General features: G+C 35.7%; 3 protein-coding genes and 1 non-coding gene across 6 annotated transcripts; 3 read left to right on the top strand and 1 right to left on the bottom strand.

The window, feature by feature from the left end:
• The first annotated feature begins 32,232 nt into the window (after positions 1 to 32,232).
• On the top strand, positions 32,233 to 34,401 carry LOC139888089 (receptor-like protein 2). Its single transcript, XM_071871123.1, has one exon. The coding sequence runs from the start codon at positions 32,233 to 32,235 to the stop codon at positions 34,330 to 34,332; it is 2,100 nt and encodes a 699-aa protein (XP_071727224.1). The 3' UTR covers positions 34,333 to 34,401.
• Positions 34,402 to 35,660: 1,259 nt separating this feature from the next.
• LOC139895432 (U1 spliceosomal RNA) lies at positions 35,661 to 35,821 on the top strand. The gene has a single exon (XR_011775880.1). It is a non-coding gene; the product is annotated as a U1 spliceosomal RNA (small nuclear RNA).
• An 808-nt stretch (positions 35,822 to 36,629) lies between these two features.
• On the bottom strand, positions 36,630 to 41,126 carry LOC139891173 (dihydrolipoyllysine-residue succinyltransferase component of 2-oxoglutarate dehydrogenase complex 2, mitochondrial-like). 3 transcript variants are annotated; one of them, XM_071874122.1, is made up of 15 exons: positions 41,007 to 41,126; positions 40,730 to 40,797; positions 40,279 to 40,353; positions 40,108 to 40,168; positions 39,972 to 40,005; positions 39,663 to 39,733; positions 39,368 to 39,442; positions 39,229 to 39,284; positions 39,105 to 39,149; positions 38,751 to 39,014; positions 38,404 to 38,498; positions 37,691 to 37,781; positions 37,459 to 37,569; positions 37,173 to 37,367; positions 36,630 to 37,095 (listed from the first exon to the last, which is right to left on the bottom strand). In XM_071874122.1, the coding sequence occupies exons 2-15, from the start codon at positions 40,778 to 40,780 to the stop codon at positions 36,904 to 36,906; spliced, it is 1,416 nt and encodes a 471-aa protein (XP_071730223.1). In that variant the 5' UTR covers positions 40,781 to 40,797; positions 41,007 to 41,126; the 3' UTR covers positions 36,630 to 36,903. The 3 variants fall into 3 exon arrangements, with proteins under 3 accessions (XP_071730223.1, XP_071730225.1, XP_071730224.1); XM_071874124.1 differs by having other exon boundaries at positions 39,972 to 39,999; XM_071874123.1 differs by having other exon boundaries at positions 40,916 to 41,110.
• An 11,774-nt stretch (positions 41,127 to 52,900) lies between these two features.
• On the top strand, positions 52,901 to 54,688 carry LOC139888088 (uncharacterized). Its single transcript, XM_071871122.1, has 4 exons — positions 52,901 to 53,242; positions 53,369 to 54,024; positions 54,136 to 54,332; positions 54,435 to 54,688. The coding sequence occupies exons 1-4, from the start codon at positions 52,901 to 52,903 to the stop codon at positions 54,686 to 54,688; spliced, it is 1,449 nt and encodes a 482-aa protein (XP_071727223.1).
• Positions 54,689 to 72,089: the final 17,401 nt, after the last annotated feature.

Genomic DNA, 72,089 nt, shown 5'->3' with positions numbered 1-72,089 from the left:
GAGTCCTAATCCGTCTAAAAAGATAAATGGGTCGAAATCGCTACATTATTTGTAAAACGGGTCATTGTAGGCCGGTGTTGTAAAACTTGTTTTTATTGAGGAAATCTCTTAGTTTTACTTATATTGATGTGTATTGATAATTGGTTTCGTTGAAAAGTGTCGAGAAGCGGGTTTTTCGTTCGTGTCAAAGAAAACTGGACAGCTCACTTTAGTTCATTTGGACGCCGTCCAAGAACTTGGGACGCCGTCCAAGGCTTCATTACAGGACGCCGTCCAGGGATCTGGACGCCGTCCAGATACACTGCCACACAAAATATTTTTTTTAAGGCGTGTTTTTATTAAAATGAAGTCGGGTTGTTACAAGTGGTATCAGAGCATAGTCTAAGGGAATTAGGTGACCTTGGAATAGGTGCCTAGTCTTAGACTTTTTGGCGGTTATGTATTACTTGCGGGACTTGTAGGAGTACGGGTCAGATTGAGATTTGTTAGTGCCTTAGAGTAGGTGACTAACTAGGACTAGTGCTTGTCCAATGTGGGATTATGTGGGGCCTTATTTCGTGAGTAAATTAGTGCCTTAGATTGCTAGTGCCTAAGGTAAGTAGGCGAACTTGGACGTTGTTTTAGTGATAGTCACCTAGGTTGTAGGTTGACTTGTTATTGCGGTGTACTTGTGTACATTTATTATTATATTGTATATAGATGTATATATATATACATGTATCTATTTGGTGCGGTGCCCTAGGGATGAATCTATTGGAGAGATTCAAAAGTTTGGCGGTTTTGAGTGATCAAGTTCACGGTAAGGACTTTGGTCATTCGGGTACTAGGAGTTATCGCGTGTTATTTCGTGTGAATGTTGCATCAGTCCGGGTAAAGTACTTTGTGTGACCATGTGAAACTGGTAAGGTATGCATTTGTAATAATGATCGATCACCATTATTACAAAAGTGTATCTTGACAACAAGCATGACATGACGAGTACCGAATGGAGGAAACGTGGCATGGTTGGGGGTAGATTCGGGATAAATGAGGAACCTTTATTGGTTCCTAGGTGATAGTTGTCTCGGGTGATGTGCTTGTTGTCATGTCGTGTTCTTTGCGAGCCGGGAAGTGTTACGGTGGATTCGGTTAGTTAAGGTGAGTGAGCAAACTCGCGAGTTCGGCGCGTACCTAGTCACCCTAAGTAGTGGGTGCGCTATTGAGACTGTTATTGGTTGTAGTTACTCATCGTAACTAGGATGACCGATTTATGTGCGTGCGTGTGTACGTCGAGGACTTGAATTCCGTAAAGGAATGCGACAAGTCTGATGATTGTAGTTGGGTTACACTCGGTAGAGTGTGTGTGGTTAGAGAATCGTGTTAGGATTCTAATTGTGAGTCGCCTTGGAATTGGCGAATCGAGGAGTCTTCGGGTCATTAAACTCATGGGAGTGGGACCCATATGACGATGTTTACGATAGTGTGTTAGTGTGTTGTGGATTATAGGGTAACATTCCTAACGGAATACCCATGTTGTTGCGATTGTGCCGATATGTGGAAGGGTGTAAGACTTGGTGTTCTCAAGCATCTCCCTAGTGTTAGATGAAGGGCTTCGTTAGACTATATCGTTTTGGCCTTGTGGAAATTGCGGATAGCGTGTGATCGCTAGGAACTTTCGATAAGACAATAAACCGTAAGGTTGTCGGGTAGGTATGACTTTGGGTCATTATTATAGAGAGATGGGTAACATCGGGTGTATGGAATCTAAAGATCGATTTTCTAAAATTCGATTGATTGTGGTGGGAGTCTGCATGACACTGCGTCAGGTTCCTTTTTATACCTGCTAGTGTAATGTTCAACTCCGGTAGTGGTGTGATCACTTTGTGCTTAGGGTGCCTGCGAGATACCCTTGGAAGCATCGGGGATTATAATAGTGATCGATGGGTGAAGATTACCGGTGAACCGGTGACGGACTTAATGGTCGGTTAGGCCAAAGGTTATGATGAAGTGCTGATATTGCGGTCAATGCAATTACTGTGTCGGATTGGTCACTTTTCTCCAGGAGAGTGAGCAATTGTTGATAAAGTTTCGTTGAGTGGAAGGTCGGGTGATCTCGACTGAGAGGCACGACTGATTAAGCGGAGTGGCATATGCCTAGTCGTAGAGGCGCATGTGAGACCTTGGTGGAGTTCGCTTTGCGAACGGTGAAGGACTGTTATTTGTAATTGTGGTATGAGGGTGTGATGTTGTCGCGTGTACGACATTTCAAGTGATTGTGTATGAAGGCTCTGAGAGCCTAATGTGAGTTTGCAGTAATTTGGTATGTATGACCAATGATGAGAATGGTCATGTATTTCGTGAAATGGTAATTTCGCGGGATGTTATCATCTCGGCGGTTAGAATATGGAGCTGAATCCTAAGTGGGGGAGTTTTTACTGTCGTATAAGGAAGCTCCGATGGTGTTAGATCAAGCGAAGTGTAAGACTTCTTATGTAAGGTGGTCGTGTAGCACCTTTGTGCGGTGTGAGACCAAATGTGAGGTTTGAAATCTCGGAGTGAGAGAATGAAGCTGTCATTGCGAGTGCTCTCGTGATGTAAATTTAGGTTGGTGTGAAACTTGGATAGTACTGCTGGGGGAGCACGAGTTAGATATTGTGGCAGTTAATGTATTTTCCCTGTCGGGAAACGTGATCGTGGAAATTGTCAAGTGGATTATTCCACTTTATGGACGATTGTGAGGCGGAGAGTGGCGGTTCTGATCATCTCGCGAAGAGACACGCGGAAGTTGTTTGTTTGCGAGAGTGTGTACCCTAGTGACGTGACGCGTAGGTTGCATTGAAATGTCGAGGCCATCCTTAGCGGACGGTCTAGGTAGGAAGGTTCACCCGGATTTGGTGACTATTTTGTGAGTCGTGTGGCGAATTGTGGAGATTTTGTGATGATGATTCGCCGTTGACGGGATTTTAGTATACGAATAGCTTCTATGCTAGTACTAGGAAGCCGGATTGTATGTTTCAGGGGAGGAACCCTATGACGATGTGTTGATGTTTCGTCTAACTCGTGGTGTACTATTGTCGTCCTTGATTAATCCAGTGGCGGATAGTCGTGTGCGGAACGATCGGTGGGAAAGTAGTACTTCTAAAATGTTTATGTTGGGGTTTCCAAAATTTCTTCGTTGAAGGAATGACCCGGACATGAAGCCGGAGCAAGTTGGTTCTTGGTTTGGAGAATATTCAGGAATGATCGGTTGAGTAGTACGGTTATGAACCGAATGGGTACGAGGTTTTCAGGAAGCATGAATCCTTCTCGATTTGGATTAATGCAAGATATGGTATATGATGTAGTGGATTTAGTATATTGCGTTGAGTGATATGGTTATGGATGTAGCTTGTGGCGAGTTGTAGCCGAGAAAACTTGAAGGGATATGTGGTGTTGTTTGTATTTTCCTAAATGAAAATTATGGACATTGAGTGTATGAAATATCGCATGTTGCAGTAGTGCACGCTAGTGATTATTAGCGTGTGGTGAGATCTTAAAATTCACGGTAGACGTTATAGATGTCGGGCTTGGTTGTGTTTCGTAGGATCGTGAGGCGTGACGACGATGGTTGTCGGTGAATTGTTCTACTTTTAAGACGATTGTGAAGTTATGGTACAAGTTTGGATACTCGGCGTAGGAGCAAATGGTTGCAGTTGTTTTGACTCGAGGGTTGATTACCCGATATCGTTGTAATATGATGCATTAGTGCACAAAGCGAGAATTCGAATGCGTATACTACTTGTGTTAAATGGTATTTTGGAAAGTTAATCACTAGCCGTTAGTGATTAAAGATGTTTTTGGGACATATGTCAAAATGGGTTGACTTAGATGGGTTAAATTTGGTAATGACTTTAATTTTGGATTAATTGGATGATAAGCAATTTTGTTAAGACCTAGATTGGTTTAAATGGTGTCAAATATAATTTTGGTTAAATGGTACTTGTTGGATGGGTCGGAATTACCACCCGTAGTGGTAATTGGTGAAGTCCACTTTAGATGTCTAAATGGGCGGTTCGTGGTGATAGGTGTAAACCCTTGGTTAAGGGTGTTGAAGTCGAATTCTCTCGTAGAGAATATATGTTGATTGTTTGTATATCTATATGTGTATTATAGGTAAAAGGTTTGCTCTATTGCTTTTGGAGGCGAATTACATTTATGACTTGTGCGGGCAAATTGAGGTGAGTGGAATATCTATGTATGTATGTATATGATTTATGCGACCGTGTTAATGGTGTCACATAGCCGTTTTTGTGACCATAGTTGTGGAACATAGCCGTATTTGTCCACATTGATAGCTACCCGTAGTAATGGTGTCACATAGCCGTTTTTGTGACCATAGTTGTGAGGCATAGCCGTTTTGTCCACATGTGATAATTATGCACATAGCCGTGTTTGTGCATATGGTGGTGAGTAATAGCCGTGTTTTACTCCCACGTTGTTGCCCGTATTAATTGTGCACATAGCCATGTTTGTGCACATGATTGTGAGTAATAGCCGTGTTTTACTCACACGTTGATCAAGTGATGCCATAGCCGTTTTTGGAACACTTGGGGGTGATGCCATAGCCGTTTTTGGAATACCTCGGTGGTTAGCATACCATAGCTGTTTTTGAGAGCTAACGGTTGTTGTGAACATCGATGACTTGTTTTGCGAAGTCATTCCCCTGCGAAGAATTGGTTAACCATGGTTTATATTTGTTGATGGTAGCATTTAATTATTATTATGATTATTTATGCTAATGACGTTGCTAGTTGTACGATTTGACGATACTAGCCTGAAATGTCCCGTTCTTATTGATTAAAAACGTTCCATATTAATTGATTTCGTTGCGAGGTTTTGACCTCTATATGAGACGTTTTTCAAAGACTGCATTCATTTTTAAAACAAACCATAACCTTTATTTTATCAATAAAGGTTTAAAAAGCTTTACGTAGATTATCAAATAATGATAATTTAAAATATCCTGTTTACACACGACCATTACATAATGGTTTACAATACAAATATGTTACAACAAAATAAGTTTCTTGAATGCAGTTTTTACACAATATCATACAAGCATGGACTCCAAATCTCGTCCTTATTTAAGTATGCGACAGCGGAAACTCTTAATAATCACCTGAGAATAAACATGCTTAAAACGTCAACAAAAATGTTGGTGAGTTATAGGTTTAACCTATATATATCAAATCATAATAATAGACCACAAGATTTCATATTTCAATACACATCCCATACATAGAGATAAAAATCATTCATATGGTGAACACCTGGTAACCGACATTAACAAGATGCATATATAAGAATATCCCCATCATTCCAGGACACCCTTCGGATATGATATAAATTTCGAAGTACTAAAGCATCCGGTACTTTGGATGGGTTTTGTTAGGCCCAATAGATCTATCTTTAGGATTCACGTCAATTAAGGTGTCTGTTTCCTAATTCTTAGATTACCAGACTTAATAAAAAGGGGCATATTCAATTTCGATAATTCAACCATAGAATGTAGTTTCACGTACTTGTGTCTATTTTGTAAATCATTTATAAAACCTGCATGTATTCTCATCCCAAAAATATTAGATTTTAAAAGTGGGACTATAACTCACTTTCACAGATTTTTACTTCGTCGGGAAGTAAGACTTGGCCATTGGTCGATTCACGAACCTATAACAAATATGTACATATATATCAAAGTATGTTCAAAATATATTTACAACACTTTTAATACATTTTGATGTTTTAAGTTTATTAAGTCAGCTGTCCTCGTTAGTAACCTACAACTAGTTGTCCACAGTTAGATGTACAGAAATAAATCGATATATATTATCTTGAATCAATCCACGACCCAGTGTATACGTATCTCAGTATTGATCACAACTTAAACTATATATATATTTTGGAATCAACCTCAACCCTGTATAGCTAACTCCAACATTCACATATAGAGTGTCTATGGTTGTTCCGCAATATATATATAGATGGGTCGACATGATAGGTCGAAACATTGTATACGTGTCTATGGTATCTCAAGATTACATAATATACAATATAAGTTGATTAGGTTATGGTTGGAATAGATTTATTACTAACTTTCACGTAGGTAAAATGAGTAGTTTTTATCAATCATGTTTTACTCGCCATTTCTTCGTTTCTAATCCGTTTTGAGTGATTCCAGTGGCCACGGTTTTGTATTGAACTTAAATTTATGAATATAAATAGAAAATGTATAAGTTTATAGTCGGAAATACAAGTTACAAGTCGTTTTTGAAAGAGGTAGTCATTTCCGTCGAAAGAACGACATCTTGATGACCATTTTGAAAAACATACTTTCACTATGAGTTTAACCATGATTTTTGGATATAGTTTCATGTTCATAAGAAAAATAATTTTTCCAGAAGTATAGCTTTTAAATCAAAGTTCTTCTTAGCTTTTAATTATCCCAACCAAAACAGCCCCCGGTTTTACTACGACGGCGTATATCCAGTTTTATGGTGTTTATCGTGTTTTCGGGTTTTAAATCATTAAGTTAGCATATCATATAGATATATAACATGTGTTTAGTTGATTTTAAAAGTCTATTTAGAAGGATTAACTTTATTTGAGAACAAGTTTAGAATTAACTAAACTATGTTCTAGTGGTTACAAGTTTATAACGTTGAATAAGACAGCTTTTTATGTATGAATTGAATGATGTTATGAACATCATTACTACCTAAAGTTCCTTGGATAAACCTACTGGAAATGAGAAAAATGGATCTAGCTTCAAAGGATCCTTGAATGGCTTGAAAGTTCTTGAAGCAGAATCATGACACGAAAACAATTTCAAGTAAGATTTCCACTCGAAATAAGATTGTTATAGTTATAGAAATTGAATTAAAGTTTGAATATGATTATTACCTTGTATTAGAAAGATAACCTACTGTAAGTAACAAAGGTTTCTTGATCTTGGATGATTATTTGGAATGGATTTAGAAAACTTGGAAGTAAACTTGCAATCTTGGAAGTATTCTTGATTTTATGAAACTAGAACTTTTGGAATTTATGAAGAACACTTAGAACTTGAAGATAAAACTTTAGAGAGATCAATTAGATGAATAAAATTGAAGAATGAAAGTGTTTTTAGGTATAATTGGTCGTTGGTGTATGGATTAGATATAAAGGATATGTAATTTTGTTTTCATGTAAATAAGTCATGAATGATTACTCATATTTTTGTAATTTTATGAGATATTTCATGCTAGTTGTCAAATGATGGTTCCCACATGTGTTAGGTGACTCACATGGGCTGCTAATAGCTGATCATTGGAGTGTATATACCAATAGTACATACATCTAAAAGCTATGTATTGTACGAGTACGAATACGGGTGCATACGAGTAGAATTGTTGATGAAACTGAACGAGGATGTAATTGTAAGCATTTTTGTTAAGTAGAAGTATTTTGATAAGTGTCTTGAAGTCTTTCAAAAGTGTATGAATATATATTAAAACACTACATGTATATACATTTTAACTGAGTCATTAAGTCATCGTTAGTCGTTACATGTAAGTGTTGTTTTGAAACCTTTAGGTTAACGATCTTGTTAAATATTGTTAACCCAATGTTTATAATATCAAAAGAGATTTTAAATTATTATATTATCATGATATTATGATGTACGAATATCTCTTAATATGATATATATACATTAAATGTCGTTACAACGATAATCGTTACATATATGTCTCGTTTCAAAATCATTAAGTTAGTAGTCTTGTTTTTACATATGTAGTTCATTGTTAATATACTTAATGATATGTTTACTTATCATAATATCATGTAAACTATATATATAACCATATGTATGTCATCATATAGTTTTTACAAGTTTTAACGTTCGTGAATCAACGGTCAACTTGGGTGGTCAATTGTCTATATGAAACCTATTTCAATTAATCAAGTCTTAACAAGTTTGATTGCTTAACATGTTGGAAACACTTAATCATATAAATAACAAATTCATTTAATATATATAAACATGGAAAAGTTCAGGTCACTACAGTACCTACCCGTTAAATAAATTTCGTCCCGAAATTTTAAGCAGTTGGAGGTGTTGACGTATCTTCTGAAAATAAGTGCGGGTATTTCTTCTTTATCTGATCTTTTCGTTCCCAGGTGAACTCGGGTCCTCTACGAGCATTCCATCAAACCTTAACAATTGGTATCTTGTTTTGCTTAAGTCTTTTAACCTCACGATCCATTATTTCGATGGGTTCTTCGATAAATTGAAGTTTTTCGTTGATTTGGATTTCATCTAACGGAATAGTGAGATCTTCTTTAGCAAAACATTTCTTCAAATTCGAGACGTGGAAAGTGTTATGTACAGCCGCGAGTTGTTGAGGTAACTCAAGTCGGTAAGCTACTGGTCCGACACGATCAATAATCTTGAATGGTCCAATATACCTTGGATTTAATTTCCCTCGTTTACCAAATCGAACAACGCCTTTCCAAGGTGCAACTTTAAGCATGACCATCTCTCCAATTTCAAATTCTATATCTTTTCTTTTAATGTCAGCGTAGCTCTTTTGTCGACTTTGGGCGGTTTTCAACCGTTGTTGAATTTGGATGATCTTCTCGGTAGTTTCTTGTATTATCTCCAGACCCGTAATCTGTCTATCCCCCACTTCACTCTAACAAATCGGAGACCTGCACTTTCTACCATAAAGTGCTTCAAACGGCGCCATCTCAATGCTTGAATGGTAGCTGTTGTTGTAGGAAAATTCTGCTAACGGTAGATGTCGATCCAAACTGTTTCCGAAATCAATAACACATGCTCGTAGCATGTCTTCAAGCGTTTGTATCGTCCTTTCGCTCTGCCCATCATTTTGTGGATGACAGGCAGTACTCATGTCTAAACGAGTTCCTAATGCTTGCTGTAATGTCTGCCAGAATCTTGAAATAAATCTGCCATCCCTATCAGAGATAATAGAGATTGGTATTCCATGTCTGGAGATGACTTCCTTCAAATACAGTCGTGCTAACTTGAAATGTCCCGTTCTAATTGATTAAAAACGTTCCATATTAATTGATTTCGTTGCGAGGTTTTGACCTCTATATGAGACGTTTTTCAAAGACTGCATTCATTTTTAAAACAAACCATAACCTTTATTTCATAAATAAAGGTTTAAAAAGCTTTACGTAGATTATCAAATAATGATAATCTAAAATATCCTGTTTACACACGACCATTACATAATGGTTTACAATACAAATATGTTACATCGAAATCAGTTTCTTGAATGCAGTTTTTACACAATATCATACAAACATGGAATCCAAATCTTGTCCTTATTTTAGTATGCAACAGCGGAAGCTCTTAATATTCACCTGAGAATAAACATGCTTTAAAATTCAACAAAAATGTTGGTGAGTTATAGGTTTAACCTATATATATCAAATCGTAACAATAGACCACAAGATTTCATATTTCAATACACATCCCATACATAGAGATAAAAATCATTCATATGGTGAACACCTGGTAACCGACATTAACAAGATGCATATATAAGAATATCCCCATCATTCCGGGACACCCTTCGGATATGATATAAATTTCGAAGTACTAAAGCATCCGGTACTTTGGATGGGGTTTGTTAGGCCCAATAGATCTATCTTTAGGATTCGCGTCAATTAGGGTGTCTGTTCCCTAATTCTTAGATTACCAGACTTAATAAAAAGGGGCATATTCGATTTCGATAATTCAACCATAGAATGTAGTTTCACGTACTTGTGTCTATTTTGTAAATCATTTATAAAACCTGCATGTATTCTCATCCCAAAAATATTAGATTTTAAAAGTGGGACTATAACTCACTTTCACAGATTTTTACTTCGTCGGGAAGTAAGACTTGGCCACTGGTTGATTTACGAACCTATAACAATATATACATATATATCAAAGTATGTTCAAAATATATTTACAACACTTTTATTATATTTTGATGTTTTAAGTTTATTAAGTCAGCTGTCCTCGTTAGTAACCTACAACTAGTTGTCCACAGTTAGATGTACAGAAATAAATCGATAAATATTATCTTGAATCAATCCACGACCCAGTGTATACGTATCTCAGTATTAATCACAACTCAAACTATATATATTTTGGAATCAACCTCAACCCTGTATAGCTAACTCCAACATTCACATATAGAGTGTCTATGGTTGTTCCGAAATATATATAGATGTGTCGACATGATAGGTCAAAACATTGTATACGTGTCTATGGTATCTCAAGATTACATAATATACAATACAAGTTGATTAAGTTATGGTTGGAATAGATTTGTTACCAATTTTCACGTAGCTAAAATGAGAAAAATTATCCAATCTTGTTTTACCCATAACTTCTTCATTTTAAATCCGTTTTGAGTGAATCAAATTGCTATGGTTTCATATTGAACTCTATTTTATGAATCTAAACAGAAAAAGTATAGGTTTATAGTCGTAAAAATAAGTTACAAGTCGTTTTTGTAAAGGTAGTCATTTCAGTCGAAAGAACGACGTCTAGATGACCATTTTAGAAAACATACTTCCACTTTGAGTTTAACCATAATTTTTGGATATAGTTTCATGTTCATAATAAAAATCATTTTCTCAGAATAACAAATTTTAAATCAAAGTTTATCATAGTTTTTAATTAACTAACCCAAAACAGCCCGCGGTGTTACTACGACGGCGTAAATCCGGTTTTACGGTGTTTTTCGTGTTTCCAGGTTTTAAATCATTAAGTTAGCATATCATATAGATATAGAACATGTGTTTAGTTGATTTTAAAAGTCAAGTTAGAAGGATTAACTTTTGTTTGCGAACAAGTTTAGAATTAACTAAACTATGTTCTAGTGATTACAAGTTTAAACCTTCGAATAAGATAGCTTTATATGTATGAATCGAATGATGTTATGAACATCATTACTACCTTAAGTTCCTTGGATAAACCTACTGTAAAAGAGAAAAATGGATCTAGCTTCAATGGATCCTTGGATGGCTCGAAGTTCTTGAAGCAGAATCATGACACGAAAACAAGTTCAAGTAAGATCATCACTTGAAATAAGATTGTTATAGTTATAGAAATTGAACCAAAGTTTGAATATGATTATTACCTTGTATTAGAATGATAACCTACTGTAAGAAACAAAGATTTTTTGAGGTTGGGTGATCACCTTACAAGATTGGAAGTGAGCTAGTAAACTTGAAAGTATTCTTGATTTTATGAAACTAGAACTTTTGGAATTTATGAAGAACACTTAGAACTTGAAGATAGAACTTGAGAGAGATCAATTAGATGAATAAAATTGAAGAATGAAAGTGTTTGTAGGTGTTTTTGGTCGTTGGTGTATGGATTAGATATAAAGGATATGTAATTTTGTTTTCATGTAAATAAGTCATGAATGATTACTCATATTTTTGTAATTTTATGAGATATTTCATGCTAGTTGCCAAATGATGGTTCCCACATGTGTTAGGTGACTCACATGGGCTGCTAAGAGCTGATCATTGGAGTGTATATACCAATAGTACATACATCTAAAAGCTGTGTATTGTACGAGTACGAATACGGGTGCATACGAGTAGAATTGTTGATGAAACTGAACGAGGATGTAATTGTAAGCATTTTTGTTAAGTAGAAGTATTTTGATAAGTGTATTTAAGTCTTTCAAAAGTGTATAAATACATATTAAAATACTACATGTATATACATTTTAACTGAGTCGTTAAGTCATCGTTAGTCGTTACATGTAAGTGTTGTTTTGAAACCTTTAGGTTAACGATCTTGTTAAATGTTGTTAACCCAATGTTTATAATATCAAATGAGATTTTAAATTATTATATTATCATGATATTATCATGTATGAATATCTCTTAATATGATATATATATACATTAAATGTCTTTACAACGATAATCGTTACATATATGTCTCGTTTAAAAATCATTAAGTTAGTAGTCTTGTTTTTACATATGTAGTTCATTGTTAATATACTTAATGATATGTTTACTTATCATAGTATCATGTTAACTATATATATATATCCATATATATGTCATCATATAGTTTTTACAAGTTTTAACGTTCGTGAATCACCGGTCAACTTGGGTGGTCAATTGTCTATATGAAACATATTTTAATTAATCAAGTCTTAACAAGTTTGATTGCTTAACATGTTGGAAAAATTTAATCATGTAAATATCAATCTCAATTAATATATATAAACATGGAAAAGTTCGGGTCACTACAGTACCTACCCGTTAAATAAATTTCGTCCCGAAATTTTAAGCTGTTGAAGGTGTTGACGAATCTTCTGGAAATAGATGCGGGTATTTCTTCTTCATATGATCTTCACGCTCCCAGGTGAACTCGGGTCCTCTACGAGCATTCCATCGAACCTTAACAATTGGTATCTTGTTTTGCTTAAGTCTTTTAACCTCACGATCCATTATTTCGACGGGTTCTTCGATGAATTGAAGTTTTTCGTTGATTTGGATTTCATCTAACGGAGTAGTGAGATCTTCTTTAGCAAAACATTTCTTCAAATTCGAGACGTGGAAAGTATTATGTACAGCCGCGAGTTGTTGAGGTAACTCTAGTCGGTAAGCTACTGGTCCGACACGATCAATAATCTTGAATGGTCCAATATACCTTGGATTTAATTTCCCTCGTTTACCAAATCGAACAACGCCTTTCCAAGGTGCAACTTTAAGCATGACCATCTCTCCAATTTCAAATTCTATATCTTTTCTTTTAATGTCAGCGTAGCTCTTTTGTCGACTTTGGGCGGTTTTCAACCGTTGTTGAATTTGGATGATCTTCTCGGTAGTTTCTTGTATAATCTCCGGACCCGTAATCTGTCTATCCCCCGCTTCACTCCAACAAATCGGAGACCTGCACTTTCTACCATAAAGTGCTTCAAACGGCGCCATCTCAATGCTTGAATGGTAGCTGTTGTTGTAGGAAAATTCTGCTAACGGTAGATGTCGATCCCAACTGTTTCCGAAATCAATAACACATGCTCGTAGCATGTCTTCAAGCGTTTGTATCGTCCTTTCGCTCTGCCCATCAGTTTGTGGATGATAGGCAGTACTCATGTCTAGACGAGTTCCTAATACTTGCTGTAATGTCTGCCAGAATCTTGAAATAAATCTGCCATCCCTATCAGAGATAATAGAGATTGGTATTCCATGTCTGGAGACGACTTCCTTCAAATACAGTCGTGCTAACTTCTCCATCTTGTCATCTTCTCTTATTGGCAGGAAGTGTGCTGATTTGGTGAGACGATCAACTATTACCCAAATAGTATCAAAACCACTTGCAGTCCTTGGCAATTTAGTGATGAAATCCATGGTAATGTTTTCCCATTTCCATTCCGGGATTTCGGGTTGTTGAAGTAGACCTGATGGTTTCTGATGCTCAGCTTTGACCTTAGAACACGTCAAACATTCTCCTACGTATTTAGCAACATCGGCTTTCATACCCGGCCACCAAAAATGTTTCTTGAGATCCTTGTACATCTTCCCCGTTCCAGGATGTATTGAGTATCTGGTTTTATTAGCTTCTCTAAGTACCATTTCTCTCATATCTCCAAATTTTGGTACCCAAATCCTTTCAGCCCTATACCGGGTTCCGTCTTCCCGAATATTAAGATGCTTCTCCGATCCTTTGGGTATTTCATCCTTTAAATTTCCCTCTTTTAAAACTCCTTGTTGCGCCTCCTTTATTTGAGTAGTAATGTTATTATGAATCATTATATTCATAGATTTTACTCGAATGGGTTCTCTGTCCTTCCTGCTCAAGGCATCGGCTACCACATTTGCCTTCCCCGGGTGGTAACGAATCTCAAAGTCGTAATCATTCAATAATTCAATCCACCTACGCTGCCTCATATTCAGTTGTTTCTGATTAAATATGTGTTGAAGACTTTTGTGGTCGGTATATATAATACTTTTGACCCCATATAAGTAGTGCCTCCAAGTCTTTAATGCAAAAACAACCGCGCCTAATTCCAAATCATGCGTCGTATAATTTTGTTCGTGAATCTTCAATTGTCTAGATGCATAAGCAATCACCTTCGTTCGTTGCATTAATACACAACCGAGACCTTGCTTTGATGCATCACAATAAATCACAAAATCATCATTCCCTTCAGGCAATGACAATATAGGTGCCGTAGTTAGCTTTTTCTTCAATAACTGAAACGCTTTCTCTTGTTCATCATTCCATTCAAATTTCTTCCCTTTATGCGTTAATGCAGTCAAGGGTTTTGCTATTCTGGAAAAGTCTTGGATGAACCTTCTGTAGTAACCAGCTAGTCCTAAAAACTGGCGTATGTGTTTCGGAGTTTTCGGGGTTTCCCACTTTTCAACAGTTTCTATCTTTGCCGGATCCACCTTAATACCTTCTTTGTTCACTATGTGACCGAGGAATTGAACTTCTTCCAACCAAAATGCACACTTTGAAAACTTAGTGTACAATTCTTCCTTCCTCAATACTTCTAACACCTTTCTCAAATGTTCACCGTGTTCTTGGTCATTCTTTGAGTAAATAAGTATGTCATCAATGAAAACAATGACAAACTTGTCAAGGTATGGTCCACACACTCGGTTCATAAGGTCCATGAACACAGCTGGTGCATTAGTTAAACCAAACGGCATGACCATAAACTCGTAATGACCGTAACGTGTTCTGAAAGCAGTCTTTGGAATATCATCTTCTTTCACCCGCATTTGATGATACCCGGAACGTAAGTCAATCTTTGAATAAACAGACGAGCCTTGTAGTTGATCAAATAAGTCGTCGATTCTCGGTAGTGGGTAGCGGTTCTTGATGGTAAGTTTGTTCAACTCTCGGTAGTCGATACACAACCTGAATGTACCATCTTTCTTCTTGACAAACAAAACAGGAGCTCCCTACGGTGATGTGCTTGGTCGAATGAAACCACGCTCTAAAAGTTCTTGTAATTGGCTTTGTAGTTCTTTCATCTCGCTGGGTGCGAGTCTGTAAGGAGCACGAGCTATTGGTGCAGCTCCTGGTACAAGATCTATTTGAAATTCAACGGATCGATGTGGGGGTAATCCCGGTAATTCTTTCGGAAATACATCAGGAAATTCTTTTGCGACGGGAACATCATTGATGCTCTTTTCTTCAGTTTGTACTTTCTCGACGTGTGCTAGAACAGCATAGCAACCTTTTCTTATTAGTTTTTGTGCCTTCAAATTACTAATAAGATGTAGCTTCGTGTTGCCCTTTTCTCCGTACACCATCAAGGGTTTTCCTTTTTCTCGTATAATGCGAATTGCATTTTTGTAACAAACGATCTCCGCTTTCACTTCTTTCAACCAGTCCATACCGATTATCACATCAAAACTCCCTAACTCTACTGGTATCAAATCAATCTTAAATGTTTCGCTAACCAGTTTAATTTCTCGATTCCGACATATATTATCTGCTAAAATTAATTTACCATTTGCTAATTCGAGTAAAAATTTACTATCCAAAGGCGTCAATGGACAACTTAATTTAGCACAAAAATCTCTACTCATATAGCTTCTATCCGCACCCGAATCAAATAAAACGTAAGCAGATTTATTGTCAATAAGAAATGTACCCTTAACAAGCTCCGGGTCTTCCCGTGCCTCTGCCGCATTAATATTGAAAACTCTTCCACGGCCTTGTCCATTCGTGTTCTCCTGGTTTGGGCAATTTCTAATAATGTGGCCCGGTTTTCCACATTTATAACAAACTACATTGGCATAACTTGCTCCGACACTACTTGCTCTGCCATTACTCGTTCCGACACCATTTGTTCCTTTCGTTCTATTAACCCCTGGTCCGTAGACCTCACACTTCACCGCGCTATGACCATTTCTTTTACACTTGTTGCAAAATTTGGTGCAGAACCCCGAGTGATTCTTTTCACACCTTTGGCATAGCTGCTTCTGATTATTGTTGTTGTTGCGGTTATTATTGTTGTTGGGATGATTATTGTAGTTGCTGTTGTTGTTGTTGTTGTTGTTGTTGTTGTTGTTGGGCCATTTGTTGTAGTTGCGATTGATGTTGCGATTGTTGGGATAATTGTTGCGATTATTGTTGTAATTGCTGTTGTTGTTGTATTGGTGATTCTTATCACCGTTTTCCTCCCACTTTCTTTTGACTTGCTTCACATTGGCCTCTTCAGCAGTCTGTTCTTTAATTCTTTCTTCAATCTGGTTCACGAGTTTGTGAGCCATTCTACATGCCTGTTGTATGGAGGCGGTCTCGTGTGAACTTATATCTTCTTGGATTCTTTCCGGTAATCCTTTCACAAACGCGTCGATCTTCTCTTCCTCATCTTCGAATGCTCCCGGACACAATAGGCACAATTCTGTGAATCGTCTTTCGTACGTGGTAATATCAAATCCTTGGGTTCGTAACCCTCTAAGTTCTGTCTTGAGCTTATTGACCTCGGTTCTGGGACGGTACTTCTCGTTCATCAAGTGCTTGAATGCTGACCACGGTAGTGCGTACGCATCGTCTTGTCCCACTTGCTCAAGATAGGTATTCCACCATGTTAACGCAGAACCTGTGAAGGTATGCGTAGCGTACTTTACTTTGTCCTCTTCAGTACACTTACTTATGGCAAACACCGATTCGACCTTCTCGGTCCACCGTTTCAATCCGATCGGTCCTTCGGTTCCATCAAATTCCAAAGGTTTGCAGGCAGTGAATTCTTTGTAGGTGCATCCTACACGATTTCCTGTACTGCTAGATCCAAGGTTATTGTTGGTATGTAGCGCAGCCTGTACTGCGGCTATGTTTGAAGCTAGAAAAGTACGGAATTCCTCTTCATTCATATTCACGGTGTGTCGAGTAGTCGGTGCCATTTCCTTCAAAATAGTTAAATGGAACAAGTTAATCATACAGAATATTAAGAGTAGTTAATAGTATTTCGTAGCATAATATGAACTCATTTATAAAAGCTTTTTCTTCATATTAGCATTTTATAAGTTTAAATTCGGGTAGTACCTACCCGTTAAGTTCATACTTAGTAGCTAATATACAATTCAACTACTACAATTCTATATGAAAAACTGATTACAATAATATTTCGCGTTCAAACTTTTACACAATATTTTACAAACTTACAATACCGCTTATTTTACATATAGCATGAAATATAGCACACAATAAATTTGATACAAGATGGTTGTGAAGATAATTCTAGCTAGTACACAAGTCGTTCAGCAAAGGCAATAAAGACACGTAATTCATACGTCCAGAAACAAGTCATGCATTCTGGTTTTACTAGGACTACTTCCCATCCTTGGTCTTGTGGAACATAACCGTTATGGCCGTTGATAAGACAGCGTGTTGTAACGTCGTCAAAGGGACGAGGGTTACGTAATGTCCAACAGTCCCGTAACAATCTAAAAACCTCATTTCTTACCCCAATTACCGACTCCGTCACTTGTGGGAACGTTTTGTTTAATAGTTGTAGCCCGATGTTCTTGTTCTCACTTTGGTGAGAAGCGAACATTACTAATCCGTAAGCATAACATGCTTCTTTATGTTGCATGTTAGCCACTTTTTCTAAATCACGAAGTCCAATATTCGGATATATTGAGTCAAAATAATTTCTTAACCCATTGCGTAAAATAGCATTTGGGTTCCCCGCAATATATGCGTCAAAGTAAACACATCGTAACTTATGGATTTCCCAATGTGATATCCCCCATCTTCCGAACGAAAGCCTTTTATAAACCAAGGCATTCTTGGAACGTTCTTCGAATGTCTTACAAACTGATCTCGCCTTAAATAGTTGTGCCGAAGAATTCTGACCGACTCTAGACAAGATTTCATCAATCATGTCTCCGGGTAGGTCTCTTAAAATATTGGGTTGTCTATCCATTTTGTGTTTTTATACTGTAAAATAGACAAGAGTTAGATTCATAAAAAAAAAATACTTATTAATACAAGCAATTTTTACATATATCATAAAGCATAAGCACACTATATTACATATATTACACCACACGAATACAACTATCTTATTCCGACTCGCTTGTTTCTTCTTCTTCGGTTTTGGTTCGTTTTGCCAAGTTTCTAGGGATATATGATGTTCCCCTAATACGAGCCGTCGTGATCCACATTGGTTTAGAAAAACCTGGTGGTTTAGAGGTTCCCGGGTCATTGTTACAACTTAAGGACTTCGGGGGTTGACGATACATATAAAGTTCATCAGGGTTGGAATTAGATTTTTCTATTTTTATGCCCTTTCCCTTATTATTTTCTTTTGCCTTTTTAAATTCAGTTGGGGTAATTTCTATAACATCATCGGAATTCTCGTCGGAATCCGATTCACCGGAGAATTGGTAATCCTCCCAATATTTTGCTTCCTTGGCGGAAACACCATTGACCATAATTAACCTTGGTCGGTTGGTTGAGGATTTTCTTTTACTTAACCATTTTATTATTTCCCCCACCGGTTCTATTTCTTCATCCGGTTCCGATTCTTCTTCCGGTTCCGATTCTTCTTCCGGTTCCGACTCTTCTTCCGGTTCCTCTTCGGGAACTTGTGAATCAGTCCACGAATCATTCCAATTTACATTTGACTCTTCATTATTATTAGGTGAGTCAATGGGACTTGTTCTAGAGGTAGACATCTATCACATAATATCAAACGCGTTAAGAGATTAATATATCACATAATATTCACATGTTAAAAATATATAGTTTCCAACAAAATTTGTTAAGCAATCATTTTTCAAGTAAACACGGTCGAAGTCCAGACTCACTAATGCATCCTAACAAACACGATGAGACACACTAATGCAAAATTCTGGTTCTCTAAGACCAACGCTCTGATACCAACTGAAATGTCCCGTTCTTATTGATTAAAAACGTTCCATATTAATTGATTTCGTTGCGAGGTTTTGACCTCTATATGAGACGTTTTTCAAAGACTGCATTCATTTTTAAAACAAACCATAACCTTTATTTCATAAATAAAGGTTTAAAAAGCTTTACGTAGATTATCAAATAATGATAATCTAAAATATCCTGTTTACACACGACCATTACATAATGGTTTACAATACAAATATGTTACATCGAAATCAGTTTCTTGAATGCAGTTTTTACACAATATCATACAAACATGGACTCCAAATCTTGTCCTTATTTTAGTATGCAACAGCGGAAGGTCTTAATATTCACCTGAGAATAAACATGCTTTAAACGTCAACAAAAATGTTGGTGAGTTATAGGTTTAACCTATATATATCAAATCGTAACAATAGACCACAAGATTTCATATTTCAATACACATCCCATACATAGAGATAAAAATCATTCATATGGTGAACACCTGGTAACCGACATTAACAAGATGCATATATAAGAATATCCCCATCATTCCGGGACACCCTTCGGATATGATATAAATTTCGAAGTACTAAAGCATCCGGTACTTTGGATGGGGTTTGTTAGGCCCAATAGATCTATCTTTAGGATTCGCGTCAATTAGGGTGTCTGTTCCCTAATTCTTAGATTACCAGACTTAATAAAAAGGGGCATATTCGATTTCGATAATTCAACCATAGAATGTAGTTTCACGTACTTGTGTCTATTTTGTAAATCATTTATAAAACCTGCATGTATTCTCATCCCAAAAATATTAGATTTTAAAAGTGGGACTATAACTCACTTTCACAGATTTTTACTTCGTCGGGAAGTAAGACTTGGCCACTGGTTGATTCACGAACCTATAACAATATATACATATATATCAAAGTATGTTCAAAATATATTTACAACACTTTTAATATATTTTGATGTTTTAAGTTTATTAAGTCAGCTGTCCTCGTTAGTAACCTACAACTAGTTGTCCACAGTTAGATGTACAGAAATAAATCGATAAATATTATCTTGAATCAATCCACGACCCAGTGTATACGTATCTCAGTATTAATCACAACTCAAACTATATATATTTTGGAATCAACCTCAACCCTGTATAGCTAACTCCAACATTCACGTATAGAGTGTCTATGGTTGTTCCGAAATATATATAGATGTGTCGACATGATAGGTCAAAACATTGTATACGTGTCTATGGTATCTCAAGATTACATAATATACAATACAAGTTGATTAAGTTATGGTTGGAATAGATTTGTTACCAATTTTCACGTAGCTAAAATGAGAAAAATTATCCAATCTTGTTTTACCCATAACTTCTTCATTTTAAATCCGTTTTGAGTGAATCAAATTGCTATGGTTTCATATTGAACTCTATTTTATGAATCTAAACAGAAAAAGTATAGGTTTATAGTCGTAAAAATAAGTTACAAGTCATTTTTGTAAAGGTAGTCATTTCAGTCGAAAGAACGACGTCTGGATGACCATTTTAGAAAACATACTTCCACTTTGAGTTTAACCATAATTTTTGGATATAGTTTCATGTTCATAATAAAAATCATTTTCTCAGAATAACAAATTTTAAATCAAAGTTTATCATAGTTTTTAATTAACTAACCCAGAACAGCCCGCGGTGTTACTACGACGGCGTAAATCCGGTTTTACGGTGTTTTTCGTGTTTCCAGGTTTTAAATCATTAAGTTAGCATATCATATAGATATAGAACATGTGTTTAGTTGATTTTAAAAGTCAAGTTAGAAGGATTAACTTTTTTTTGCGAACAAGTTTAGAATTAACTAAACTATGTTCTAGTGATTACAAGTTTAAACCTTCGAATAAGATAGCTTTATATGTATGAATCGAATGATGTTATGAACATCATTACTACCTTAAGTTCCTTGGATAAACCTACTGGAAAAGAGAAAAATGGATCTAGCTTCAATGGATCCTTGGATGGCTCGAAGTTCTTGAAGCAGAATCATGACACGAAAACAAGTTCAAGTAAGATCATCACTTGAAATAAGATTGTTATAGTTATAGAAATTGAACCAAAGTTTGAATATGATTATTACCTTGTATTAGAATGATAACCTACTGTAAGAAACAAAGATTTCTTGAGGTTGGATGATCACCTTACAAGATTGGAAGTGAGCTAGCAAACTTGAAAGTATTCTTGATTTTATGAAACTAGAACTTTTGGAATTTATGAAGAACACTTAGAACTTGAAGATAGAACTTGAGAGAGATCAATTAGATGAAGAAAATTGAAGAATGAAAGTGTTTGTAGGTGTTTTTGGTCGTTGGTGTATGGATTAGATATAAAGGATATGTAATTTTGTTTTCATGTAAATAAGTCATGAATGATTACTCATATTTTTGTAATTTTATGAGATATTTCATGCTAGTTGCCAAATGATGGTTCCCACATGTGTTAGGTGACTCACATGGGCTGCTAAGAGCTGATCATTGGAGTGTATATACCAATAGTACATACATCTAAAAGCTGTGTATTGTACGAGTACGAATACGGGTGCATACGAGTAGAATTGTTGATGAAACTGAACGAGGATGTAATTGTAAGCATTTTTGTTAAGTAGAAGTATTTTGATAAGTGTATTGAAGTCTTTAAAAAGTGTATAAATACATATTAAAACACTACATGTATATACATTTTAACTGAGTCGTTAAGTCATCGTTAGTCGTTACATGTAAGTGTTGTTTTGAAACCTTTAGGTTAACGATCTTGTTAAATGTTGTTAACCCAATGTTTATAATATCAAATGAGATTTTAAATTATTATATTATCATGATATTATCATGTATGAATATCTCTTAATATGATATATATACATTAAATGTCTTTACAACGATAATCGTTACATATATGTCTCGTTTAAAAATCATTAAGTTAGTAGTCTTGTTTTTACATATGTAGTTCATTGTTAATATACTTAATGATATGTTTACTTATCATAGTATCATGTTAACTATATATATATATATCCATATATATGTCATCATATAGTTTTTACAAGTTTTAACGTTCGTGAATCACCGGTCAACTTGGGTGGTCAATTGTCTATATGAAACATATTTTAATTAATCAAGTCTTAACAAGTTTGATTGCTTAACATGTTGGAAACATTTAATCATGTAAATATCAATCTCAATTAATATATATAAACATGGAAAAGTTCGGGTCACTACATAACTTCTCCATCTTGTCATCTTCTCTTATTGGCAGGAAGTGTGCTGATTTGGTGAGACGATCAACTATTACCCAAATAGTATCAAAATCACTTGCAGTCCTTGGCAATTTAGTGATGAAATCCATGGTAATGTTTTCCCATTTCCATTCCGGGATTTCGGGTTGTTGAAGTAGACCTGATGGTTTCTGATGCTCAGCTTTGACCTTAGAACACGTCAAACATTCTCCTACGTATTTAGCAACATCGACTTTCATACCCGGCCACCAAAAATGTTTCTTGAGATCCTTGTACATCTTCCCTGTTCCAGGATGTATTGAGTATCTGGTTTTATGAGCTTCTCTAAGTACCATTTCTCTCATATCTCCAAATTTTGGTACCCAAATCCTTTCAGCCCTATACCGGGTTCCGTCTTCCCGAATATTAAGATGCTTCTCCGATCCTTTGGGTATTTCATCCTTTAAATTTCTCTCTTTTAAAACTCCTTGTTGCGCCTCCTTTATTTGAGTAGTAAGGTTATTATGAATCATTATATTTATAGATTTTACTCGAATGGGTTCTCTGTCCTTCCTGCTCAAGGCATCGGCTACCACATTTGCCTTCCCCGGGTGGTAACGAATCTCAAAGTCGTAATCATTCAACAATTCAATCCACCTACGCTACCTCATATTCAGTTGTTTCTGATTAAATATGTGTTGAAGACTTTTGTGGTCGGTATATATAATACTTTTGACCCCATATAAGTAGTGCCTCCAAGTCTTTAATGCAAAAAACAACCGCGCCTAATTCCAAATCATGCATCGTATAATTTTGTTCGTGAATCTTCAATTGTCTAGACGCATAAGCAATCACCTTCGTTCGTTGCATTAATACACAACCGAGACCTTGCTTTGATGCGTCACAATAAATCACAAAATCATCATTCCCTTCAGGCAATGACAATATAGATGCCGTAGTTAGCTTTTTCTTCAATAACTGAAACGCTTTATCTTGTTCATCATTCCATTCAAATTTCTTCCCTTTATGCGTTAATGCAGTCAAGGGTTTTGCTATTCTAGAAAAGTCTTGGATGAACCTTCTGTAGTAACCAGCTAGTCCTAAAAACTGGCGTATGTGTTTCGGAGTTTTCGGGGTTTCCCACTTTTCAACAGTTTCTATCTTTGCCGGATCCACTTTAATACCTTCTTTGTTCACTATGTGACCGAGAAATTGAACTTCTTCCAACCAAAATGCACACTTTGAAAACTTAGCGTACAATTCTTCCTTCCTCAATACTTCTAACACCTTTCTCAAATGTTCACCGTGTTCTTGGTCATTCTTTGAGTAAATAAGTATGTCATCAATGAAAACAATGACAAACTTGTCAAGGTATGGTCCACACACTCGGTTCATAAGGTCCATGAACACAGCTGGTGCATTAGTTAAACCAAACGGCATGACCATAAACTCGTAATGACCGTAACGTGTTCTGAAAGCAGTCTTTGGAATATCATCTTCTTTCACCCGCATTTGATGATACCCGGAACGTAAGTCAATCTTTGAATAAACAGACGAGCCTTGTAGTTGATCAAATAAGTTGTCGATTCTCGGTAGTGGGTAGCGGTTCTTGATGGTAAGTTTGTTCAACTCTCGGTAGTCGATACACAACCTGAATGTACCATCTTTCTTCTTGACAAACAAAACAGGAGCTCCCCACGGTGATGTGCTTGGTAGAATGAAACCACGTTCTAAAAGTTCTTATAATTGACTTTGCAGTTCTTTCATCTCGCTGGGTGCGAGTCTGTAAGGAGCACGAACTATTGGTGCAGCTCCTGGTACAAGATCTATTTGAAATTCAATGAATCGATGTGGGGGTAATCCCGGTAATTCTTTCGGAAATACATCGGGAAATTCTTTTGCGATGGGAACATCATTGATGCTCTTTTCTTCAGTTTGTACTTTTTCGACGTGTGCTAGAACAGCATCGCAACCTTTTCTTATTAGTTTTTGTGCCTTCAAATTACTAATAAGATGTAGCTTCGTGTTGCCCTTTTCTCCGTACACCATTAAGGGTTTTCCTTTTTCTCGTATAATGCGAATTGCATTTTTGTAACAAACGATCTCTGCTTTTACTTCTTTCAACCAGTCCATACCGATTATCACATCAAAACTCCCTAACTCTACTGGTATCAAGTCAATCTTAAATGTTTCGCTAACCAGTTTAATTTCTCGATTCCGACATATATTATCTGCTGAAATTAATATACCATTTGATAATTCGAGTAAAAATTTACTATCCAAAGGCATCAATGGGCAACTTAATTTAGCACAAAAATCTCTACTCATATAGCTTCTATCCGCACCCGAATCAAATAAAACGTAAGCAGATTTATTGTCAATAAGAAACGTACCCGTAACAAGCTCCGGGTCTTCCTGTGCCTCTGCCGCATTAATATTGAAAACTCTTCCGCGGACTTGTCCATTCGTGTTCTCCTGGTTCGGGAAATTTCTAATAATGTGGCCCGGTTTTTCACATTTATAACAAACTACATTGGCATAACTTTCTCCGACACTACTTGCTCCGCCATTACTCGTTCCGACACCATTTGTTCCTTTCGTTCTGTTAACCCCTGGTCCGTAAACCTCACACTTCGCCGGGCTATGACCATTTCTTTTACACTTGTTGCAAAATTTGGTGCAGAACCCCGAGTGATACTTTTCACACCTTTGGCATAGCTGCTTCTGATTGTTGTTGTTGTTGCGGTTATTATTGTTGTTGGGATGATTGTTGTAGTTGCTGTTGTTGTTGTTGTTGTTGTTGTTGTTATTGTTGTTGTTGTTGTTGTTGGGCCGTTTGTTGTAGTTGCGATTGATGTTGCGATTGTTGGGATAGTTGTTGCGATTATTGTTGTAATTGCTGTTGTTATTGTATTGGTAATTCTTATCACCGTTTTCCTACCACTTTCTTTTGACTTGCTTCACATTGGCCTCTTCAGCAGTCTGTTCTTTAATTCTTTCTTCAATCTGGTTCACTAGTTTGTGAACCATTCTACATGCCTGTTGTATGGAGGCGGGCTCGTGTGAACTTATATCTTCTTGGATTCTTTCCGGTAATCCTTTCACAAACGCATCGATCTTCTCTTCCTCATCTTCGAACGCTCCCGGACACAATAAGCACAATTCAGTAAATCGTCTTTCGTACGTGGTAATATCAAATCCTTGGGTTCGTAACCCTCTAAGTTCTTTCTTGAGCTTATTGACCTCGGTTCTGAGACGGTACTTCTCGTTCATCAAGTGCTTGAATGCTGACCACGGTAGTGCGTAAGCATCATCTTGTCCCACTTGCTCTAGATAGGTATTCCACCATGTTAACGCAGAACCTGTGAAGGTATGCGTAGCGTACTTCACTTTGTCCTCTTCAGTACACTTACTTATGGCAAACACCTATTCGACCTTCTCTGTCCACCGTTTCAATCCGATCGGTCCTTCGGTTCCATCAAATTCCAAAGGTTTGCAGGCAGTGAATTCTTTATAGGTGCATCCTACACGATTTCCTGTACTGCTAGATCCAAGGTTATTGTTGGTATGTAGCACAGCCTGTACTGCGGCTATGTTTGAAGCAAGAAAGGCACGAAATTTCTCTTCACTCATATTCAAGGTGTGTCGAGTAGTCGGTGCCATTTCCTTCAAAATAGTCAAATGAAACGAGTTAATCATATAGAATATCGAGAGTAGTCAATAGTATTTCGTAGCGTAATATGAACTTATTTATAAAAGCTCTTTCTTCATATTAGCGTTTTATACTCTTTAATTTGGGTAGTACCTACCCGTTAAGTTCATACTTAGTAGCTAACATACCATTTCAACTACTACAATTCTATATGAAAAACTAATCACAACAAAAAAAAAATATCATATTCAAACCTTTATACAATAACTTGCAAACTTACAATACCGCTATTTTACATATAGCATGAAATATAGCACATAAAACTTTGATACAAAGTAGTTGCGAAGATAATTCTAGTTAATAAATAAGGCGTTCAGCAAAGGCAACAAAGACACGTAATTCATACGTCCAGAAACAAGTCATGCATTCTGGTTTTACTAATACCACTTCCCATCCTTGATCTTGCGGAACGTAACCATTGTGACCGATAGTATGACAACGTGTTGTAACGTCGTCAAAAGGGCGAAGGTTACGTAATGACCAACAGTCTTGTAATAACCTAAAAACCTCATTTCTTACCCCAATTACCGACTCCGTCACTTGTGGGAACGTTTTGTTTAATAGTTGTAGCCCGATGTTCTTTTTCTCACTTTGGTGAGAAGCGAACATTACTAACCCATAAGCATAACATGCTTCTTTATGTTGCATGTTAGCCGCTTTTTCTAAATCATGAAGTCCTATATTCGGATACATTGAGTCAAAATAATTTCTTAACCCGTTGCGTAAAATAGCATTTGGGTTCCCCGCAATATATGCGTCAAAGTAAACACATCGTAACTTATGGGTTTCCCAATGTGATATCCCCCATCTTTCAAACGAAAGCCTTTTATAAACCAAGGCATTCTTGGAACGTTCTTCGAATGTCTTACAAATTGATTTTGCCATAAATAGTTGTGCCGAGGAATTCTGACCGACTATAGACAAGATTTCATCAATCATGTCTCCGGGTAAGTCTTCTAAAATATTGGGTTGTCTATCCATTTTGTGTTTTTATACTGTAAAATAGACAAGAGTTAGATTCATAAAAGATACTTATTAATACAAGAAATTTTTACATATATCGTAAAGCATAAGCACACTATATTACATATATTACACCGCACAAATACAACTATCTTATTCCGACTCACTCGTTTCTTCTTTTTCGAACTTGGTTCTTTTTGCTAAGTTTTTAGGGATATATGATGTTCCCCTAATACGAGCCGTCGTTTTCCACATTGGTCTAGAAAAACCTGGTGGTTTAGAGGTTCCCGGGTTATTGTTACAACTTAAGAAATACGGGTGTTGACGATACATATAAAGTTCGTCGGGGTTAGAATCAGATTTCTCTATTTTTATGCCCTTTCCCTTATTGTTCTCTTTTGCCTTTTTAAATTCAGTTGGGGTAATTTCTATAACATCATCGGAATCCTCGTCGGGATCCGATTCATCGGAGAATTGGTAATCCTCCCAATATTTTGCTTCCTTGGCGGAAACACTGTTGACCATAATTAACTTTGGTCGGTTGGTTGAGGATTTTCTTCTACTTAACCATTTTATTATTTCCCCTACTGGTTCTTCTTCTGGTTCCGATTCTTCTTCCGGTTCCGATTCTTCTTCCGGTTCCGACTCTTCTTCCGGTTCCTCTTCGGGAACTTGTGAATTAGTCCACGAATCATTTCAATTTACATTTGACTCTTCATTATTATTAGGTGAGTCAATGGGACTAGTTCTAGAGGTAGACATCTATCACATAATATCAAACACGTTAAGAGATTAATATATCACATAATATTCACATGTAAAAAATATATAGTTTCCAACAAAATTTGTTAAGCAAATTTTTTTTTTTTTCAAGTAAACACGGTCGAAGTCCAGACTCACTAATGCATCCTAACAAACTCGATAAGACAAACTAATGCAAAATTCTGGTTCTTTACGACCAACTCTCGGATACCAACTGAAATGTCCCGTTCTTATTGATTAAAAACGTTCCATATTAATTGATTTCGTTGCGAGGTTTTGACCTCTATATGAGAAGTTTTTCAAAGACTGCATTCATTTTTAAAACAAACCATAACCTTTATTTCATCAATAAAGGTTTAAAAAGCTTTACGTAGATTATCAAATAATGATAATCTAAAATATCCTGTTTACACACGACCATTACATAATGGTTTACAATACAAATATGTTACAACAAAATAAGTTTCTTGAATGCAGTTTTTACACAATATCATACAAGCATGGACTCCAAATCTCGTCCTTATTTAAGTATGCGACAGCGGAAGCTCTTAATAATCACCTGAGAATAAACATGCTTAAAACGTCAACAAAATTGTTGGTGAGTTATAGGTTTAACCTATATATATCAAATCATAATAATAGACCACAAGATTTCATATTTCAATACACATCCCATACATAGAGATAAAAATCATTCATATGGTGAACACCTGGTAACCGACATTAACAAGATGCATATATAAGAATATCCCCATCATTCCGGGACACCCTTCGGATATGATATAAATTTCGAAGTACTAAAGCATCCGGTACTTTGGATGGGATTTGTTAGGCCCAATAGATCTATCTTTAGGATTCGCGTCAATTAGGGTGTCTGTTCCCTAATTCTTAGATTACCAGACTTAATAAAAAGGGGCATATTTGATTTTGATAATTCAACCATAGAATGTAGTTTCACGTACTTGTGTCTATTTTGTAAATCATTTATAAAACCTGCATGTACTCTCATCCCAAAAATATTAGATTTTAAAAGTGGGACTATAACTCACTTTCACAGATTTTTACTTCGTTGGGAAGTAAGACTTGGCCACTGGTCGATTCACGAACCTATAACAAATATGTACATATATATCAAAGTATGTTCAAAATATATTTACAACACTTTTAATACATTTTGATGTTTTAAGTTTATTAAGTCAGCTGTCCTCGTTAGTAACCTACAACTAGTTGTCCACAGTTAGATGTACAGAAATAAATCGATATATATTATCTTGAATCAATCCACGACCCAGTGTATACGTAACTCAGTATTGATCACAACTTAAACTATATATATATTTTGGAATCAACCTCAACCCTGTATAGCTAACTCCAACATTCACATATAGAGTGTCTATGGTTGTTCCGCAATATATATATATATATATATATATATATATATATATATATATATATATATATATATATATATAGAATATAGATGGGTCGACATGATAGGTCGAAACATTGTATACGTGTCTATGGTATCTCAAGATTACATAATATACAATATAAATTGATTAGGTTATGGTTGGAATAGATTTATTACTAACTTTCACGTAGGTAAAATGAGTAGTTTTTATCAATCATGTTTTACTCGCCATTTCTTCGTTTCTAATCCGTTTTGAGTGATTCCAGTGGCCACGGTTTTGTATTGAACTTAACTTTATGAATATAAACAGAAAAAGTATAAGTTTATAGTCGGAAATACAAGTTACAAGTCGTTTTTGAAAGAGGTAGTCATTTCCGTCGAAAGAACGACATCTTGATGACCATTTTGAAAAACATACTTTCACTTTGAGTTTAACCATGATTTTTGGATATAGTTTCATGTTCATAAGAAAAATCATTTTTTCAGAAGTATAGCTTTTAAATCAAAGTTCTTCTTAGCTTTTAATTATCCCAACCAAAACAGCCCCCGGTTTTACTACGACTGCGTATATTCAGTTTTATGGTGTTTATCGTGTTTTCGGGTTTTAAATCATTAAGTTAGCATATCATATAGATATAAAACATGTGTTTAGTTGATTTTAAAAGTCTAGTTAGAAGGATTAACTTTATTTGCGAACAAGTTTAGAATTAACTAAACTATGTTCTAGTGATTACAAGTTTATAACGTTGAATAAGACAGCTTTTTATGTATGAATCGAATGATGTTATGAACATCATTACTACCTCAAGTTCCTTGGATAAACCTACTGGAAATGAGAAAAATAGATCTAGCTTCAAAGGATCCTTGAATGGCTTGAAAGTTCTTGAAGCAGAATCATGACACGAAAATAATTTCAAGTAAGATTTCCACTCGAAATAAGATTGTTATAGTTATAGAAATTGAATTAAAGTTTGAATATGATTATTAACTTGTATTAGAAAGATAACCTACTGTAAGTAACAAAGGTTTCTTGATCTTGGATGATTATTTGGAATGGATTTAGAAAACTTGGAAGTAAACTTGCAATCTTGGAAGTATTCTTGATTTTATGAAACTAGAACTTTTGGAATTTATGAAGAACACTTAGAACTTGAAGATAGAACTTGAGAGAGATCAATTAGATGAATAAAATTGAAGAATGAAAGTGTTTGTAGGTGTAATTGGTCGTTGGTATATGGATTAGATATAAAGGATATGTAATTTTGTTTTCATGTAAATAAGTCATGAATGATTACTCATATTTTTGTAATTTTATGAGATATTTCATGCTAGTTGTCAAATGATGGTTCCCACATGTGTTAGGTGACTCACATGGGCTGCTAAGAGCTGATCATTGGAGTGTATATACCAATAGTACATACATCTAAAAGCTGTGTATTGTACGAGTACGAATACGGGTGCATACGAGTAGAATTGTTGATGAAACTGAACGAGGATGTAATTGTAAGCATTTTTGTTAAGTAGAAGTATTTTGATAAGTGTCTTGAAGTCTTTCAAAAGTGTATGAATACATATTAAAACACTACATGTATATACATTTTAACTGAGTCATTAAGTCATCGTTAGTCGTTACATGTAAGTGTTGTTTTGAAACCTTTAGGTTAACGATCTTGTTAAATGTTGTTAACCCAATGTTTATAATATCAAAAGAGATTTTAAATTATTATATTATCATGATATTATGATGTACGAATATCTCTTAATATGATATATATACATTAAATGTCGTTACAACGATAATCGTTACATATATGTCTCGTTTCAAAATCATTAAGTTAGTAGTCTTGTTTTTACATATGTAGTTCATTGTTAATATACTTAATGATATGTTTGCTTATCATAATATCATGTTAACTATATATATAACCATATATATGTCATCATATAGTTTTTACAAGTTTTAACGTTCGTGAATCACCGGTCAACTTGGGTGGTCAATTGTCTATATGAAACCTATTTCAATTAATCAAGTCTTAACAAGTTTGATTGCTTAACATGTTGGAAACACTTAATCATATAAATAACAATTTCATTTAATATATATAAACATGGAAAAGTTCGGGTCACTACATAGCCATTGATTGCTTATGAGGTTGCTAGTTGTACGATTTGATGATACTAGCTATTGATACGAAAGGATATGTGATTATATGTATTTATGTGATGTCGTGGATGCGAGTAGGTAAGTTGTATATGCATGTATATATTTATTCTACTCACTAAGCTTTAGCTTACCCTCTCGTTGTTTACCTTTTTATAGGTATCGTTGATGCGGAGTTACCTAGTTGCTAGACTAGGGTCGATAGACATTGCTTAAGCTTGGAGGATTAGCTTTTGGATATTTGGACGCGTGTTGGGGATTTGGTAGTCCCCGGGATTATGCTCTTGGTATCGGGTTGGGTTGTAGAGTCCTAATCCGTCTAAAAAGATAAATGGGTCGAAATCGCTACATTATTTGTAAAACGGGTCATTGTAGGCCGGTGTTGTAAAACTTGTTTTTATTGAGGAAATCTCTTAGTTTTACTTATATTGATGTGTATTGATAATTGGTTTCGTTGAAAAGTGTCGAGAAGCGGGTTTTTCGTTCGTGTCAAAGAAAACTGGACAGCTCACTTTAGTTTATTTGGACGCCGGCCAAGAACTTGGGACGGCGTCCAGGAATCTGGACGCCGTCCAGATACACTGCCACACAAAATATTTTTTTTTAAGGCGTGTTTTTATTAAAACGAAGTCAGGTTGTTACAAATGTACTACTAACTTAAATTAATTTTAAAGGTCTATTCTAACCTTTTATGAAAAGTTGTAAATGACAATTGAATATGTACCAAACGACACACAATTCTCTCTAATTAATTTTAAAGGTATATTCTAACATTTTATGAAAAGTTGTATATGACAATTGAATATGTACCAAGCCACACACAATTCTCTCCTTTTTAGTATAGTAAGGTAAAGGTATATTCTAACATTTTATGAAAAGTTGTAAATGACAATTGAATATGTACCAAGCGGCACACAATTCTCTCCTTTTTAGTGTAGTAAGGTAATAATTTTACTTTTAATGATTTAAGTCTAAATATGAAAGTGACTGTTTTATTTTTTTAATAATTTCAACAAGTTGTTCTATATAATTTCTCGTGTTGAAAGTGTACTAATCCACAATGATCATATGAGTAATAACTTGACTGCTCTTTTTCTTCACATCATGTTGATGATCATCATAAAGACTTGTTATATGCCATCTATCATGTTGGCCATATTCTTGATTATGATTCAACTAAATATACACCTTACTACTACTACTACATATGGGCAGATACATAGACATCTAGATGAAATAGCAGTACCAGCTTCTACTTGTAACCCTCTTGATAAAGAATCTTTGTTGCAATTGGCTACAAATTTTCACAACCTGAATTGGTCCGCTTCCATAGATTGTTGCTCATGGGATGGTATAACTTGTGACGATAAAAGAAATCGGGTCATCGAGTTATCCTTACCACTTAAAGGCCTTGCTGGTGCTATTCCCTTCTCTATTCAAAATCTCACATTTCTTTCCCTACTTGACTTGTCCCGTAATTTACTTTCGGGTCCCATTCCTAACGGATTCTTTTCATCTTTCAAAAACCTCGAAATCGTTGACTTGAGCTACAACACTCTTTCTGGAGAGTTAAATCAAATCTTGCCTGCTATATGCACAAATTCACCTGATTTAGCGGTCATTGATTTCTCTAACAACCTCTTTAATGGAAATATCCCACCGAATTTTAGCACTTGTTCTAAACTTCGTGTATTGAGTTTGGGTTATAACGAAATAACAGGAGGGATTCCTATAGATATAGGTGGCGCTCAATTGCTGCAATATCTATCCGTACCTGACAACTTTCTTACCGGAGAAATTGGGGAAAGCATTACCAACCTCACAAACCTTAAAAGTGTTGTATTGTTTGATAATTTTTTAACAGGCTCTGTCCCTTCCAATATCGGCAAGTTGTCCTTGTTGGAAAGACTTGAACTACAATCTAATAAACTTACCAAGACTATGCCTTTTTCGTTGATGAATTGCACAAAGCTTCAAGTACTAAACTTGAGGAGTAACTATTTATTTGGTAGGCTTGCGGATCTTGATTTCTCGAAGTTAAGTGACCTAAGAGTTATTGACCTTGGTGTAAATCAGTTTACTGGTCTGTTTCCTAGAACACTTTTCAGTTGCAAATCACTAATAGCACTTCGTCTATCCAATAATATGCTACAAGGTGAAGTCTTCACTGACGTACTTGAATTGCCATCTCTTACTTTCCTAGGGCTTTCGAACTGTACACTCAAAAACATCACAAAAACATTAAGTATCTTAAGCAATCATACAAAACTTACTACTCTAATCCTCTCCAACAACTTTTTCAATGAAACCCTTCCCGATGTAGGAATTTCTGGCTTTATTCATATTAAGGTTATCGGATTAGGTGGTTGCAAACTATTTGGTAAAGTTCCGAGTTGGTTGAGATCACTAACAACTCTTGAGATACTCGACCTTTCTGAAAATCATATCAACGAAACAATTCCTGGCTGGCTACACACACTTCCCAACCTTTTTTCTCTCGACTTATCTAATAATTCCCTTTCCGGAAGCTTCCCAGTTGAGCTTACTAAACTTCAAGCACTTTCACCTCAAATGTTGGATCATGCTAACAGTAGTAAACTGGAACTGCCTTTGTTCGTTGCACCAGCAAATAATACATATCTGCGGTACAATCTGATAGTTAACTTACCACCAGCCTTGTACCTAAATGGAAATCAACTGAAGGGTGAAATTCCCACTGAAATTGGCCATTTGCGGTTGATTCATATTCTTGATCTCAGCAATAACAATTTCTCTGGCAAAATTCCTGAATCAATATCAAATCTAAGGAACTTGGAAGAGTTGGACCTTTCACATAATCATCTATCTGGTGTGATCCCAGGATCCCTTACAAAGTTGAACTTTTTGTCTTCTTTAAACGTTTCAGACAATGATCTACAAGGTGTCATACCAACTGGGGGGCAATTCGACACCTTTTTGAATCAGTCATATGCAAACAATCCAGGGTTGTGCGGCTCACCAATGCAAAGATCATGTAATAGTCCATCGGCTTTAAGAAATTTTACTTCAGGACATAAAGATGGCCCACACGACGCGTTGATCGATGGCCTTACAGTTGGAATCTGTGTAGGATTTACCATCACTCTCATTTGTCAAGCATGGTGGATATTTTGTAAGAAACCATATTGAGCATGTAATTAGTTAGCTAAAAAGAACATAATTACACACTTGTTTATAATCTTGAGAGCTAGAGACATGTTTTGGGGTTGTATAATTAGTTGTCTGTTTTCCTTTTAACTTATTATCTTATTTTAACATTGTGCAGTTCTTTATGCAAGAGCACGTTTACCTGATTATTGTGTAGTAATAGCATATGACTGTATTGTAAACGAATTGTTAAGCAAACAGATTGTTGTGACTTGATAAGCTCGTCGGTATTTTCGCATTGTCATGGTTAATTTGATACTTATAGAACTATAAACGGGTGCAAATGTATACACATAACACTGGGAAAATATTAGACTATTCGGTGTAAAAACATGAAACACTAGTTTTAAACAAATAAGCCTTTATACAGTAAAATAGAACCAGATGTAAACAAATTTTACAATTTTAATTTAGAAACATGACCAATATACATGAAGGTTGACGATTAATGACTTTATTTGATCAATCTATTGATGATGATTGACTTTATTGTTTCCTTCATAGATGGATTATATTAGATATACATGAATGTTGATTCAATTGAAGTGTGTTTCACTAGTTTTCTTGATTTTGTTGATAGGTTGAATCACATTAGATTCACCTATCTGATTTCGGATCGATTTTAAGCTCTTCCTTAACAACCACAACTCCTTGACGTAGTAATGTAGTCGGTCTATCATCAATCCTAAAAATAAACAGAACCCTGCATTACAACACCAAAAAAGTTATTAATTTCCAAAACGTGGATAGATTTAATAAAACATGTATGAACTAGAAAGAATGTACCCATGAGTGACGCCTCGAGAATGTGATAGGCCAAAAGAACTTGGTCAGTTGGATTTGTCGCTCCAGCCTCCATCATACGCTTTTGAGTTTTAAAAACGCCAGACAAATTGAAGACGAAGACTATAAATACTGTGGCAGCAACGGTCCTTGACATCACAAGTCCTCTACCTTGTTTCAAATGATCCAACCCCATCATGATTAAGTTTCTCAATGGCGAGTGAAACAAAAGAATTATGATCACTCCTGCTTCGATCGCTAGGACCATAAACAAAAGAGGTGTCATAATTTCCTTCAGGCAAATAAAACAATAACGATAATGAAAAAATATGGTTTTCTTTATAAATTGCAGCTTTTGGAGTTGGAATTTTGATTCTAAACTTGCAACTTCAATGAAAGAATCGCATATTTCTTTTGAGTGTTGAATTTGTTTTTAAAATATTAAGGGAAGTATCCCACATCGGCTGAGAAGGAGTGAGGTAAGGTGGAAAAAGGAATATAAAAAAAGCAAGAGGCTATTGAAGAAGGCACTTACCTGGACAGGGTCAATGGGCGATCAAGAAGGTCCATGGCCTAGGTTGGTGATCTCCATTGCACTTTGGAGGGGTGCTAGCCTAAGGTCAGCCCAAGTGGTTGAGCCTATGTCATTATTTATTGCTGTTGGGGCTTGCGTTCGCGCAGCCCCTTTCAATTCTCCAGTTTTTAATAATTTATTTGTGAATGTAAATTTTCTACCAATTTTCAGCCTACTCTTAATCATTTGATTGCGTATTTATCTTTGTTTTGTTTGCTGTTGTGAATGTGAATTTCTAGCATTAACTTTATAAAGTTATGCTCTGTTTTAACAGTCGAGTTATTAAGAAATTTATTGTATTGACCTTATAAAATTAAGCTCTTAATTTTAAGTTTCTGATACAAAAGATTAAGAGCTCAGCATGTTGAACGTGAAATACTCGATAAAAAGCTTAACTTGTAACTGGACGTTAAATTACTCGTAATAAAACAAGTCAAATATAGCTTATGATAATACAAGCTTGCAAAGACAATGACTATTGAAGTAGGTGTGGGAACTGTCCGCTATAAACGATGGCAAAATTAATAATAAGATATACGGTTTGACTAGCAAAATAAGGTAAAGACGGGTGTCAAAGGGAACACAGTTGTAGAGTACCAGATCAGAACTGTCCATATCGAATTCTTTGGGCGCAAAGACACATAAACACCAAAAATGAGTCTTCCGATATGATTGTGTTACCGCATTAGCATCAAGAATTGAGATCCACCATCCACCAATGGTCAAACAATTGGGTCTCATTGTAATGTTATTTTCATTAAATATAATGGAGGTCATCACCAACAAAATCTAATGGCAACATATAAAACGCTAGCACATTAGACTACAAGTTGGGTCTCTTGGTATTTCAACCATACACACAGTTATGACACCAAGTTACCCAGATTTAATAGTGTGAACGAAAGATATCAATCGCAATAAATGTTTTTAATTAAGTTTTATTGATAAGAATTAAGAGTATGACAAGGTGCTCAAAAACCAATTGCAGCACGTGACACCAAAAATGTACGGTTCGGGAAGTGTAGATTCCAAACACGTGTTCCAGTGTAACTTATACTCATCAAATTGAAAACATGGCTACCGCGATATAACAGCAAAAGCCTACAAAATTTTTTAGTATTTATTCTGGTTAAGCAAGGACTTCAAGTATACCAGAATTCAACACACATTAAGCAGAATCATTGGTCTTGTGGCCTCTAGATGTCGAGAAGCAACCTCCTTGGATCCTCGACCACATCTTTAATACGGCGCAAGAAAAACACAGCCTCTCTTCCATCAATTAGCCTATGGTCATAGGTGAGGGCAATGTACATCATGGGTCTTGGAACTATGTTGCCTCCAACAACCATTGGCCGGCTCACAATTGAATGCATACCCAAAATTGCAGACTGCATAACAATACATTCGTTAATGAGTGCACATTTTATATACTTTATACGCTTGCCTGGTATAAATATATGTATACCTGAGGGGGATTAATGATAGGAGTGCTTAAAAGGCTTCCGTAAACACCACCATTAGAGATTGTAAACGAGCCTCCTGCCATCTCATCGATGGATATGGTTCCATTAACTGCCTTTTTAGCAAGACTGTTAATCTCTTTCTCTATCTCAGCAAAGTTCATATTTTCAGCATTGCGGATAACTGGCACAACAAGTCCCTAATAAAAGGGGAAATGAAAAAGAATACATAAAGTTCAATGTTTTACAACTTTGTACTTTAATGATTAGTAATGAATATTTTGAGCTTACCTTTGGGGTACCGACAGCTATGCTGATATCAATATAATCTCTGTATATGATGTCATCTCCATCGATAACTGCATTAATGATTGGCTGATTTTGCAGTCCACTTACAGCAGCCTGAAATTTGAAAAAAATAAAAATAAAAATGATTATATAGAAAAGGATGGATATTATACCAAAGAACACTTAAAAAAAAAAGGTACGAAATATCTATCGTCAAGTCTACATATAAACATACCTTAACAAATCCAGACATCAGTCCCAACTTAACTCCGTGTTTCTCTAAGAAAGCGTCTTTGTACTCGGAACGCAGTTTCATTAGATTAGTCCTGCAAACAAACAAGCATATGATAACATAACAAATATGGTTTTACTTAATCACAAGACAGCCTGCATAGATTTTACAATGTGGAGGCAAACATAATTAATTCTACATGGGCCATATTCCTATAACGACATTAAATTGTTATAATCGGGCGATCAGCTATACATTTCAAAACGGATCGTTCAGAGGGCTGGGTAACGAGTTGAAATGGATTGGGTCATTAAGGTGACCCCGTAATTTTTTCTCCAGACACCGGAACTCTATTATAAAATTACGCGACATATTTATGATTGCAAGAAAAAACAATAAGTATAAGTCCAACAATAACAATTTAACCCTTCAAAACGAAGCAGTAAGAGGGATATATGCTAAAAAAAATACAAAAGAGTGACTCTTAACCCATTTAAGCAGTCTGGTATTTAGCCAAACTTTGGGCTAATTACAGATGAGTCATAATTCAAATTGACCAATTTAAACATATATGAATCAAAACACCACTTCTAAGCTTATACCATTAGGTTATAAAGAATTCATTCATTCACAAACTAGAAGGGCTTGGAAGGCCCTAAAGTCATGGTACGACCCTGAAACCTTGCAATATATATGAATGTACAACTGGAACTTACATGTCAACTTCATTGAATGTCGTCAGCAAAGCAAATGTGTTCTGAGAATCCTTAAGACGTGTAGCAACTCGCTTTCTTAAACGAGTCATAGGTACCTGCATTCGAGCAAGAAATCAAACACAACCACTCATAACTCAATATGCATAAATAAAACCGGAATAGGTGATATTAAACCCGTAAAACAAAACAGAAGAATAAAAAAATAATATAGATGAATAGTTACGATAACAATTATGAAACAAAAACAAGAATTATGCTGATAACATAGATTTTGAAAGAAAAATAAAAACGTTGACTGTAACAGATTAATATCAATGTCGTCATAGCGTAGAAAATATGACACTTACACGTCTTTCTCTATCTTTAGGAGGAAGCTGGGGTTCTGATGCAGAAGTTCTTGATTGTGGTGGGGGAGAAGCTGGTTTAGGTTTCTCGATGACGGGGGCAGTTTCAACTTTTGGCTTCTCCTCAACTTTATCAGCAACTGGAGCTGACTGAGAAACAGCCTCTTCAGGTGCCTTTTTGGGTGGAGCAGCAGCACCCTCTGCAGACTTTGAGATGATAGCAACTTTTGTACCCGGTTCAACTGTATCCCCCTCCTTTGCTATGAACTAAAAGTATAAAAAATAAAACGCAATTTCAGCATCCCTAAAAATTTACATCAACTAGTTCACAGTGAAGCAGAATTGACATATTTTTACCTCTTGAATTATACCGGCTTCAGGACTAGCAACATCAATAGTCACCTGCAACATAGGCAGCTATGTTAAAAACATCACCTGTAGTCACAAGCTTCGAAACTTGTAGCCTATGTAGAAGGAATACCTTATCTGTTTCTACTTGTGCAATTGGTTCATCAATTTCCACCCTATCACCAGGTTCTGCTCCAAGTAGATTGTTTAGAAAGGGAAGCTTAAAAAATATAGTAGTAAAAAGAATCTGATACAAAAACAGAGGCACATACTTTTCAGGAAAGTTGCCAGAGTACCGTCACTTATAGATTCACCCATAAAAGGTACAACAGCATCGACCAGTTCACCTTGAAACATAAACACGGTATCATACTCTAGAACACTAATGTGTTATTATCAGCATGATTTATAATCATATGATGCGGTAAATACTTTAAGTAACATAACTTATAAAGCTAAACATAGTGCATTCAAAAATCTACATGCATTGTCACAAATAAATGCAACTCTACCAAACCAAAACTTCAAAAATGAACTATCAGTACACTAAATATATGAAAATTATACCACTGTCAGAGGAGAACTTTCTGCTTTGCATTTGCATGCTGACACATGGCTGAGGACTAGTCATAAATTCCCTGTTAACAAAAGAGGTCTAGTTAGAACATGTGCACTAGTACACATCAATAGCCATTTACTATTGAACAGATAATGACAGCGAAAAATAAAAGGTTACAGAAATGAGCAAGTATTGAATAAGTGAAGTCAATTGATGAGGCTCAATGAATCATGCTGCTTGATTTATTGCAACAGCATGTCAATATTTATGTTCATATTCTTAACAAGATAAACTAAAAGAGAGAATTGTGCACTAACCTTGATGGCCTTAAATTCACTGCACCACCTGTGACTTGGCAATAGAAGAAGAAACCAATTAATAGTATAACAATATAAACTTACTTAAAAATCTGATTTCCTGCAAATAGAAACTGAAAGCAGCGGCAGAAGTTACCAGATTGGGCAAGGTGATATATACTCCGAACGTTACCAATAATTCCGGGATGGATTAATACCTATAAACAAGTTAAAAGGTTAGCCCTGAAAATTAGCATGTAAGCATATCATACATTGTTCTTATTGCTCTAATTCATTATCAATTAATAAGCTACACAATCAGTAGTACCTCTCCTCCTGAGGCAGAACAAGTTGCGGTTATAGATGGTACATGACGAGCTGTTCGCCATGATTTCCCTGTGATCTGTCCAAAACAATGTGTATTATATTAACGTAACATTATACCATATACGTACATACACAATGTATAATCAGAACTTATAATTGAGTTTAATTTCGTCTGATTTTCAATTATCAGGTCCAAACTCTACTGTAATACTAATTTCATCATGTAACATAATCATCAACAAAACATATCCTATCTAAAAGTTTTATATATACTAATCACAATATTAGGTCAAAAATGTTACACAGCTCACAAAGTATAACGTGTTCATTATTCATTATTCATTATATTATATAAACAATAATAATATGTAGGATTGTACATACATATACATGTAAACACATACACAGTAATTGTGAACTAACGGTCGACTAAAAATTAGATCGAAACTTACCGAAATAGAAGAGGATCCGGTAACGACTTTTCGCCGGAAAACACCTAACATCGCAGCTAGCTTCAACGCTATATACAATATTATAAAAATTACACAATCGTAATCCGTAAATAATAGTATAACGAAAGAATTAAATCAGATGTATCGAAAATAAATTAACAGATACGATAATAAACATATATATACCGAGAGCGTAACCTAAGATAAAGATTATAAATAGAAAATAAAGTGATTGAAGATTGAAGCAGATGTTTGAGATTCGATTTGATTTGATTACCAAATTGAAGAAAGGTGTGGATCTTGTACGCAGAGAAAATTAATTGAATGAGAAAGATGTTATACGGAGATGCTTGAATTAAACGTGGGGAACGGGCCGCCGCGAACGATGAATTGGTTCTTGAAGGTGGTAAGTTGTATAAAGTGGAACGTTTGTATTTATATATTTATTTATTTATATCATATTTATATTTATTTATTATTTATTTTATTATTATTATTTATTTATTTATTTATTTATTATTATTATTATTATTATTATTTAGTAGACTTATAACCACCTTTAGTGGTTTGATTGTGTTATAATTCAGTAGGCTTATAACTACCTTTAGTAGTTTGATTCTTGATTAAGAATACTAATAATGAAGTGTAAGAACAAAGATGATAATGGAGAGAAAGAAGGAAACACTTTGTAAGTGTGAGAAATGGTGCAAGTGTTTTAGCTTGCAATACATGGCTATTTATACAAAAATAAAGCTACCCAATATTGACTAAGTATTAGTACAAAATTGACTATCCACATATAAATAATATTGTTATGATTATAACACTCCCACTTGGATATCAATTTTATTTTATTGAAGATCAACTATAAGTTACTGCCTCGTTAAAAACCTTGCTAAAGAAAACTCAGTGGGAAAAAACTTTAGCTAAGGGAAAAAGAATGCAGCATGGAGTTGACTCCCCCTCAAGTAGACATCATTGAGTCGTCACATCTTTTGAACTTGACTCATGCCAATATTGTGAACGTGTGTTCTGGAAATAGCAGTTGACAGTGCTTTGGTATAAAGATCAGCAGAGTTGTTGATTGAACGTATCTCATTTCAATCTGGTTGGCCTTTATGAGATCTTGAGTATATGAGAAGAATCTGAGGTTTTCATCTGAAACTGTATCATCTAAATCTTTTATGTACAAGTTTAGCCCGTGTGATTTGTCTACAGTCTCCTTCATGGTTAACTCAACGTTGTTTCAATTCCTATTCCCTTTCAATCTTTTTCTAAGCTTTACCTACATACCGTTCTTTCCCATCAAACTTATGACCGCTAAGACCGTCTATGGCTTTAGCATCTTGTCTGCATTTATATTTTGTTCTGTCACTTTTGATACTCTTATTTCATTTGTATTATGCAAACTGCATTATCTTCATATATAGTTGTTGGTGAAGATAGTTGTTGGTCTTTTATAGCGTTCTAGTCCACAAGAATCAATAATGATTTGTGTCATTGATCTCAACCAAACACATTTTCGAGTAGTTTCATATAATGCAATCACTTCGTCATGATTTGATGATGTTGCAACAAGTGATTGTTTTAAGAACGCCATGATTTTGTGGTGCCTCCATTTAGGAATACATATCGAGTTTGAGATTTATTTTTATGAGGATTTGATAAATGACCTGCATATACATAATCAACCAAATCTTGTTTTGAAGCGCTAGAATAAAATAATTTTAAATCAGCAGTTCTTCAAGGGTATCAAAAATCTGCTTGATCCCATTTCAATGTCTTTTTGTAGGGGTTGAGCTGAACCTTGTCAACCAATTAACTGCAAAAGAAATGTCAGGTCTTGTACAATTTGTAAAATACATAATAACCCCAATTGCACTAAGATATGGAACTTCTGATCCGTAAAGATCTTCATGATCTTTACAGTGATAAAATGAATCAGTGTCAATATTGAGTGATCTAACAACCAATGGTTTTGTCTTTAAAAATGTTTTAAAATCTTTTCGGTATAAGTTGTTTGATGTACAAGTAAACCATTAGGCATATGCTCAATTTGCAATCAAAGTCAATACTGATCTCTTTATTTGTTCATATGATGTTATGATCATTGACATAAACAACTTACAATCACATATCCGGACATTGTTTTCTTAATAAGAACACGTGTGCAAATAAGATTATTTGTATACCCCTTTTTCTTATCAAGTAATCACTTAATCGGGTATACCACATGCGACCCGATTGTTTCAACCCATATAAAAATCTTTGTGATTCAATGGAATACATTTCTTTGGGTTTTGCATTAGATGTTTCTGATACCTTAAACCCTTCATGGATATTCATGTATATATCACTATCAAATGATTCATTTAAATAAGTAGTAATAACATCCATGAGATGCATTTCTAAATTTTTAGAAACTGCCAGGCTGATTAAGTATCTAAAAGTAATTGCATCCATAACAGGAGAATAAGTTTTCTCATAATCAATTCCTGGTCTTTGAGAGAAATCTTGAGTTACAAGTCTGACTTTACCTTGTAAGTTCATTTTTCTTATTTCCTTTTCGAATTAAAATTCATTTGTATCCCATACGTTTCACATCTTTAAAAGTGATAACGATTGATCCGAAAATTTTTCTTTTATTGAGCGATTCTAATTCAGCTCGTATTGCTCCTTTCAATTGAGCTCAGTCATGTATATTTTGACACTCAATGACAAATTTTGATTCTAGATCATCATCTTTATTCATGATGTCATTATATGAAAAATTATCATCAATATTTGTCATTCCGTTTAGGTTCCATAATATTGCATAATTTATTGCAATTTCTGTATTTATTATCAATATCCTCTGCAGAAGGAGTATTGATATTTGGTTCTTCTTGAACACTTTATTTTACCATATTATCAGCTGATTTTCTTTTTCGAGAATTTTTATCTTTTGAACCAATTGGTCTCCCACGTTTCTGGCGTGGCAAAGACTCAAGAGTGACATTATTGCTAGCTTTTGGAATTTCAATTCGAGCTGGAGCATTTGCTGCTGGTATATATGATTTAGTCACTCTTTTTATATCTATAAATGCATCGGGCAATTTATTCGCAAGTTCTTGCATAAGCATTATTTTTTTTTGAATTTTTGGTTCGCATTCTTTTGTGCGAGTATCAAGATACCTTAATTGATGTTCACATCATGAAACATCATTTTATTTATTTTTTCATTTCTCCCCCTAATCTAGGGAACAATTTTACATTAAAATGACAATCAGCAAAAACGTGCTGTAAAAACATCACCCGTCATGGATTCAATATATCTTATGATTGAAGATGTTTCATATCCAACATATATTTCAATCCTTCTTTGAGGAACCATTTGTTGTGGTGGTGCAATTAAAAATACACTGCACAACCAAATGTTCTAAGATGGAAAATATTTGTCTCTCGACCAAAATTAAGTTGGTAATGGAGAATATTTATGACTTGCACTTGGTTTAATGCGAATTAATGTCGCATCATGTAAATTTACATGTCCCCATATAAATATTGAGAGTTTTGTACTCATTACCTATTGTCTAGTTATTAGCTGCAAGCGTTTATCTATTGATTCAGCTAAACCAATTTTGTGTATGCACATGAGCAACTGGATGTTCAACAACAATCCCTGTAGACATATAATAATCATTAAATGCTTGAGATGTTAACTCACCAGCATTATCAAGTCTCATCCTTTTAATGGTGTAATCTGAATAATGTGTTCTCAATTTAATAATTTGTGCAAGAAACTTTCACAAATGCCATATTACGGCTTGATAACACACAAACATGAGACCATCCGCTAGATGCGTCTATTAGAACCATGAAATATCAAAATGGTCCACATGATGGATGAAGTGGTCCATATATATAACCTTGAATTCTTTCAAGAAACATTGGTGATTCTTTCTCAATATTCTTTTCATTAATCACCATATGTGCTTTTCATTAATCACCATATGTGCTTTTCATTAATCACCATATGTGCTTTTTCATTAATCACCATATGCGCTTTTAATCATATGCGCTGCGCTTTTCATCATATGCACTTTTCATCATATGTGCTGCGCTTTTCATCATATGCGCTTTTCATCGTATGCGCTTTTTATCATATGCGCTTTTAATCATATGCGCTGCGCTTTTCATCATATGCCCTTTTTAATCATATGCGCTGCGCTTTTAATCATATGCGTTACGCTTTTCATCATATGCGCTTTTTATCATATGCGCTTTTAATCATTTGTGCTGCGCTTTTTATCATATGCGCTTTTTATCATATCCATTATGATATATATCAGAGAAACTAAACAAATTTCTCTTTTATTTGGGAGAAAACAAAGCATTGTTTGTTAGATAATTCGTATCATTTGGTAATATGAATTTTTGCCTTTTCCGCTCCTTATATCAAGTTTGCAAGACCTGATATAGTATTTATAATTCCTTCATTTGATTTAAATCAATAAAATATTTCTTAGATTTGATCATAGTGTGTATGTTACCACTATCTGCAATACATAGGTCTTTACCATTTAATTGATGTTGTATTTCAGCAGGATTCATACTAAAACTTCAAATAAGATAAGCAAATAATGAGTTATATTTTAGTAAGATAATCAAGTTATATTACCTGCAAACAAGTTACAATCTGAAGTACATAAAAGATAACACTTAATAAACATATGCGTTATGGTCTAAAACCATTTATTTATGAGTGATACATAACAAGCTAGGCATCTTAGAAAATTCAAACCATTCAAGTCTCAAGGTAGCTCAGGGTTTATTTAATCAAGATTTTTCAACAGATTTACTCTCGTTTTCTTTTGGGACTTATTTGTAGAGATAAACAAGATGTTCATGTATTCAAGAAATACTAGACTGATGATCCACGTTACTAGATCATTAATAAGAATCTCCGGGATTCTTATAAGAGCGTCTACTAATATCTTCAATTTTATTCTTTCATGGATCACCGTTATTTCTTGATAATTAATATCGTATCTATCTTTGAGTATTTTCATAATACACTTGGATCTTCGATCATATAATATGTAGATTCTAATGACTCGTCAATATGTTTGCTAAGAAAAATACTTGCTACTGCTTTCTCTTGTTCGGAACAATTGTTATTTTCATTCAGGGTTTCTAAAATGCCGATTGATTCGAGATGTTTTTCTACATTCATAACCCATGTTAAGTAGTTGTTCCCACTTGATTCTAAAGGAGCAAATTTAAGTCTTTTGAAATTCGATATTTTCTATTATAAAAAAAATGAACAACATAAATCATAATCAACTTCTATTCATAGACAAATAATAAAATGAAATTAGAATCATTTTAAATTCATAAGTAGCAAACAACAGAATAATGGTATGATTACAAATAATAAAACCACATGGGCAGGATAGAATATAGGTTCACCCGGTGGTATATTAGCAACAACGATGATAGTTAATATGACCAATACAATAGGAAAAATCATCCTTGTGTGAATCATCTTTACAAAAACTTTTTGAGAGTAGTAATCTGAGAAAATGAAGATTGATTTGTGAAAATGTGAAAACGGAGATGTTTATTTTATATTTGAAAAATATAGTCGTTGTAACGTCGTCAATTGACATTAACAACCGTTATGTATATATGACCGTTGTAACGTCGTTAGTTGACGTTAACGAATGTTATGTACTTGTTATATTAATAATCATTTTAATAAAAGAATTTTATTAGTATAAATATGATTACTATAAAATACATTTAGTATAAATACGTTTAGTATAGATACGAAGATTAAGAGAATAAACATATTATGCATAAATAATAAATTTATTAATAAACATTAGTATGCATGAAATAAATAATGATTAATTGCATAAGTAATCATAAATGTTAGATAACATAAATATAAATGTTAGTGAAGTTAATAAGAGTTAGATTACAGAAATATAATTCAGGCGGTATAACCGACCATATATAACATAAATATAAATGTTAGTGAAGTTAATAATAGTTAGATTACAGAAATATAATTCAGGCGGTATGACCGACCATATATAACATAAATATAAATGTTAGTGAAGTTAATAATAGTTAGATTACAGAAATATAATTCAGGCGGTATAACCGACCATATATAACATAAATATAAATGTTAGTGAAGTTAATAATAGTTAGATTACAGAAATATAATTCAGGCAGTATAACCGACCATATATAACATAAATATAAATCTTAGTGAAGTTAATAATAGTTAGATTACAGAAATATAATTCAGGCGGTATAACCGACCATATATAACTTAAATAACATAAATATAAATGTTAGTTTTGATGATAATAATATTTACCTTACTAATAAATAATAGAAGATATCGTTAAAGAATTTTTTTTTATTACCTTGATTAGTGACTTGTGCTTGCTTAGATAAACCTTGATTATACGGAGCACTTCATGCTGATAACGTGTTATAATTCAGTAGGCTTATAACCACATTTAGTGGTTTGATTGTGTTATAATTCAGTAGGCTTATAACTACCTTTAGTGGTTTGATTCTTGATTAAGAATACTAATAATGAAGTGTAAGAACAAAGATGATAATAGAGAGAAAGAAGGAAACACTTTGTAAGTGTGAGAAATGGTGCAAGTGTTTTAGCTTGCAATACATGGCTATTTATACAAAAACAAAGCTACCCAATATTGACTAAGTATTAGTACAAAATTGACTATCCACATATAAATAATATTGTTATGATTATAACATTATTATTATTATTATTATTATTATTATTATTATTATTATTATTATTATTATTATTATTATTATTATTATTATTATTTTATTATTATTATTCCTATATACTAAAAGTCACCCTAAAAATTGTAGTTTCAGTTGTTTATGATCGTCATTTTGAGTTTCCGCTCACACTACAAACGGTCCCTCAATTTTCGCTCAATTTACACAACGGCCCCTCAAGTTTACACTTTTTCAGGAGTAGAAAGTGTAAATACATAATTTTATTAAAATACAAGAAACTAATAACTCGAAATAATTTTACGAACACAACGCAACTAACTATACGCGAAACGGACATCGTTAAAAACACACTAAATATTTCGGCCTATATTTCATACGTATACATACACGTCAAACAAACAACCCAACCTACTAGATATATTAGGTACCAAACAACGTACATCCAAATTCGACCGCGCGTTGAATATAACCGCAGCAACGCGTGGTCGAATTTTTTTTCTAGTTATTACTATATTATCTAATAGACAAAAATGGTAAATAGTAACTAGGAGCATTTTCGTCATTTCACCTTTTTTTTAAAAAAAAAAATTCTAATTAAATTTCACTACACCCCAAATTTTTTCATATATTCAAATGGACCCCCTCCCAAAAAAATTTCATATATTCAAATCAACCCCCCAAACAGGGGGTAAAGTGTAAAATAACTATTTTCATAAAAAATCTTAAATAAACTCCACCCAAATATTCAACGGGTCATACCTTCTCGCTCGCAACGAGTTAAATTTTTCCGACACCATCGTTAAACTCGAAATAATTTTAGGAACACATTGTCACTAACTATACGCAAAACGGACGCTTTTTAAAAAATGCTAAATATTTGGGATACTTTTCATACACGTTGATTTTACGTTAAATTTTTAAAATTCGATAATTACATAGCTAAACACAGAGATGAACATATATTGTTAATTAAATTAACATTTAAATCTTTCACGGGTTATACTTTTTAGTTCGACTCGAGTTGCGCTTCAACGAAATAATTCTTTAGTCACGAAATAATTTTACAAACTAAACGCAATAAAATACATTGAAAACTGAACCCCCGGCTCGAAGCGAGGGTTCAACAACTAGTTAATGAGTAATAATATTTAATTTTATATAATTAATAATTAATTATTAATTAATTAGATTAGAATATAATGAAAAGGGACAAGATGTGTGTGCACGATTGATAATTTAGTAGTTTATTTAATTTTTTATTTTATTTTGAAAGGCAAACAGAATTTCATAACTACGAAACAAAATACATGAGATACAAAATAAAGGTGTGAGTATCCTTACAGCAATTGGAATACCCAAACCAAGCCACGAACGTATACAAAACTAAATGAAGCCAATGTTACATATTGTTAAACACTTAAACCCCGTATCATTATCGATTACATTTGACGGTATATATAGAGTACATAAAACCCTAGGAAACCCTAAACCCATAAACAGGCCGGACTTATTTCTAATCTACACTCTAACACACCCCCGCAGGTCGAGCGGCGAAATCGCAAAAGCTCGAACTAAAAGGTAACGATAAATACATAACAAACAAATAAAAATAACTCTTCTTTTTTTTTTCTCTTATTTGATGCACCGAATAAACAGATATTCGCGGATCTAGTTTCATATTGCTTAACTGCGTATCCTTTTCCGTAGCGTTTTTTTTTTTCTTTTACGCCGTGTCTTGCTTTGCCTAAGGATTGAGCAGGACTTGGGCATAGAACTCTTGTCGACGATAACAGTCATCTTCAACGCTGCAAAAGAGAGTTTTTTTTTTCTATATTCATCTTTGCCTAAGGAACGTTCATCGTAATTTATTCGGCGTAAATCAACCGTTAACTTATGACCAACAACAATAATGGGCGTTTTATCAACAACGAATGTATCAATCACAACCGCAAATGTTTCCAAACCAACAACAACAAATGTTACCAAACCGACAAACGCTACCATAAACACAAGATTGGCAATCGGTGGATACACAATCCCTACCACGGGCAACGCGAAAACATACTAGAAAGGATAAAGGTTCGATATATTTTATATATACTATTTTTATTTATATTTATTATTATATTATAATGTTAGTATATATATAGGGGCATGATCAATGGGGAAGTAACCAATCGGGGGGAAGCAAAAAAAAAAATCATTTTTTTGGGATTTTTTTTAGGCATCAAGATCACACGAAAATATGAACATTTGGAAAAGACACTTCGTGATGAATGTTATTATTTAGGCGGGAAAACGATTGACAAAAATAACATTCAAGATAATATTGTTCGTGAAAAATGTTAACGTTTTTTTTTTTATGTTTTGTGAAGTAAAATTTAGCCCGATTTCGAGTTTAGGGTTTAGGGTTTAGAGTTTTGGGTTTATTCCATAAACCCAAAACACCAAACCCTAAACTCTAAACCTTAAACCCTAAACTCTAAACCGTTCGTGTTAAAAACTCATTCTAAATCCTAAATCTAAACCCTAAACCCTAAATTTCTAAACCCCAATATCTAAACCCTATAAACCCTAATATCTAAAACTTAAACATACGCTCGAAAAACACGATAATTGATATATATTAGTTCTTCGAGCGTTTTCCTGCCAAAATAAAAACATTTATCACAAAGTGTCTAAATGTTCATATTTTCATCTAATCTATAATGTTCGTGAACAAAGTTTTTTCAAAAAACGCAAAAAAAAAAAAAAAAATTTACTTCCCCCCGTTTCCCCCGATTGGTTACTTCCCTCTTGATCCTACCACTATATATATATATATATATATATATATATATATATATATATATATATATATATATATATATATATATATATATATAGTGGTAGGATCAAGAGGGAAGTAACCATTCGGGGGGAAGCAAAAACTTTTTTTTTTTCGTTTTTTGAAAAAACTTTGTTCACGAACATTATAGATGAGATGAAAATATGAACATTTAGTAGAGACACTTTGTGATAAATATTTTTATTTTGGCGGGAAAATGCCAAAGAAGTAATATATAATAATTATCGTGTTTTTCGAGCGTATTTTGAGGTTTTAGCTATTGGGGTTTAGATATTAGGGTTTAGAAATTTATGGTTTAGGGTTTAGATTTAGGGTTTAGATTTAGGATTTAGATTGAGTTTTTAACACGAACGGTTTAGAGTTTAGGGTTTAGGGTTTGGTGTTTTGGGTTTATGGAATAAACCCAAAACACCAAACCCTAAACCCTAAACCCTAAACCCTAAACTCTAAACTCTAAATCGGGCTAAATTTTACTTCACAAAACATGAAAAAAACGTTCATATTCTTCACGAACAATATTATCTTGAATGTTATTTTTGTCGATCGTTTTCCCACCTAAATAATAACATTCATCACGAAGTGTCTCTTCTAAATGTTCATATTTTCGTGTGATCTTGATGTCGGAAAAAAAAATTTCAAAAAAAACGAAAAAAAAATAAAAAATTTGCTTCCCCGCTTCCTCCCGATTGGTTACTTCCCCATTGATCATGCCCATATATGTATATATATATATATATATATATATATATATATATATATATATATATATATATATATATATATATATATATATATATATATATATATATAGGGGCACGATCCGTGGCTAAGCTTAAAACGAGTACAAATCGGATAAGCAATTGTGGACCACAAAATATCATAAAACCTCATTTTAGCTTAAAAATGCATAGAAGGTTAAAAAGGTAATTTTAATAATAATAATTAATAAAAATTAATTATATAAAAGTTAACATATTATGAACCACCTTCATCACCATCACCCACCACCATCAACCACCACCTCTACCACCCACCATCAATCACCACCACTACCAACCACCACCACCACCACCATCATCACCCACCACCCATCCCCACCACCACCACCAACCACCACCACCCACCACCACCACCAACCACCATTACCACCAATAACTTCAACGAGCATCATGCCCATTTTTGCGGCTGTTAATGTAAAAAGTGCAGAGCAAGAATTTGCTGATGCTTCGGATAGCATGGTAGTGATTAATCCTGCATATCCCGAACAAAAAATTACAGTGGGATGCAATGTTAGTGCGGACACAAGGAAACAAATTGTGCAGTTACTTGTGCAGTACATGGGTGTTTTTGCTTGGTGTGAAAATGATATAACTGGTGTTCCGCGTCATATTGCGGAGCATAAACTCAATGTAAATTCAGCTTTAAAACCTGTAGTGCATATGCGTAGAGGTATGGCTCCAGACCGTGTAAAATGGCTATGCGGAGAAGTAACTAAATTGGTGCGAGCTGGAATTTTACGAGAAGTTCAATACCAATCATGGATTGCGAATCCGGTTTTGGTGAAAAAGCCTGATGGATCATGGCGAATGTGTATTGATTTTAAGGATTTAAATAAGGCATGCCCTAAGGATAATTATCCACTCCCAGAAATCGATTTGAAAGTGGAATCATTGCATGCTTTTCCATATAAATATTTTTTGGACGCGGCAAGGGGGTATCATCAGATTCCAATGGCTCAAGAGGACGCAGATAAAACCGCATTTCATACTAGCAAAGGTATATTCTCTTATATAATGATGCCTTTTGGATTAATTAATGCGGGTGCGACATATCAACGTTTGATTGACATCGCGTTTGAAAAACAAATTGGGCATAATCTTGAGGCTTATGTTGATGATTTGGTAATCAAAAGCACAACGCAAGAGCGAATTGTTGAAGACATACGCGAAACGTTTGACACACTGCGCAGAATTAACATGAAGCTCAATACGCTAAAATATAGTTTTAGCGAAACTGAAGGAAAGTTTTTGGGATATCTTGTTACAGAACAAGGTATTCAAGCTAATCCAAAGAAAATTGCAGCTATAGAAAATATGACTGCACCAAGAACGTTAAAGAAGTGCAAAGTTTGACGGGAAAGTTAGCCTCGTTAACACGCTTCTTGTCTAAAGCTGCTGAAAGGCAATTACGATTTTTCAAAACTTTAAAAGGTTGTTTGAAACAAAAAAAGCTTTGTTTGGACAAGCGAAGCAGAAACCGCGTTTCAGAAAATGAAGAAGTTGTTGAAAACTTTGCCCAAGTTAACAGCGCCAGTTGATGGCGAAATTCTTTACCTATATGTGTCGGTGGCAAATGAAGCTTTTGGCTCAGTATTGGTTGCAGAAAGGGATAAAATACAAAAACCTGTATATTTTGTTAGTAAAGCTCTTACAGGAAGTGAAATAAACTATGCGCCGATAGAAAAGTTTGTGTATGCGCTCATATTAACGTCGCGAAGGTTAAGAAGATACTTTCAAGGGCATCCAGTGCATGTGTTAACTAACATGTCGGTCAAGCAAGTCTTAACAAAGCCAGAAATATCCAGTAGACTCGCGTTGTGGGCAGTAGAGTTAGGTGCTTATCAAATTTCTTACCTTCCGCGCAGCGCTGTAAAGGGCCAGGTTTTGGCGGATTACCTCGCTGAAATGACTGGGGAGTTAGAGGTGCTTAATGAGCGAACAACATTAAAACCAGTGGTTGATGAAATTTGGTATTTGTTTACTGATGGAGCTTCGTGTGCAGAAGGCGCGGGTGCGGATTTGGTCTTGGCAAGCCCAAGTGGTGAAGAGCATACGTATGCATTGCGTTTTAATTTTGATGTCACAAATAATGAAGCAGAGTATGAAGCATTACTTGCTGGTTTAAATATTGCGCGAAAAATGAATATCACTAAGTTACGGGCATTTACAGATTCGCAGTTAGTAGCAAATCAGTTTAATGGTTCTTTCTAAGCACATGATTCTTCAATGCAGAAATATTTGCAGTTATTGAAAGAATTGGCAGAGCGGTTTGAGTATTTTAAACTCGCGCAAGTGCCAAGAAGTCAAAATAAGAAGGCGGATGCTTTGAGTAAATTGGCTGCTCTAACGTTTTCGTACTTTCAAAAACAAGTCTGGGTTGAAGAATTACCAAGCAAATCAATAGATAACGACTTAATGGTTGCGTCTGTTGAAGAGGAACATCCAAATTGGATGGAACCAATCCTGCAATACATTCGCAGTGATGTTTTGCCAAGTGATAAGCGCGAAGCTCGCCTAGTAAGAGAGCGAGCACCAATGTATATCATTCAAAATGATATTTTATATCGCAAGTCATACTGCGGTCCAATGATGCGATGTGTTGGTCCAATTGAGGCAGAAATGATAGTTGAAGAAGTGCATAGCGGTTCTTGTGCACTACATTCAGCCTATAAAACTATTGCGGTGAAAATTATGCGGATGTGTTACTTTTGGCCATCCCTGTATCGCGATGTTGCAAAAATTGTTAAGCGATGTAAAAGTTGCCAAAGACATGCTCCGCAGAATCGGATGCCAAGGCATGATATGATTCCTATTAATTCGCCATGGCCATTTCAGAAATGGGCTATTGACATTGTAGGGCCATTCCCCACAGGAACTGGCAATGTCAAGTTTCTAATTGTGGCAATTGACTATTTTACAAAATGGGTTGAAGCTAAGGCGGTTTGCACTATCAATGGCGTGCAAGTGCAAAATTTTGTGTGAGAATGCATTGTCTGCAGATTCGGTATTCCGCGTGAGTTGGTTAGCGATAATGGCGCACAAATAGCGAAAGATCCTTTTAAGACATGGTGCACTGATTTGAATATAATACAAAAATTTACATCAGTGGCGCATCCACAGGCTAATGGCTTATGCGAAGTAACCAACCGTGATATTGTAAGCGGTATTAAAAAGAGGTTATGCGAAAAGCGAATTGGTTGGATAGATGAATTACCCAATGTGTTGTGGGCACATCGTACTACTTTCAAGAAAAGCACAGGGGAAACACCTTTTAGTTTGGTTTATGGCTCTGAGGCAGTAATACCCGCTGAAATTCTTGTGCCAACGCATAAAGTCGCTAAATTTGAAGAAGAAGCAAACGATGATGCATTGGGTGAGAATTTGAATTTCATTGAAGGGCGAAGGCTAATGGCTGCTATTAGAGAGGCAAATAATAAACAGCAAATTGGCAAGTATTATAACAAAAGAGTGCGTGCTTTGTCATTTGATGTTGGCGAATGGGTGTTGCGAAATAATGATGCAAGTAGAGCGGAAAAACTTGGCAAATTATGACCTAACTGGGAGGGTCCTTATCAAGTTGTGGCAGTTAATGCGGCCGGTTCATATAAGCTTGCAGACGTGGAAGGGCGAACTTTACCCAATGCATGGCATGCTGCTTTATTAAAGCGATATTATGCATAACTTTGCGAAAATCATATGAAGGCTGAGTTATATATGTGCAAAGTGCGAAATTAGTTGTAAGGCCTATGCTTGATATTCTTGTTACGTGTTTTTATTTTTAATTTTTGCAAGTCTTGATCACACTTGTAAAAGTTTAAAAAGTAGACACTTGTACGAATATGCGAAATTTTGTTTGTGAAAGACTCAAATTTTATGAAATACTTCTGTAGTCTTTTTATTTCATATTTTTGGCGTATTTCGTGGAAGCTAAGTTGCGAAGTGATGAAATTGTCCACTTACGCAGAAAATGATTATTGCTAAAGGAATCCAAAATCCTAAGTGTTTGATACTGCCATATTTAGATGCTTCGCAATGCTAATTGATTGCCTAAGGATCGCTTCGGCGGACTTAGAAGGTTCATAACGTATAAATATATACGCATACAGATTGTTTCGCAAAAGTACATACTTATTATGTGCACGATAATAAAAGTTGGAAATTGCAAAGGACAAGTCTGTGTTATGAATATTGTTAATGAAAGCGCTATATAAATAAAAGTACTTGCAAACATAAGAATAGCGAAAATTTTATTAATAATAGCGCAGAGGCAGCTGCGCGCTGTTATACATAGCGAAATTCTATTCTTTGGATAACTCAAGCTTGATGATGTCATCTACAGTGACATCCTCTTGCTCGCTTATTGCTGTTATCTTAGGGAGGGAAATTTCGGCTATGCCTTTTTGAGCAACAGAATATGTTGATTGTGCCTCTTCTAGCGAGCAAAGGTGATCAGCTATTGCAGTTGGTAGCGGATCTGGCAATGGGCAGTTGATGGCAATCTCATCCATAAACTCTACCCTCTCACGTAGTTTTAACGCGGCAGCGAATGTTGAAAAATTTGTAGAAACAGGCTTGGAGTTGAGAATTTTTCTAGCCAGTTCGGGGAGATGTTGGAGGAGCTTGGTGAACTCAAGCTCCGCAGATGCTTTAGAAGCAAGAGCATTGTCCCGCTCTGTCGTTAGCTTCGCCACATTCTCCGACAGTGCTTTAATGGTGGCGTGAAAGTTGTTTTCTTTCTCAGCTGCAGTAGAAACTTGCAGTTTCAAGTCATCCACCGCGTTTTTTGCCACGGTGAGTTCATAGGAGAGATCAACACAGCGTTTTTCGCTGTCTTCAGCCTTGATCTTCTCAGCGTTGTACTTCAACTGTACAGCTTCAAGAACATTGAAAAATTGTTCTTGACTGCATATCATATCATACGCCGAATTAAAATACATATAGAAGTTCTGAACAAAGCTGTTATGCGCATCAAGCGCAGAAAGCTTCGAGAATTCATGGCGGAGTTTGCCTGGAATTGCCAACTTCATTTGTTGGCGCTGATCCAGTGCTGCCGCAGAAGAAGCGTAAGTATATCCCGACAAGCCATCAATTCTCATACCGTAAGAGTCAGGTGGAGTACGGAATAATTCAGTGATTTGCTCCGCAGTGTGTGGACTTGGAAAAATTGGATTGAATGGCGAACCCCCTACAAAACAATACGATTAATAAACTGGCAACATAAAAATGTAGTAAGCAATATAAATATGAAATCATGTTTGTGACATACCAGTTTGCTGGTCCCCTTCATACTCCGATGTAATCGGATTATCGTGAAAGGGGATATCATGTTGTTTGAGTTTTTTGCTTTGAGATGATGGCGGCGTTTTGTACGATCGTTTCGTGGAACTAGGTTTCAATGGGGGAGATTTAGATGTTAGATCGACAATTGGAACTGTTTGCTTCTCTTGTTTGGTTCCTTTTTCAGAAGATGCAGCTGACTTAGATTTCGGGCTTGTTAATAGCCTATTAATTAGTGCCTTTGGGTCAGCCTTGCTATCCACTTCGTCAATCTTCATTTTCAATTGGAAAAAAAGTTGCAAGTAATGTGTAAAGTGGTAAAGATTGATTGAAAAATTGAGTAATTGCGTAGTATCTCAGAGAAGCGAGTAGGGAATTTGTGATTTTGGATCACAATATATATAGGTGAAGCAATTGATTGTGTTAATTATCCGTTGTGATAATTCAAACGGTAATATTTTTGACAAAAACGGTAACTTTGTTTGCTATAACGGTAACAAAGGCAAAGCGAAAAATGTTTTAATGCGGATAATGGTCAAGTTAACAGTGGATTTTTAGAGTTTATCATGATACATTTACTTCGCAAAATGTATAATAATAAACTGGGGGGGACTTGATCATATACATAGCATTATATATGTATATTTTATTAGCTAAGGACTAGAAGCAGAAGCTATGCGAGTTATGGCCAAAAGGTTTGGAATATTCGCTTAAAATAAAGATAGCGGGTCAGTTTCCGCGCTAATAAAAGACTGCGGGTCATTTCGCTAAGTTTCCGCGGATAATTAAGCAATCCGCAGACCGCGGATATTTCGAATAGTATAAATAGAGAGCATGACCTCTCATTTATAGGTTGTTGATTCTCTACCATTTGCTCTAGCCTTTGTGATTTTCACTTGTGATCTTGCCAAAGGGATTTCTACATTGCGCTAAGGTGAATCATGCTAATTGACAATCAAGACCGGGTTGGGGTGGTTGATCACTTGATTGTTAAAGTGAAAGACGATCATCGAGGCCCAAAATAATCATCAAACATCTCATCCTCCATCTTATTATTGCATCAATCCTTAATTAAGTGATAACAGGATTTAGGATTGATCAACCACCAACCACCACCACCACTAACCACAACCAACCACCACCACCACCCACCACCACCACCAACCACCACCACCCCACACCACCCACCACCACCCACCTCCAACCACCACCCACCACCCAACACTACCACCCACTCACCCACCCACAACCACAATCGCCACCAACCACCACCACCCCCACTCCACCACCACCCACCTCCACCAGCCACCACCACCCTCCACCACCACCCTCCACCACCACCACCACCAACCACCAACCTACCACCATCACCACCACCACCACCTACCACTCACCCAACCACCACCACCGACCACCACCACCAACAACCTAACACCACTACCAACCTACCACCACCACCAACCACCACCACCCACCTCTACCACCACCCACCTCCACCACCATTACCACCCTCCACCACCACCACCCACCAACACCACCCACCAACCACCACCACCTACCACCACTACCACCCAACCTCCACCACCCATCAACCACCACCACCTACCACCACCACCACCCAACCTCCACCACCAACCACCACCACCACATCCCACCACCACCACCACCAACCACCACCACCACCCACCAACAACCACCCCCACTACCAACCACCACTACCCACCACCACCCACCTTCAACCACCACCACCCACCACCAACACCCACCACCTAACTCCACCCACCACCCACCACCACCACCAACATCACCCACCACCCACCCCAACCACCACCACCCACCTTTACCACCAACATCACCCACCCCAACCACCACCACACACACACCACCCACTACCACCACCTACCACCACCAACCACCACCACCACTACCACCACCCACCCACCACCACTCACCTCTACCATCACCCACTTCCACCACCACTACCACCACCCTTCACCTCCCACTTCCACCCACCAACCACCACTACCCACCACCACCATCACCACCACCCACCTCCACCCACCTCCCACCACCGCTACCAACATCACCCACCACCCACCCTAACCACCACCACCCACCACCACCACCAACATCACCCACCAACCACCACCCACGACCCACCTCTACCACCATCCACCTCCACCACCATTACCACCCACCAACCACCACCACCACCCACCAACACCACCCGCCAACACCACCCACCAATACTACCCACCAACCACCACCACCCACCCCTACCAACAACCACCACCACCACCAACCACAACCACAACCACCCACCTCCACCACCAACCACCACCACCACCTCCCACCACCAACCACCACCACCACCCAATACCACCACCCACTAACAACCACCACCACCACCAACCACCACCACCCACCTCCAACCACCACCACCCACCACCACTCAACTACCCACCACCCAACTCCACCCACCACCACCAGAAACATCACCCACCACCCACCCCAACCACCAACATCACCCACCCCAACCACCACCACACACCACCACCCTCACCACCCACCACCACCAACCACCACCACCACCACCCACCTCTACCACCACCCACCTCTACCACCACCCACTTCCACCACTACCACCACCACCCTTCACCACTACCCACCACCACCATCACCACCACCCACTTCAACCCACCTACCACCACCACCCACTTCAACCCACCTACCACCACCACCCACCCACCCACCACCACCACCAACACCACCCACCACCCACCCCAACCACCACCACCACCACCCACCAACCACCTACCACCACCACCCACCTCTACCACCACCCACTTCCACCACCACCACCACCCTCTTCACCAACCACCACCACCCACCACCACCACCACCTACCCCCACCCACCCCCACCCACCACCCAACTCCACCCACTACCAACCCAACCACCACCACACACCGCCACCCACCACCACCACCCACCTCCACCACCCACCACCACCATCACCACCACCCACCTCCACCTACTAACCACCACCTCCACCTACCAACCACCACCTCCACCTACCAACCACCACTACCACCTTCCACCACCAACCCTCACCCACCACCACCTACCACCACCACCCGCCTCCCGCTACCACCACCTAACACCACCCACCACCACCACCACCAATTACCACCCATAACCACCACTATTAACCACCAACTACCACCACAACCACCCATCACCAACTACCACTGCCACCACCATCACCCACCACCCACCATCACTAACCACCACCATCAATCAACACCATCAACCACCGCCACCCACCATCATGACCACTACCCACCACCACCCAGCACTAACCACCACCAACCATCACAACCACCACCAACCACCACTGACCACAACCAACCACCACCACCAACCACTACCACCAATGACCACCATCAACCACCACCACCCACCACAACCAACCGCCACCACCAACCATCAGAAAAACGTTTATCATTCATCGAAAAAAATTTATCATTCACCAAAAAACAATTATCACTAGACAATTATCATTAATCGAAAAATATTTATCATTCATCAAACATTTATCATTCATCGAAAAAACTTTTATCATTCATCGAATAGCATATATCATTCATCGTAAAATAATTATCATTCATCGAAAAATATTTATCATTCATCGAAAAAAATATCGTTCATCGAAAAAAATTATAATTCATTGAAAAACATTTAACATTAATCGAAAAACAATTATCATTCATCAAATAGTTTTCATTTCATCAGACAATTATCATTCATACAACATTTATCATTCATTAGAAAAAATTATCATTTATCTAAATTATTTTTCATCAGATAGTTATCATTTTTTAAGAATCGGTTATCATTCATAAGAAAACAATAACTATTAATCACAAAATGATTATCTTGCATTAAAATATTTTATATCATCAAACATTTTAATAGAGTTACAAAAGTAGAGAAATTTCAAATAGTTGATATAATATGATTAGTTTTATATAGAAGAATAGGGCATTCCGAGAATCGAACTCGGGACCTCCTGCACCGAAAGCGAGAATCATACCACAAGACCAAATGCCCAATTATCAAACTATTAATATTCATCTAATTGTTATCATTCATATAAAAAAACACTTATCTTTTATCAGAATACGGTTATCATTCATCATAATGCTATCATTCATCAAAAATTTCTCATTTATCAAAAAACGGTATCATTCATCAAGTATTTATCATTCAAAATACCCGATAATTGATAATAATACCAAATGAATGATAAAAGTAGTTAATAAATATAAACGATGAATGATAAAAGAACGTGATAAATGATAAAAGAAAAAAGTGTCTGGTGAATGATAAAAGTATCCGATGAATGATAAAAATACCCAGTGAATGATAAAGATAGCTGATGAATGATAAGTGAAGAATGACAAAGTAACGTGATGAATGATAAAAATGAAGGTGAATGATAAAAAGGAGGTGATGAATGATAAAAATGAGGTAATGAATGATAAAAAAAGAAGGTGATGAATGATAAAATTTGGTGATGAATGATAAAAAGGAGGTCAATGATAAAAAAAGATTTAATGAATGATAAAAAAAGATTTTATGAACGATAAAAAAAAGATATAATGAATGATAAAAGATTTGAAAAAAATGAGGTGAAGAATGATAAAAAAACGACGAATGACAAAAAAGAAGGTGATGAATGATAAAAAAGAAGGTGATGAATATTCCAATTTTATCATTCAGGGGACTTTGAGGTGACTTTGACTTATCTTGATAAAAAAGGAGGTGATGAATGATAGCTGCTGGAATATTGAGGCGACTTTGACTTATCTTGACCTGGTTTGACTAAAGCTAGAGTACCATCGTTCTTTTTTCAGTGGATAAAGGTACAACATCCATTGTACGGTCTTTATTATTACTGTTAGAAAATAGAGCAAAAATAACGATGAGATTGATTACAGTAATATTACGTAGTAATATTATTTATTATTCTCAATTAATAAAATGATTTCACCTTCCAAGATCATGGGCCTGAATTAGATTTTTGGGTGGTGCTGCTAATGCCTGAGTAATAAAAATGAGTGAGAAATTCGAAATAATGTTTTGTGCATAATTTTTGGTCAAAAAAGTTAATATACTTGTTGACTTCCAACTGAAGAAGTCTTCTCAGTCAATCTCTTAAAAAGCTTCTCATTTTCTTCATGCAACCTCTGTAAATTTTTACAACCCAAATAAATAGTAAGTTGGTCAAACACAGTCAAACTTGGTCAAACGTGGCCAAAACTCAGGGTTACTTGAAAAATCGGTCAAAACTCCGGATTATTCGAAAAATCAGTCAACATTGGATAAACTAGGTCAAAACAGGTCAAAACTCAGTCAAGATCAGTCAAAGACAAACTTGGGTGTTCCCGTAACCACAAAAGTAGCATACCTCGATTAGTGCATCAGGTTTCAGGAGTTCTTCTTCAAGTTTCTTGGTGACAGCTGCAGACGCTATTCCTTCTACTATCGAATCGGTGCTGATTTGGGACTTATTCTCACTGAACTGAACAGCTGCATTTAGCTGTGCCTCGATGCTTTTCATTTTTTCCTGCAACATATCATGTGATTGCAAAAGGTTTCACAAATGTATCCACTATGCTTAAATACATAAGTTGAACAGCAAAAACATATAAACTTTTATAATTGTAGTAATATTGATCAGTGGACTCCTTTATCATACTCAAGGCTTAGCTCCTAAGTCTTTCTTAACACTAAATCAACAGCTATCATACTTTTACCTATCAAAGTATTATCAATTTTATAAGTCAAAGTCAAGATAAATTCCGGCAAGGTATTATACCAATCAGTCCAGCAGCTATCGCGAGCCTTATCAATATTCCAGGACTCGTTTTCTGGTTCCTTCTCTTCAAATTGTCCTAATACAAGGCCAAATACATACATTGAAACATTTATAGCTGTAAAAAGTGATATCATCATAATAAATCCTTTGTGAAGTATATTTAAAAGTACTTTCATATCCAAGTTTGCAGCTAATCTAAAAAGTACTTTCATATCCAAGTTGTTTCAATTGAAAGATATCTAACACGAATTAAGGCAAACACTGTGATACTTCAAATAATCTGTAAGACCCAAATATTTATTGTACATAATGTATTTATGGTGTACGATACGTGTATGAAGTGTACGAAGCATGTACGTGTTGCTTGCTCGAACGTCGAAGGAAACTGGACGTTGTCTAAAGTGACAAGGTGTGTACGTATCTTTTCAACCCCAAATAAATTTGAGTTGATATTTCAAAGCCTTATCATTGGAAATAAAATCTTATTACGTTTCCAATGATATTTGATTCATCGAAAACGGAGCTACGGTCAAAAAGTTATGGCCAAAACAAGTTTCTGAAAACTGACCTGAAGGTTGGAGGGGCGCTCCACCTTATGGAGTGGTGCTCCGATCGCGTCAGAAGCAATTTTCAGCTTTTTTAAAAGGTTTAAATGAGGGGTACTTTGGTCTTTTCAATTGGGGTCGGTTTAGGGTCACCAAAACTGATCTAGAACTCCATTGGAGCTCATTTCTCACCCACACAAACACTCTCATCCATATTTAGAGAGAGAGGAAGAGTTCTAGAGTGAGAGAGCTTGATTTGGAGAAGAAGGAGTCGAATTCTAGCCAAAGCTCGGGTTTTAAAGTTGTCCATCTCGCTCCTAGCTACGTTTTGGTAGTATTGGTAAGTTCTAACTCCGAATTTCATTTGTTAGATTTGATATTCAAGTTAGGGTTTGAGATTGGTAGTTGTAAAACCCATTTGGTTGATGAAGAGGGTTTGTGGAAACTTGCTATTTTGATATTTGGCGGGTTTTGAGTTGGTTAATGATTTAACCATGTTTAGTGTGTAATCACTAGTATTAGTGATTATTGATGTTTTGGAGACCATTAGGGTTCTTGTGGTTGACTAATTTTGACTAAAGTCAAAATTAGGGTTTGGTGATGATTATGACCCAATTGCCTATTTAATGAGGTTTATAAACTTAAAATGGATTAAGTTGAAGTATAAAACCGAGTTAAATATGTTTTAGCGTCAAAACTTGCTAATGGCGTGATGTTGACTTCTTATGGGTCAAATTAGGGTTTAAGTGTCATTTTGGACAAGATAGGTGTTTAACACCTATGATTGGGTTTGATTGGCATATTAGGACCATTCTCACTTGTGTTAGTGATTATTGGTTAGTTTGGGAGCGGTTTGTGCTTGGAAGTGCATTTGGGTCGAAATTGCACTAGTTGTTAATTTGGGTTGATTTGTATATCCACCCTAATTGTGTTACTTGTTATGTGATAAATGGAATAGGTACATTCCATCGGCGATTGCGGATTATTCGGTGGCATTCTTCAAGGCGACAAGGTGAGTGGAATAGTTATACATGTATGTATATAATTTATTTGCTTGTGCGCGATGTGCACAATAGCCGAGTTTTGGTGCACATCGATGCGACGATAGCCGTTTAGACACCTTTGGGAATAGTGTCACAATAGCCGGATTTTGTGAACTACATGCAACTTAAGATTTTGGTCCCGATATATTTATTGTAATGCTATTATTTGACAATGAGTCATATAGCCGTATTTGTGACCATTGAGGTGTTGCATAGCCATTTTTGCACACATTAAGTAATGGTGTCACATAGCCATTTTTGTGACCATAGTTGTGGGACATAGCCGTTTTGTCCAATTGATAATTATGCACATAGCCGTGTTTGTGCATATGGTGGTGAGTAATAGCCGTGTTTTACTCCCACGTCGTTGCCCGTATAAATTGTTGCACATAGCCGTGTTTGTTCACATGATTGTGAGTAATAGTCGTGTTTTACTCACACATTGATCAAGTGATGCCATAGCCACTTTTGGAACACTTGGGGGTGATGCCATAGTCGTTTTTGGAACACCTCGGGGGTTAGCATACCATAGCCGTATTTGGGCGCTAACGGTTGTTACGAACATCGATGACTTGTTTCGCGAAGTCATTCCCTTGCGAAGAATTGGTTAACCATGGTTTATAGTTGTTGTGTAGCATTTAATTATTATTATGATTATTATGCTAATGATGTTGCTAGTTGTACGATTTTGATGATACTAGCTTTGTTACGAGATGATATGCGAGATTATGCTAAGGTTTATGCTAGTTGTACGTTTGATGTTACTAGCTTGTGCGAATTGATACACGAGGTAATTGTGGTGAGTTTGATGTTACTAGCTTTTACGCTTGTTATGCGAGTTTATTGTGGTAAGATTGTTGATGCTCGTTTCTTATGCTTTAACATGCGGGATTAATGTGTGGTTTGGGTAAGGGAGTGCAAGTTGGTAAATTATATATGTATGTGTGTAACTATTGCACTCACTAAGCGTTAGCTTACCCTCTCGTTGTTTACATTTTTATAGATTTGCTTGGATGCGGTGGCTCGGGTAAGCGTGGGAACCAGTGGCTCGCGTAGTCGCTTTAGAAGGCTTGCTTTTGGATTAATTAGGATTGGGTAGCGTATCCCCAATTGCCATGCTCGGCTCTTATTTTGTGTTTAAAATTGTGTGGTCGAAACTTGTATTTTGTACTTAAAGGGGTAATTTAGGTCGATGTGGGCCCCGCCTCGTAAAACTTATTTTATGAATGGAACGTGTTAGTTTTTCATATATGAATATGTTGCGAAAAGCGTTTTGTCTAAATACGTCGGGAAGTGGTCAAACATTTTCAATCTTTTTGACTTTTTGGGACAGCAGCCTGTCCAGGCCTTTTTGCGCGCCGCGTTGAAGGTTGGCGCGCCGCGCCAATAGCTGTGCAACAAAATAAATTTTTTTTTTGTGATACTTTAAGCGGGTTCGAACATGGTTTGGTTTGGGTTGTTACAAGTGGTATCAGAGTATGGTCTAAGGGATTTAGGTGGCTTGAGATAGGTGCCTAGACTTAGACTTTTGTGCGTGCTAAATTTGTTGCGGGACTTGTAGGATTACGGGTCGGAATGGGTTTAGTTAGTGCCTTGTTTATAGGTTGACTAACATTTATATTAGTAATGCGGATATTATTAATATGCTATTGTGCTGTGATAATGATTCTTGTATTATGTTTTGTTTGTGTTTGCGGTTGCGTATATCATCAATCGAGGCGGTAGTTATACTAATGAGTCGATACGGCGTGTATGCGTAATAAGGACTTGCAAACCTTATTACGGGTGCAAATCGTGTCTAACAAGTGATGTACGACGAATGTTTAGCAAGATGGGACGGTGTTGTGCGTGTGATTTTATATGTTCTTGGTCTAATCGCTTTGCATTCCTTAGAATGGCGACAGGAAATGGGATCGAGACGAACGACGCTGAGTTTAACGCTAGAGTTGCGGCCACTGTTGCGGAGCAAATGAGTGCGTTTCGAGAAGAAATGGATAGGAAGTATTCCAAACTTCAAAGTAGTGGTGAAATGGAGCGTTGTCTTAAGAGCTTCATGAGGACTAAACCCCCGATGTATGACGGGAAACCGGATCCTTTGATAAGCACAACTTGGATCTCGGATGTCGAAGGGTGTTTTCGTACTATTGATTGCCCTCCCGAGAAGAGGATAAGACTCGCTACTTGTTTGTTGCGGGGTAGGGCGAGGGATTGGTTGGATGGTAAGATTGATCTTGTCGGTGGTGAAACGTTTATGGCTTTATCGTGGGATGAGTTTAAGAAGGAATTCTTCGAGGAGTTCCGAACTTCAGCCGATTTTTCGGAAATGCGTAATGAGTTGCGAGATTTGCAACAAGGTTCTATGGATTTAAATACTCTCAAGATGACCTTTATGGCGAAGGCTCGTTTTTGCCCGGAGTATTTGGGGAATGATCATTTGTTGATGCAGGATTTCTATCGAACCTTGAATGATGACTTGAAGAGTAAGATTAGCAGAGTTCAGGCGAAATCGTTTGTGGAGTTATTCGCCGCGGCTAGAGGTTTCGAGTCGTATTCGCGATCGAAGGTTGGTGAACCTTTAAGTGAGAGAAGGGTTGTTTCTTATGGTGCTCCAAGTAAGAGGACTAAGGGTCCGAGCGTGAGCACGGGTGGTACACGGACGGGTATATCGGATTCTAGTGCGTCTAGGTGTTACAATTGTGGCGTGAGGGGTCACAAGTCTTGGGAATGTTCGGTACCAAAGGGTGATGGCATGGTGTGCTTCATTTGCCAAAAAGAAGGACATCGTAAGTCGGAATGTCCCAAGTTAGCGGGGACGAGTGCGAAAAGGAGACGTTAAGGTACGTTTCATTTTAATAAATATGTCCTTTGATTATTTATTAAGTGTCGTTTGAGTTTGGTGGTGATAATGCTAAAAACGAACATATATTTCATAGCATTATCCCTCAAGAAAGACAAGCTTTTAGTTGCAATTGTTCTATTTACAAGTGATATTCGTTTAAATAATAAAAGGTAAAGACAAAAGACAGATTTGACGAATCGAAGACGCAAACGACCAAAAAGCTCAAAAGTACAAAGTACAATCCAAGTGGTTCAAATTATTGATGAGAAACGTCTAGAAATTACAAAAGTACAAGTTACAAAACGCAAAGTACAAGATATTAAATTATACGAAAAGGCGTTCGAAAATCCGGAACCAGGACATGAACCAACTTTCAACGCGCAACACAACGGAGTTAAAATTACAAGTCAACTATGCACATAAATATAATATAATATATAAATAATTCTTAAAATTATATATATATATATATATATATATATATATATATATATATATATATATATATATATATTTATAATCCGTCGGCAAGCTAGGAGCCAAAGTTGGTGAAGAAGAATTCCATCGAGATCGCGGAGCACACCAAAACAGAAATGGGGCCTATAAAAGGCAACGCATTCGATCGATTTCATTACTTTTTTATCAATCTATCTCTTACGATATATATATATATATATATATATATATATATATATATATACACACACATATATATATATATATACATATATATATATATATACATATATATATATATATATAATTATAATTTTAATTTAAGATTAATAATAATAAGGTTATGTTAGCGAATGTTTTAAGGTTGCAAGTCAAAATTCTGTCCGTGTAACGCTACGCTATTTTTAATAATTGTAAGTTATGTTCAACCTTTTTAAATTAATGTCTCGTAGCTAAGTTATTATTATGCTTATTTAAGCTGAAGTAATCGTGATGTTGGGCTAAATATTAAAATTGGGTAATTGGGCTTTGGACCATAATTGGGGTTTGGATAAAAGAACGACACTTGTAAAAATTAGACTATGGGCTATTAATGGGTTTTATATTAACTTAACGATACCTCGTTAATTTAATATAAAGGTTATAATTTGACGTATCTATAAATAACCACATACGCTTAATTGGGTACGGTGGGCGGGATATCTATAAATACCAATAATTGTTCATTTTACCGGACACGGAACTGGATTAATAGTTAATGGACTAGTTGAAACAGGGGTGGATTACATTCAAGGGTAATTGGTGTAATTGTTAACAAAGCAGTAAAACCTTGGACTACACGCAGTCGATAACCTGGTGTATTCATTAAACAAAGTATTAAGACCTTGTTACAATTCGAATCCCCAATTAGTTGGAATATTTGACTTCGAGAATAAGAATAATTTGACGAAGACTTCCGCACTTTACGATTATGACTGATGGACTATTATGGACAAATCCGTATGGACATATCGAATAATCCAGGACAAAGGACATTTAACCCATGGTAATAAACTAAAATCAACACGTCAAACATCATGATTATGGAAGTTTAAATAAGCATAATTCCTTTATTTCATATTTAATTGCACTTTTAATTATCGCACTTTAATTTATTGTCATTTTAATTCTCGTACTTTTTAATTATCGCAATTTTATTTTATCGCACTCTTATTTATCGCAATTTCATTATCGTTATTTACTTTACGCTTTAATTTAAGTTATATTTATTTTTTATTTTACATTAGGTCTTAACTGTGACTTAAGTTTTAAAATTGACAAACCGGTCATTAAACGGTAAAAACCCCATTTTTATAATAATAATACTACTTATATATATATTTATATTTTTACAAATATAGTTTAAAAAAAAATATAGCGTTAAACTTGGCGAGTTCCCTGTGGTCTGTGGACGAACCGGACTTACTAAAAACTACACTACTGTACGATTAGGTACACTGCCTATAAGTGTTGTAGCAAGGTTTACACTGCCTATAAGTGTTGTAGCAAGGTTTAGGTATATCCACTCTATAAATAAATAAATAACTTGTGTAAAATTGTATCGTATTTAATAGTATTTCCTAGTAAAAATTAATAGTATTTTGTACCCCTTCGCTTTAACATCAAGTATTTTGGCACCACTGCCGGGGATCGGCGAAGCGAAACGCTATATATATATATATATATATATATATATATATATATATATATATATATATATATATATATATATATATATATATATAAGGACTCTTAGTTTACTTTTGTAAAAATACGTTTTTGTAAAAATACGTTTTAATTATTAAAAATACAAAAATATAAAAAGAAAAACAAAAAAATTATATATTTTTAATAGTTTGTTAAATATATATAAAATTATAAAGTTTCTTTATTTTTATTTTAATTCTTAAAATATAAGTTTTTATTTATATAAATATTTTATAAAAACAGAAAATTAAATATAAAACAGAAAAAAATATAATAATAAAAATCGAACTGGGCCAGATTAATACGAAGCCCAAAACTGTTTTTAATTAAATTTTGAATTGGGCCGAACTGTTTTAGCCCAATACTGAGTCCGGTACTATTGATCTCCGCGATCTCGGAGGAGACAAGGCAAAAAGCTACGAGATCGCGTAGCCTGATCTGACACGCCACAGTTTGACTTCCTACTGCATTAATTACGGAGTATAAATTAATTATAATTAATTAAAACCCTAATTAGGGTTATTTATTTAATTATTTAGTTTTAGTTTTTAATTAATTTGTATTATTTAGTGTAATTAAGTTTTATAAATATATAAAATTAATAGTTTTATAAAATAAATAATATAAAAATAATATTTTTATAAAAATTGTATTTTTATAACTTTAAGTTTTATTTTTATTTCGTACCTTTTTAATCGTTTATTCGTAATATTTATATTTTTCGCTCGTAACTAGTTTTAAGATATAGTATTTTCCGTAGTTATTTTTATTTCTAGATTTTTAGGCTTTGCCGTAAAATCCCTTAAGTGCTTTTTCTTTAGACTAAGATTTTGGTGCTTTAGAATTTTGCGATGCCGTTCTAATATTTTAGTATCTTTTTAAGATATTGCTATTTTGGATATAGTATTCCTTTTAAGCTTTAATACTTTTAGACGCAACTTTTAATTTTTAGTTTTTAGAATTTTAAGTTTCGACGCGCTACTTTCTTATTTTATTTTTCAATTTTTTTATTTTTCGACGTTTTTCGACGCGTTCTTTTTCTTTCTTATTTCTCGACGCTCTAGTTTTTAGGACATAGAATTTTCTATTTCTTCTCTAAAATTTCTTTAAATTTCGACGAAAAATTATTTTAAGTGGTTAAATTGATAGACATCCAAAATTTTCTGGGTCGTAGTAATAGTTGGATTTGTTAGTGGCGAGTTGTGGGCTTCCGATTTAAAGGGTCCTGGCTACCTGCTGCATCTATTGGCTATTCGAAACGTGGGCAAAATCAGAAAAGTCTATTTAATTTGATAACTTATATAATTTTTATTTTTATAACTAATAGGATATTCAGTGAATGCACCGAGCAAAACGTTCACCACCTTTTATACGTTCACCACCTGTAACTCGATCAAGACATCTAGCCAATATTGTAGCCTTTGATTTTTCTTTAGAATCATCATCAAGTCGACCAAGTACTCCAATTCAAATTTTTGATAATCCATTTTTTGAACCAGACCTCACAATTGAGAATCGAGAGGATATTCAGGGACAATTCAGAGATCCTGAACCATTAATCTTTCCTCCGGAACCACCAATCATTCAAACGGAGATTGTCGAGGAACAGCCCATTAAATCAGAATACTCTAGTGATTCAGATTCAACAAATTCAATAATGGAGAATCTGGAACCTCTAAGTATGGAAGACCGAATGAGAGCTAAACGCACTGGCCAAGGTCATGCAATTACTCAACCTGACATAAATGCGCCAGATTATGAAATCAAAGGACAAATCCTACACATGGTGACTAATCAATGTCAATTTAGTGGTGCGCCGAAGGAAGATCCAAACGAACATCTTCGTACATTTAATAGGATCTGTACTCTATTTAAAATAAGAGAAGTGGAGGATGAACAGATATATCTCATGTTATTTCCCTGGACTTTAAAGGGAGAAGCCAAAGATTGGTTAGAATCGTTACCTGAAGGGGCGATTGATACATGGGACGTTTTAGTTGAAAATTTTCTTAAACAATTCTTTCCGGCATCTAAAGCCGTGAGACTTCAAGGAGAAATTGTTACGTTCACACAAAAGCCAAATGAAACTCTATATGAGGCGTGGACAAGATTTGAAAAGTTATTAAGAGGATGTCCGCAACATGGTTTAGACACCTGTCAAATAGTACAAATATTCTACCAAGGATGTGACATCACTACACGAAAAGACATCGATATAGCAGCTGGTGGTTCCATTATGAAGAAAACCGCAACTGACGCTTACAAAATTATTGATAACACTGCTTCCCACTCACATGAGTGGCATCAAGAAAAAGATATCGTTAGATCATCTAAAGCAGCTAGAGCCGATTCTAGCCATGACTTTGATTCCATTTCTGAAAAGATAGATGCTGTCGAGAGACGAATGAAAAAGATGACTAAAGATATTCACTCAATACGAATTAGTTATGAGCAGTGTGGAGGACCACATTTGACAAAAGATTGTCTCAGTATTGAACTAACAATGGAACAAAGAGAGAATGTTTCATACATAAACCAAAGGCCTGGAAATAATTATCAGAATAATTATCAACCGCCAAGACCAATTTACAATCAAAATCAGAACTATAACCGAAATGTTCCATACAACAACCAACAAGGTCCTAGCAATCAACAAGTACCTAATAATACTTACAATCAGCAAAGACCTATTTTTCAAAACAAACCACCACAAACCGATGATAAAAAGCCAAATTTAGAAGATATGATGTCAAAGCTAGTTGAATCTCAAACGCAGTTTTTCACATCTCAGAAACAAACCAATAAACAAAATGCTCAAGCATTTAGAAATCAACAAGCTTCTATTCAAAATTTGGAACAAGAAGTAAGCAACCTAGCAAGGTTAATAGGTGAAAGAAAACCGGGAAGTCTACCTAGTGATACAAATGCTAACCCCCGGAATGAAACAGCTAAAGCCATTACCACAAGAAGTGGTATTACACTTAAACCACCTGAAATACCTATAATTTCTGATGACTCTATTCCTACTCCACCAGAATCACAATCTTAACAATATAAGGAAACAGAACCGGTAGTTGAAAAGGTTAATGAAGATAACACAGTTAAGGCTAAACCTTATGTTAAACCATACCAACCACCACTTCCTTACCCGAGTAAAATGAGAA

The sequence above is a fragment of the Rutidosis leptorrhynchoides genome, chromosome 2 (assembly GCF_046630445.1).
Source record: "Rutidosis leptorrhynchoides isolate AG116_Rl617_1_P2 chromosome 2, CSIRO_AGI_Rlap_v1, whole genome shotgun sequence".
Classification (NCBI taxonomy): Eukaryota; Viridiplantae; Streptophyta; class Magnoliopsida; order Asterales; family Asteraceae; genus Rutidosis; species Rutidosis leptorrhynchoides.
The sequence above is the reverse complement of the archived record's forward strand: the minus strand, read 5'-3'. Positions and strand labels throughout refer to the sequence as shown.

Bases quoted from the DNA above. Each gene is read 5' to 3' on its own strand.
- LOC139888089 (XM_071871123.1), top strand. From the start codon at position 32,233: ATGAGTAATAACTTGACTGCTCTTTTTCTTCACATCATGTTGATGATC.
- LOC139891173 (XM_071874122.1), bottom strand. From the start codon at position 40,780: ATGTTAGGTGTTTTCCGGCGAAAAGTCGTTACCGGATCCTCTTCTATT. The intron at 40,354-40,729 runs GTAAGTTTCGAT...TGTTTTGGACAG, and splicing joins CCGGATCCTCTTCTATTTCG to ATCACAGGGAAATCATGGCG. The intron at 37,368-37,458 runs GTAAGCTCAAAA...CCCTTTTATTAG, and splicing joins TAGCTGTCGGTACCCCAAAG to GGACTTGTTGTGCCAGTTAT.
- LOC139888088 (XM_071871122.1), top strand. From the start codon at position 52,901: ATGTCGGTCAAGCAAGTCTTAACAAAGCCAGAAATATCCAGTAGACTC. The intron at 53,243-53,368 runs GCATTACTTGCT...TCTTCAATGCAG, and splicing joins ATAATGAAGCAGAGTATGAA to AAATATTTGCAGTTATTGAA. The intron at 54,333-54,434 runs GTTGGATAGATG...GCTCTGAGGCAG, and splicing joins GTTATGCGAAAAGCGAATTG to TAATACCCGCTGAAATTCTT.